This window comes from Musca vetustissima, unplaced genomic scaffold, assembly GCF_032173495.1.
Source record: "Musca vetustissima isolate MV318-11 ecotype Yass unplaced genomic scaffold, APGP_CSIRO_Mvet_v1 utg5730, whole genome shotgun sequence".
Classification (NCBI taxonomy): domain Eukaryota; kingdom Metazoa; phylum Arthropoda; class Insecta; order Diptera; family Muscidae; genus Musca; species Musca vetustissima.
This window is the reverse complement of record NW_026877329.1, coordinates 77237-149325: the sequence shown is the minus strand read 5'-3', so window position 1 is coordinate 149325 and position 72089 is coordinate 77237. Positions and strand designations below refer to the sequence as shown.

At 33.1% G+C, this 72089-nt stretch overlaps 3 protein-coding genes across 3 annotated transcripts in view; 2 read left to right on the top strand and 1 right to left on the bottom strand.

The window, feature by feature from the left end:
- The first annotated feature begins 27127 nt into the window (after positions 1 to 27127).
- LOC133321922 (partitioning defective 3 homolog) lies at positions 27128 to 42984 on the top strand. Its single transcript, XM_061530991.1, has 9 exons — positions 27128 to 27321; positions 33053 to 34555; positions 35604 to 35801; positions 35872 to 36416; positions 36477 to 36773; positions 37433 to 38049; positions 38117 to 38612; positions 39232 to 39330; positions 42287 to 42984. The coding sequence occupies exons 1-9, from the start codon at positions 27142 to 27144 to the stop codon at positions 42909 to 42911; spliced, it is 4560 nt and encodes a 1519-aa protein (XP_061386975.1). The 5' UTR covers positions 27128 to 27141; the 3' UTR covers positions 42912 to 42984.
- A 7627-nt stretch (positions 42985 to 50611) lies between these two features.
- LOC133321927 (polyglutamylase complex subunit TTLL1-like) lies at positions 50612 to 53403 on the bottom strand. Its single transcript, XM_061530999.1, has 4 exons — positions 53350 to 53403; positions 52469 to 53264; positions 50826 to 51166; positions 50612 to 50756 (listed from the first exon to the last, which is right to left on the bottom strand). Exons 1-4 carry the CDS (start codon positions 53358 to 53360, stop codon positions 50612 to 50614), a joined length of 1293 nt encoding a protein of 430 aa, XP_061386983.1. The 5' UTR covers positions 53361 to 53403.
- Positions 53404 to 59165: 5762 nt separating this feature from the next.
- LOC133321924 (allantoinase) overlaps positions 59166 to 72089 on the top strand; it is a 20417-nt gene continuing 7493 nt past the window's right edge. The window contains exons 1-6 of the mRNA XM_061530994.1: positions 59166 to 59331; positions 59479 to 59630; positions 59756 to 60169; positions 60230 to 60567; positions 60626 to 60831; positions 62252 to 62393. Of these exons, the coding sequence (XP_061386978.1) occupies positions 59176 to 59331; positions 59479 to 59630; positions 59756 to 60169; positions 60230 to 60567; positions 60626 to 60831; positions 62252 to 62393 (1408 nt within the window). The 5' untranslated portion in view covers positions 59166 to 59175. The remainder of the gene's footprint in view (positions 59332 to 59478; positions 59631 to 59755; positions 60170 to 60229; positions 60568 to 60625; positions 60832 to 62251; positions 62394 to 72089) is intronic.

Sequence of the window (72089 nt, the reverse complement as noted above, 5' to 3'; positions counted from 1 at the left end):
ATTAAAAACTAAATAAAATAATAAATTAAAATAATAATATAAATGATATAGCATATTAAAAATATAAATAACATCCCTTTAAAATTTTGGACAAAATAGTAAAAATTTTAATTAAAAAAATGCAACAGAAAATTAATGTTTCAATAATAATAAAAATATATTTTTGCAAAAATCGAAATTTTTAAAAAATTAAAGGATTAACTGAAGGACCTCGTAAAATAACCGTTAAAACAGTAAATTAATAAAATTAAAATAATGTAAAAAATATTAGAAAAAGTAATAAAAATTAACAAAATATATATATATATAAAAATTAAAAAATGTTACAAAAATTAAAAAATAATCATAGAAATTGAATAAAGTAATAAAAATTTAAAAACATATAAATAAAATAAGTTAAAAAAATTGGGAAAATTAAAATATAATATAAATAAAAATTAAGGGGTATATATTCAACAATTGTCATACTAATAATAATATATACCCTTCGAAGACTGGAACAATAAAAAATAATAATATGAAATAATAAAAAATATTAATAAATACACTTACAAAAAATAATTAAACAATAGAAAATATTTACCGATTATATAATACAAAAGATATAAAAAGAAAAATAATTAATTTAAAAATACCTTTTAAATAGCTTATGGCTGTATATAAGAAAATAATAAAAATAAATAAAAAATATTAAATAATAATAAGAGTATAATTAAAAAAGATGTGTAATAACTATTAGAATAAATTAAATAAAGTGAAATAAATTAATTTAAAAAAAAATAATGAATTACGTATAATATACAAAAATTACGAAAATAAAAAATACGCACTAAAAAAACTGCAATATAAAAAATCAAATAAATTAATTATCGTGAAAAAAAATATTGCAAACAAATTATTATGAACCAACCAACACAAACAATTTTTTATTTTATATATAAAAAATCCCAAAAAATGACAAATTAAAAAAAATATATATATTTATGAAAAATATTTTTAATTATTTTTGCGTTGTATTGTTTATTTTAAAGTTTTAATCTGAAATATTTTCATATGTATATATAAAAAAGAAACAATTATGGAATCAAGTTTGAAGATCTATTCAGTTATTTCAATACATTTTATACCCAACACAACTTTTTGTAAGCCTTGTGTGGTCCATGAGCGAAATAATGGTTCTAGACCCACCTTTTAGTATACCAATCGTCATATCTCGACTAAGAATAAGCATGAATGTTTCGGTCAATATTTAGCTGGTCAAATTGTCCCAGATGTTGGTGTGAAAAACATGGTGTGCAAAAATTCGATCGCGAATGAATTAAAATACATTCTTTTCGTATTGTTCTAATTTTACGAATGAATTTATGGCGATAAATTCTTTACCAAACGAGCATTCTCGCACACACATAACAAACGAGTGAGAGCACACAACAACGATCGTTCGTTTCGTTTGGTGGTTGAAATTCTTTCTTTCAAACGTTCGTGAACTCAATAGTTGTTTCTGCTACTCACACATTCATTTAATGTGTGTGTGTTTACTTTTTTTATGATATTTTTATTTGTGGTTGTTTTTAACAGAGCTCGCGAGCATTCGCGAACATTTTTTTTTCGAGATTTTCAAAATAATGTTCTTCAGCAACAAATGCTCGCGAACGAACGAATCAACGACGCTTGCAGCGACATTGTAACTTTATCATTTGCGATAAATTGAAAAAAATTCGAATTCTCGCCGTGAGCATTCGTGAGAATGAGTGTATTTTAATCATTCTCCGCAACCTGGTGAAAAATTACAATTTTTGAATTCTATGGCGTATATATTTACTCCTGAAGGATATAGATCCGATTGACATTTAAATTGATACCAATTATATGATTGTATGTACTCGAATGTGGAAGTTATACATAAATATTTACAGGGGTGTACAGGTCGCTTGAGGTTCCGGTTATGGCCAACCAGGACGCCTACAATTTCAGATGACATTTCTGGGATGAAATGGACCGAAATCTTTATTCTTGTCTGCTTTTCTAGACGCTCCTGAAGCCACCACCGAACAATAATTAAATTTGAAACTTATGGAGTATTTTTTTTTTTACTTCGGGAAAACATGATTCGGAAAAGATGCAAATATTGCGGGCTCAGAGTATAGATCTGCAGCTCAATTGTAGTTGTGAAGGGTATCACGTGGTCGGCCTGTTCGAATAGATTGCTCCGCTCACTGGTTTATTAAAATTAGTGTTGCTCTGTTTATTTTAAAATGTTGACAGAAATATTAAAAAGAAAAACTTAAAATTGTGATCAAATATTGATGACGACAACAGAAAAATACCTATGTATATTTTGATTTTGGACCTTCACATAGATAAATAGTGACCTGTTGTATGCATTCTTTTAAAAAATGATAAAAATGAGTTTGGAAATTACAATTTTCTCTATACACAAAATTATTTGTCGAAATTTGGGAAATTTCAATAGAAAAATTGTTAAATACTTTTAAATTTTTGCCCATATTGACATCTTGTTCGGTGTCTTATACGAAAATTTGATCGAAAATATTTTTGTCTTTGATACCATTCTTCTAAAACGTCATTCTGCGCTAAAACTCGGAATAATTACAATTTCAATATTAAAATCAATTTTAATATTTTTTTCGATTTTGAAGGTGAGACTGATTTTCGAGTTTTGATCTATTCTGAGATCTATAGTAAAACTTTATGGTGAACATTTTTGTTGAATATTCAGACCTGCTATAATCATATATTCAATGAGTTTTTAATCATTTTTGCAAAAAGGGGACCAAAAAGACCCTTCAGCGAGTTGATTTGGGGTTAACATTAAATACAAAAGTATTTCCCACGTTGTTATCAGAAATATTGGATTTAAAGAAATCATAATCCGAATGGGGTAATATTGACATCCTCTTTAGGCTACCTTCCGACGTAAATATTCAAAACGCCAAAACAGGCGGAATTTCCCGGTAATCACTGATTTTAATTTTTTGCTATAGAAAATATATCTGATATAAATTTTTCATAATAAATTTAATTTAAATTTCGAATCAAAATTGTTCACAACTATTTTTTTTAATTCCCTTCTATGTCATGGACTCTTGTTATCTATGCCATTGCGGCATCTCAAAAAATCATCTGTCTTACCATTGAAAATGTCCAAAACAAAATTGTTAAGTCTTTTCACCAATCAAGTGAAATTACAGGTTAATGGTTTTTCGGTGTGGTTTATTTTTTTTTTCTTAGAGGAAATTCCAGTTTTTCACCACAAAACCAAAAAGCGAACAAAACTTAAGAAGAAAAATTAGAAAATTCTTGCAAACAAATATGGAAAGTAAGAACGTGAAAAACTGCAGCCAATCACTTTTCTTCTCAATTTCAAGGCAGTGCCATTAAAAAAATCAAATTATTTATAAAAAAGAAAAAATACAAAAATTCAATTTCAAATATGTCAAATAAATCCTCTTAGCGGTTTCTTTTTAACACCAAAGGTTTTTTGTCATTCTAATCCCTTAAAATGGAAATTAATCCTCTTAAACAAAATTAATAACCCTATACAAAGTGGTTAATATTTCATGTTCTTCGTCTTCTTTTGTGGAATTCCAAAGAACCACCCCTACAATATTTCATCTTTTTCTTCCCCTACCAGTCAGTCACATATCATCATACAGCAGGTAGTTTATTTGCTTGTTGTTGTTTCGATCTTTCCTCAATTTTTCTCATGAGAAAAATTCAAACTGCATTTTTCTGAAGGGTTTCCTTTAAGGTTTCTTTCTTCCTCTATATGCAGTTGTTGTCTTCCACTTTATCAAGTGGTGGCCATAATTTCCCAAAATGAGATATCCACATGTAAGTGTGTAAATGTAAATGATCTCTTTGTCCGTCTTAAAAAGTCACAACGTCATGGGAAATTGATATTCAAAAGTGGCTGGATCGCTGGACGGATGGATGATATCTTCCAGTGTTAGTTGGCAATTGGCCATTTGAATAAAACTGCTTGACTTCAAGTATTTCAGTACTCTCTTGTCTCGTCGACACTTGTAGGCCCTCGGAAGTAAACAAAAAAGGTTTCAATTGTCTGGTACTTTCTATAATGAAATTACACACTCCATTTTTTTTTTATACATTTCCATAATTTTTTTTTCTATTTATTTGCTTTCAATCATATTTGCTTTATCGGAAATTAGTAATTTGGGTTAACAACCTTTACAAATCGCCTAATATATTTTCTAATCCATTAACAGCCAACATTATTTTGTAGTTGATAAAGCCATCGTCGATTAGATAAGAAAGTCAAGGTGAATATTTCATTTCAGACAAAACAAAAATGTAGACGAATTGTTTTTGTTTCCTTCTAATAACTATTTTGAGGGGAACTGCTAAAAATAACTGAAATATCAAAACAATGACTAGGTGGATTTTCCACAAAATCCGTTAAATTGGATTAGACAGGAAATTTTCCGATACAGAAGAATGGAGAATATTAAATACTTCAATTCCTCAGACGACTATTTTTCTGAGGACTCAGCTGCCTGAAGACGCCTTCTTCTATAGAAAAAAATCTGACATGCCTGTGGACTCTTTTTCTATAAAAAAAATTTCAGGAGGACTCTTTTTCTATAGGAAAAAATTCCTCAGGTTCCTGAGGAATCTTTTTTTCAAATAAAAAAATCCCTAGGTCCCTGAGGTCTACTTTTTTTCTATATAAAAAAAAATCCTTAGGTTCCAAAGGACTTTTTTCTATAGAAAAAAATTCTTCAGTTCCACTGAATGACTATTTTCTTTAAAAAAAAAACTTCCTCACGTCCACTGGGGACTATTTTTTCTGTAGAAAAAATATCCTCACTTCAACTGAGAACTATTTTTTCCAAAGAAAAAAATTCTCGGGACAATTTCTTCTTTACAAAAAAAAAAAAAAAAAAAAACGTGCTCAGGTCCACTGGGAACTACTTTTTTCTAGAGAAAAAATTTCCTCTTCACTAAGGACTCTGTTTTTCTATAGAAAACAATTCCGCAATCCCGCTGAGGATTTTTTTATATAGAAAACCATTCCTTAATACCTCTGATGTCTCTTTTTTTCTACAGAAAAATATCCGCAGTTGAACTGAAAACTCTTCTCTATAGAAAAAAATTCACAGTCCAGCTGAGGACTCTTTTTTCCACTGGGAACTATTTTTTCTAGAGAAAAAATTCCTCAGGTCTGGGGACTACTTTTTTCTATTGAAAAATTCCTCAGTTCCCCCGAGGATGCTTTTTTCTATTGAAATCCCTCATTACCACAGACGGCTCTTCTTCTATAGAAGAAAGTTCCTCAGTATCCTGAAGTCTACTTTTTTTATTCTGAGGTCCAATTTTTCTACAGAAAAAAATTACTCAGTGCCACTGAGAAAACTTTTCTACAGAAAAAATTTCTCATAGCCATTGAGGTCCACTTTTTCCTCTAGAACAAATTCTCAGTAAAACAGATGTCTATAAAAAATCTTCAGGTCCACTGTAGTCGATTTTTTTATAGAAAACAAAAGATCTCAGGTTCTCTGAGGACTCTTTTTATAGGAAAAATCCTCAGTTTATCTGAGGACTCTTTTTTCTATAAAATATCAAACCATTGGACTGTTTCATGTTTTATATAGACCTTTTAACTGAGGAAATAAATATAAGCTTGGAATATCTTCTAAAATCCTTTCAAGTAGGTAGAATAAGGGCCCATGTTCAAAATCGGTTCACCATTAAAATAGTTACACCATTAAAATAGTTCAGACATTTCACCGCGGATGGTTTGTGCCTATGCTACGGAAAAAATACAACAGCGGCATCTAGCAGTAAATGTGTGAACAAATTTTAGCATATAATTTGGTCCAGTTTTAATTGAGTCCTATATTCCCTTACTCTTATATATATGAATGACAATTATAATGAGGGAAGGTCTTCTCCCATAAGTACTCTTGAAATACATTTTATATAAAGACGAACTCTTAGAAGATGCAATGTCTTCTCCTTATAGAGGACTTTTTAAAAAAGTCATGCATCTATCAAATAACTATATAAAATTACTGTATTAATAAAGGATAACATGGAAGGTATTTTATTAATTCTTTATTTTCCGAGGACCATGTTTATAAAAAAATTAAATCCTCATTAACTTGCGAATATGTTTTTACTCACCATGAATATTTAAAAACAAAACGTCATCATCATTCCACATTTCAAAACTCACCCCGTCACTTTGGTCTTGTTCTAAAAACAAACAAAAAATGCAAATAAATGCAGAGAGATATTCAGATACATGAATTGTTAACACTGATCTGCACTTTTAAGCTATGTAGCCTAGCTAGAAGCAGCTTGAAAAAGTCAGCTATTTGTTCTCAACAGCTTTTCAACAACTAAGCGATGGCAAGTTTTTTGTGGCGCAAGTGGTTCGCTTTACATTGTTGCTGCTTCGAATGAAATGGAAAAGAACAAAAAGATCTTTCGTGCTTAAAAGAACCTGCTGGCTGGCATGTCAAGATGGAAAACACACCGCCGCCGCCGATTAACATACAAATTATGTTCAAGGAATGTGGATTTTGAAAGGAAGCCAACCAGCCAGTTGGGTTAACAATTACTCTGCCCCCAATGTTGTTCCAGCCGAAAGAGGGAACAAAGAAATAATTGTATAATAATTTGGAAAGTTTGGAAAATTAACCACTTGTTAGGAAAAAGTTAATTTACTTGAAATATTTCTTAAAAATTTACGCTTGACTAGTTTCTTTGATATTTCTCATCAATCAGTTAGGTTTCATTTTCACTTTTTTTCCTACCTATAGATTTTATTTCCTCTTACTTCTGCTGCTAGGTGTTCTTCAAAAGAAAAGTTTCTTGTAAAACTAGAAAAAAATAATCGCAGAGATTGTTTTGTGGTATTTCCTTTTGCGGCCGGAAAACAAGATTTTGTGATCTGATCATGGTTAGGCTTTAACTACCGATTCAACTAACCACGAAGTTGTCTTGCGGCAGGCCAACAAGTGTTGATTGTCACTCATGTGGATGATGGTCATCAGTGCATCACCATCTTGACTTGAATGATAGACCATCAACGGTTAAGGAGGCTTGTGAAATATATCCCGCACTCCACAATAATGTGTGTCACTTCGGAGTGACAAGAACATTAAAAAAACGAAGAAAGATTTAAATGATATATGGAAGATATCAGATATTTTTAAAACTAAAGAATTCAGAAGACGAGGAATGTTTTTTTTTATAGAAAACAAGTCCTTAGAAATTGAATTATTTTCTATACAAAAAAGACTCCTCAGTGATCTTTCTATAGAAAAAGGCCTTTAGATATTTTCGTAAAAAGCTTGAGTTCTCTAAGGACGTTTTTTTATTTATAGAAAATGTATTGCTTGTCAGGGACATAATGAAATAAAGGATCGCAGACGATACTTAAAAATGTTTAAGGAGAAGTCATATTCTCTTTGAAAAAATCGCATTTCAACAATACTCCTGGGATGAAGACTTTTCTTCACACAAATTGTCATTCAAACATATACGAGTAGGGGGATATGGGACTACGTTAAAAACTGAATCATTTTTAGTTCACACATTTGCAGATAGATGACGCTGTTGTTGGTTTCTTTAATCGTAGCATGGGCACAAACCAATTGTTATGAAACGCTAACTATTTTAACGATGTGATTTGATTTTGAACGCAGCCCCATTTCCTCCTACTTCACAAACTTTTTAGAATATATCTTACAAGAGAAAGTTTAATGCATTGATGTATTTAATTTTCTATAGTAAAAGGAGGAGAAAAAGTATTCTTCGGAAGATTTAGCATTTTTTCCTATTTAAAAGTGTCCTCGATAACTATAGAAAAAAGTGTCTTCATGTAGAGTAGATATGGATCTACGCTCAAAATCAGATCAAATTACATTGTAAAATAGTTCACACGTTTACTGGCACGAATTGGCACGATTTGCACCATAGCATAGGCACAAACCGTCAGTGGTGAAATGTCAAAACTATTTTAACGATGCAATAGGATTCGATTTTGAAGGTGACCCATTTCCCCCTACTTTAAATACTGTTTAGAAGACATTTAAAACCTATATTTTGTAGATAGAAAAAGGGGTTTCGAGAACTTATTGATTTTAAAAACATACCTATTGACATTTAAACTAACCGATCTGTCAAGAGGTACCCCACAAAAAAAAATTTCTATAACTTCAGTAGTGTTGGCGGCTTATTTGGGATACCATTTGTATTTTGTTTTTGCAAAATAGTCAGACTGAATCCCAGTTTGTTGTTTTTATAAAAAAACAACTATTTATTAGTGGGGAATGTATGGCATTGTTTGCCGAGGGGTAAGGCAGGGAAGACTATAGTTTCGGATTTTTTCAATAAAGAAGTCCTCAGTGTTACTGAGGAATTTTTTTCCATAGAAAAAAGAATTCTCAGCGGTACTGAGGAATTTTTTCTAAAGAAAAAAGAGTCCTCAATGGCACTGAGGATTTTTTCTATAGAAAAAAGGAGTCCTCAGCTTTACAGAGGATTTTTTTCTATAGAAAAAAGAGTCCTCAGCGGTACTGAGAATTTTTTTCTATAGAAAAAAGAGTCCTCAGCGGTACTGAGGATTTTTTCTAAAGAAAAAAGAGTCCTCAAGGATTTTTTTCTGTAAAAAAATTCTTTGTTCAAAATTTAATTTTGTTTAGAATTTAGGTCAATTGAAATCCACTTGTCCCAATTTAAATATTGAAATTAGTTTCGGCGTATGATTTTTTAGAATAATTACCAGAGGAAAATTCTAGTATCTAGTATTAAAAAAAATTGTATCCATTTTAGTTGCGCTTCAACACATTGTGTATCGAAATAGAAATCAAGCGGCCATTGTTAAGCCAGCCACAAAAAAATATTTACGGTTGGTTGAGTGCAATTCTATAGGAGGAGGAATTTCGAATTCATAGTCAATTTTTTTTCTGTCTATTTAACTGAAAACCAAATGATTAAGTATCACACCGAACACACAGAGAACAGCAATAGCAACAAAAATCAGTTAACAGGTGTGTCAACTACAGGTTGTTGTAGTTGTATTTTATTTTTCTATTTGAGCTGGCAGTGTGGCGCTGGTGGTGGATTCTGGCATTTGGAATTTGCTGGTGTCAACAGAAAAAATTCTGTGTATTAAATTTCCAGTAAAAAAGAAGGAAAACAAATATATGGAAAAAAATAAAATTAAATAAATAAATTAAACATGTTTTTTTTTTTCATAGCTAAAAATATTGTTGTTGTTATGGTGCTGCTGATTGGTTGGAGATTCTAGATTTCCATGCAAATAAAAATCGTGCACGCCAAAGTGACAGCTTGAAATAGGTTTGGAGATTTATGAATGCAGAGGAAAGGGAGAGGGTGATTAGGTAGATGATGTGATAATAAATAAAATTAAATTTATTATTTAAACAAATAATTTAATTAATTTATTTAACATTCCAATAAATAAAGAATTTTTTTCTCACACACACAAAAACTGACCTCTATATCTCAAGTGACCTATTTATAAAAATGTCCATGGAAACCAAAATTGTTGGCTTCAACTCGATTAATTATCACACAAAATAAGCGGATTTTTCTTGTTTCATAGACCAGAGTTAATGCCATCATAATTGGTTGCCGACTATTGGTGAAGCTGCTGCTGCGGAAAGTGAAATGATTTATTTGTCGGCTTTCAAACTCTAAAAAATATGCTATTGTTTTTTATTGCATAATTAAAAAAACTGAACACATAGCCATACAATTGATTATTTTGGATGCTATGAAATCCAAATAAAAAACTGAAGTTATATTTAAAAAAATACAGCAGCCGCTAAAAGTCATTGTCATCATCAGCTGGCCATCAACACAACTTTCACGCGACAAATTATTGTTATTACCGCTGTTGTATTTTTTTCTTCTTGTGTTTTTTTAAATTCCAAACAAAAAAGAGATGCGCCAGCAATCCCCTCTTTTTTTGTGAAATAAATTTCGTAATTTTATTTCAACAGCAAAAAACTAACAACACCTTTTGCTGGCCGGTAATTGGCTTTTTTTCCTCTTAGTTTTGGCTTAAAAGCGAAGGGAGGAGGGGAAATGATATAATTTTTAACTTAAATTATTATTCGATACACAAACTAGAGTGTTACACTTTTTTCGGAATGTTTATTGAACATTTATTGTCATTATACAGACAGCGCCAAATAAAGGTACATACATAACAAAATATAACATTTAAACTAGGTCAGAAATTAAATAATTTTAAAAAATATTTGGGAGAGATTTATTACTTATATTTCGAGTTTTTATTCTAATGGGAATTGTTTTCAGCAGAAAATTCCTCTGTCCTTTGTGGACTCTTTTTTTCTATAGAAAAAATTCCACAGTTTAGAGTGAGGACATTTTTTTTCTACAACAAATCTTTAGTACTCTCAGGACATTATTTTCTATAGAAAAAAATATCCGGCACTCTGAGGGCCCCTTCTTCTATAGACAAAAAATTCCTCAGTACCCTCATGACATTTTTTTTGTAAAGAACAAAGTTCCTAAATTTTCTGAGGTTTCTTTTTTCTATACAAAAAGTCCTCAGTACTCTCTAGACACTTCTATAGATAAAAATCCTCAGTACTCTGAGCGCACTTTTTTATATAGAAAAAAATCGTCAGGACTCTGAAGACACTTCTTTCTACAGATAAAAATTCCTCACTTTTTTTCTACAAAAAATCTTTAGTACGCTCAGGAGATTTTTCTATAGAAAATAATTCCTCAGCAATCTGAGGGCACTTTTTTCTATAAAAAAAAAAAATATATTTCTATAAAAAAATCCCATCTTCTTTCAAGAGACTTTTTTCGAAACAAAAAAAAATCTCAGTTTAGTGCAGACACCATTTTCTATAGGGAAAAAATCTCAGTACTCACTGATGATTATTTTGTATAGAAAATATTTTTTCCATTGAATATTCAGTCCTCTGAGGATTATTTCATCGCAGAACAAATTCCTTAGTAATCTGACAACACTTTTTCTATATGAAAAAATTCATCTGTACTCCGAGGTCCCTTTCTTTTCAAAAAAAAAAAGTCCTCAGTACTTTGAAGACTCTATTTTTCTATAGAATCAAATTTCCAGTTCTCTAAGGGTCATATTTTCTTTAGAAAAAATTCTTCGGCGCTCTGAGAACTCTTTTCCATTTCCATTAACAACATTTTAAGTTCTCTGAAGACTATTTTTTCTGTAGAAAGAAACTACTCAGTTCTTCAAGGGCTATTTCTTTGTAGAACAAAATGCCTCTGTTCTCTGAAGAGACAGTTTTATGAAGACTCTCAATAACTAAAAGGCATTTGAGGTAGGGGAAAATGGACCTATGTTCAAATTCGTATTACATCGTTAAAATAGTTCATGCATTTCACCACTGCTGGTTTGTGCCTACGCTACGATTAAAAACAGCGACATCTAGCGACTAATGTCTGAACAATTTTTACGATATAATTTAACGTGGTTAAACCTTAGCTCCATATTCCTTATCTACACTTATATTACCATTAGAATGAAGGAAGGTATTCACACCATGAGGAAGACTTTTAAAATGCTTCATAGCTACAGATGACGTCTTAGAAGAAGCAATACCAGTTCTATTAGTTTAAAAAGTCAATACGTATTTTTTTAACATATAAAGAATTATCCAAAAAACTTCTATTCATCCAAAAAATCTTGAAATAACTTTAATTACAACGATAAAATAGTTCAGACATTTCATCGCTGATATGGGTTTGTGTCAAGACTGTCGTTAAGATAACAACGCCATCTATCGGAAAATGTCTGAACTATTTTTACGATTTAAGTTGGTTTGGATTTGAACGTTGTCTCATATTCGCCCTACTCTTCTGTTTATTACTATTTGAATAAGAAATAATTTTCTCCCAATGAGTATAATTAAATTCCAGGATATCTATAGACAAAATGTTCGAAGAGGCTACCCCTTTCTGTTATATAATTTTTTAAAAATTCTCTATTTGTAGAAGATTCGATGAAAATTCTGTTATTTACTCAATATCAAATAACTTATCTATAAAACTTCCTTATATAAGATTTTTGTATATAGGATACATTTTTAAAGTTCCATTGTGGTCCTTTCTCAGTTTACAGAGGACTATTTTTTCTATGGAATAAATTCCTCAGTTGACTGAATACAAAAATGAATCCTCACGCTACTGAGATTTGTCTCTGTCTAAGGAAAGAAAAGTTCTCAGGGTTATGAGAAATTATATATATATATATAATTATATATATAGGAAAAAATTTCTTTGGTATGTCAACTAATTTTTTCTATAGAAACAAATTTCAATTCTCTGAGGACCCTTTTTTGGATTAGAACTTTTTCCATAGACAATAATTTCTCAGTTCTCTGTTGGATATTTTGCTATAAAATAAATCTCGCTTCTGTGAAAAAACCTCTGGCTTCCATTTAAAAAAAAATCTCACTTTAGTGAAGTTGGTTACAGCTGTACTATTTTTTGTTTACCACAATGTCCCCACTTCATTTTTTTAGCACTTATCTAGAACCATAATTGCTGTGTGCGAGTCGAGGTATATCTCTTACACAATAGAGTAATTAAGTTAATGTGACATGATCGCCAAGAGTTGATGACACATTGCCATGAAATGAGTGGTTCTTTGGGAACCAAAACACAACAAAAAACCGGTATGAAAAGCGGGTTCTTTAGAATAGTAGCAATGTAAACTTAAAGATTTTTTTCAAAACGTGTGAACTTCTTTAAAGAAGATTACCAGGGAAATGTTAGTAGGTCGAACACAAAACTGTCATTAGCGTTTATGACAATATCTATGTGGGCTTTTCAGAAACAAAAAAGTAATGCATGGTGATAGTTGAGATGTCATAGTGAATGAATTCTTAATTTCAAATATTGGGATGATGGCATTCGATAACTGAAGATAATATTCTTATAAGAAATTCCGCAGTTTTGCACTACTCCAATAAAGAGGCTTACGAACATTAATAAATCAATAAATTTTATTGTAGCTATTTTAAAGCTCCTAAAAGTATGTACCACACATTGATGTATAGGTTAAACAGATGATAGGATATATAAAAATAATTTCTGGGACTCTGAGGACTTCTTTTTTCTATAGAAGGCTCCCAAAGTAACTTAAGATTAAATGTGTAACAATTAATATTGAAGAATACTCAGCAAATTTTATTTGTAAATATTTTTAATAAAAAAATAGTCCTGAGGGACTTATAAAAATAGGTCTGTAGAACATTTTCTGCAGAAATGTATTTGTTAGAGAAATGAGAATTTTTGTATGTGGGATAAATCTATTTTCTGAAAAAGCCATCAATGACTCAGCTATTTTATGTTTCAAATCAGCTGCTTAATGAATAAATCTATGTATGATGCATACTTTTAGGCGCAATAAAGTAATGACAATTAATTTTCATTTAATTAAACAATTTGCCTAAGCCTCTATGGAAAAAATAAATCCCCAGCTACTGGCAATTTATTTTTACCGAAAATTTTAATTCAGTTTTCAGTAAAAAAAATATATTTTTTCAAGCTTATAATTATATATTATTATCTTCGAAATAACATCTTAATTAAATAAAAAATTGACTGAAACTATGTGGGTATCACTCATTCAGCCTACTACACAAAATTTAAAATCACCCAACAGACTGATTGGCATCGTCGAAAAATATTTTGCCAGAGAAATACATTTAATCTTAAAAAAATTAATAAAACAAAAACAATTTTTAAAATATTCATTCAACCTCAAACAACAACAAAATAAAAAAAAACAACAATCTCAAAACCAGATTGAAAAAATCAGCAGCAGCAGTGATTCAATTCGAGGAGACAGCGAGCAGACAAAAACGATGACGATGAGTGCGACGATGACGACGACGACGCAACTTCAATGGGAAAACGTAAAAATTACGTGAGGGTCACTAAAGTTCACTATCACTTTCACTCACTTCTGCTGCTGAAAAAAACAACAACAACAAAATTGCTTTTACAACAACAGCAGCAGCTAACGAAAGATAATCACAACAAAAAACCAAACGACCAAAAAAATGTATTCGTTTTTTTCTCTCAAAAAAATCTCAACAAATTAAAAGTGGTGCACAACAATCCCCCTGCAGCTACTCCACCATAATTATTCAAGAGGTTATTGATAGAGAGAGAGAGACAAGCGGTTACCAATTTTTTGTTGAACACAAACGCATACAAATCATCAGTATTGACTTGGCCAAAACTGCTCTTGTGCTGCTGCTGCTTGTCATTCATCATTGATTGATGATTGTAGAGGCCAAAAACCAGATTTTTCGATTTTGTAATGATACTTGACCGCGGCGAAGAAATGGAAACACAACAATAACAGAAATGCTAAAAATGCTCTCATAAATAAAACATGGACTTTTTCCCGTACGCTATATTCGCGTGTGAACCAAAACAATACAGTAAACATCGGCAAAGGGGGAATTAAAAAATAATCAGACCCCCTGAGGACTCTTTTTTTCCACATACAAAAATCCTCAATTCCGCTGAGAACTCTTTTTCCAATAGAAACAAATCTTCAGTTCCGCAAATAACTCTTTTCTACAGAAATAAATTCAAAGTTCCACTGAGGACTTCTTTGCATAGAAAAAATGCCAGGAGTCCTTCAGGGACTGAGGATTTTTTCTATAGAAAATTATTTTTCTATAGAAAAAATTCTCAATTCCGCTGAGTAGTATTTTTCTCCACAGAATAAATGCCACAGTTCCGCTGAGAACTTTTTTCCATAGAAAAAAATCTTCTGTATTTTAAGAATTTTCTTTTCTATAGAAAAAAATCTTCAGACCGCTTATAACGTTTTTTTATAGAAAAAAAATCCAAGACCGCTGAGGTTCAATTATTTCTATAGAAAAATCCTCAATCCGCTGAGGACTCTTTTTTTTTATAGAAAAAAATGTTCAGTCCGGTGAGAACTTTTTTTCTATAAAAAAAATTCTTTAGCCTATAGAGGACTCTTTTAAAAAAAAAAAAAATACTCACGTCTACCAGATTCCGCTGAGGTCCACTTTTTATAAAAGAAAAAATAGATTCACTGAACCTCTATTTTTCATTAGAAAGATATACTCAGGTCCCATAAGGTCTCTGTTTTTCAATATAAACAAATCCTCAGCTCACCTAAGGTCTCTTTTTTTCGACATAAAATTTTTCTCAGATCCCATGAAGTCTCTTTTTTTGTAAAAAAAAATCTTTGGGTTCCTGGTGTCTCTTTTTCGGTAGAAAATATTCCTCAGGTCTCTTTATTTCGTTAAAAAATCTGAGGCTGAGGTCTCTTGTTCGATAGGAAAAATTTCTCTGGTCACCTGACGTCTCTTTTTTCTATAGAAACAACATTTTCAGGCTACTGAGGACTCTTTTCGATAGAAACAAACTCTTCAGATTCTCAGTCCCCAGATGACTCTCTTTTTCTACAGAAAAAAAATCCTGAGTTCCGCTGAAGACTCTTTTTCTATAGAAAAAAAATCTTGGGTCTATAGAGGACTCTTTTTTCTATAAAAAATACTCACGTATACTAGAGACTTTTTTCGAAAGAAAAAATCTCGGATCCTCAAAAAATCTCGATTCCCCCATCTTTAAAAGAAAAAATAGATTCACTGAAGACCTATTTGTCAATAGAAAGAAATACTCAAGTCGATATAAAACCAGTGAGCGGAGCAGTATAGTCGGACGGGGCCGACCATATGATACCCTACACAACTTCCACGAAAATCTAACTTTCTATGGTTCTATATTCAGAGCTTTGCCAATATTTCGCGATCTAATTCTAATATTCAGTAGACGGGGACTGTACTTGTCCAGATTCTCTTTACCGTGGGTTATGTTGCAATGTTGGGCTTTCAATTGTAGCCTATGGGTCGAATCGAATAAACATCCAAAAAAATAAGTTTTCGGTCCACTTCATCCCAAAATTTTAATCTGATCATCACCGAAAATTATAGGCGTTGTCCTGGACCATAACTGGAATCTAATGGAAAATTTCAAAGCGATCAGCGCTATATTTCCGCCTTCTAGTGTGGTAATGGGTTACTAAACATATGGCCAACTTCTCGGTTCTAGGTCCTTCAGGAGCAAATATATACGCCATACAATACAAATTTTGTAATTTTTCACACAAAAGTCAGGGTCCATTTGACCCGCCAAATATTGATCAATCCTTATCAAAATAGGCATGCTTATTCTTTGACCCAATTCCCTTCTCCATGTAAAATTTCGCGATGTTCGGGCCATGATTGCGGCTTCTGGAGCGACCGGAAAAACGGACAAAAATTAAGTATTTGGTCCATTTCATCCTCTAAATATTAACCGATCTTTATCAAAAACAATAGGGGTCTTCATTGGTCAGAACCCATCCTACATGCAAAATTTCGTGAAGATTGGTCCATAACTGTGGCCTGTATCGTGTTTACAAATTATAATGGACAGACGGACGGACACACACACATGTCTAGATCGACTCAGCTAGTCGAGATATGATATGATCGGTATACGGTGGGTCGTATACAAAAACTCTTGGGGCTGCACAAAGCTATAATACCCTGACAACATAGTTGTGTAGGGTATAAAAATCCTCAGCTCACTTGAAGTTTTTTTTCTTCGGTAGAAACAAATTCCTTACGTGCCCTGAGGTCTCTTTTTTTCTATAGAAAAAAATCGTTGGGTCTCCTGGGGTTTCTTTTTCGGCAGAAACAAATTTCTCAGCCTACTGAGGACTTTTTTCTATAAAAAAACAAATTCTTCAGATTCCAGAACTTCACTTTTTTCTGAAGAAACAAATCCTAATTTCCACTGAGGTCCACTTTTGTCTATAGGGAAAAAAATGCTCAGATCCACTTTTTCCTATTGAAAATGTAATTACTTGAAATCTCCTAATAGTATGCATCAAACATAGATACATGGCTCAAACAGCTGATTGGAGTTAAAAATTCAATTTCTTCTCCTATAGAAAAAATCCTCAATTCTCTAATGACTCTTTTTTCTATACTGAACCCTGAGGTATAGTTTTTTGATATAACAAAAATCCTAGCCCGTTAGGACTATTTTTCCTTCCATTTATTTGGATCGTGCTGTCTTTGTATTGAAACATAATAAATAAAGCAGCTTTTGATTTCAGTGTTTGATTACATTTAAAATGTGTTCATTTTCCTCTAAAATCTACTTTTTTAGAGAAAATAATACCTAAGTTTTGGTGATAACTCTTTTTATAGAATAAAATTCTAAGAACCCTTTTCTACACAAAAATGTCTCTATTTATAATGTAATAGCTTAAAAGCGCCTAAAAGTATGCATCACACATTGACTAAAACAGCTGATTGGAGTTAAAATTTATGTATCCTCTACTTCTCCTATAGAAAAATCCTTAATCTCATTAGAGACTCTTTTGAATATAGTTTTAGGTATATTTTTTGTCTTAAACAAAATTGCTAGCCCATTATGACTACATTTCGTTCCATGTATTTGGATCGTGTTGTCTCTTTGTATTGGAAAAATTATTGGAATCAAATCTTGTTGACTTTTACAACAGGTTTAATTTTTGTTTTGTGTTCACATTTAAAATGTGTTTGTTTTCCTTAAGTATAGCCTACTGTTTGATTTTATTTGAAATCCCCTACTTCCCTTACCTTATATCCATTATTTTAAATGGAAAATATTGCCACCGCCTTCAAATCACAATTTATTGTTAATTGTTGGAAATTGTTAACTGAACTTGAACTTGTTTTTTTTTTTTTACTACATCATATTGTAATTTTACTCAGGGGTGTAAAATCAAAGTCAATTAACATTTGAGCAACAACAACAAATGCTGATAGTATGGGAAAAAATTTAATAACATTTTGTATTGTAAATCTATGCAAAATTAATTGATTTATTAATGCGTTTTTCTATTTTATGCAAAATAGAAGGGTGTAGCTTTCTGAAAGGTTTTCAATCGAATCTCAGGTGAATTTTAAATGTATACTAATTAATGTGTTCAGAGAAGTCCATAGCTACTGAGATTTTTTTCAATAACAAAATTTTCCTCGGGGTCCGACAATGTTTATATATAAGAAAGTATTACGATTTTTGTAGGAAGAATTCGTTGACCAAAAAATATGTCCTCAGACAAAGTAGTCATCAATGACATAGTTATTTTTTCTATTTCCTATCAGCTGTTTGAACATATTTCTATGTCTAATGCATACTTTTAAGGGCAATAAAGTAACGTAATGTTTATAAGCCGCTGAGCGATTCTTTTCAATAGGAAAAAATCTGACAGCATTCCACAGAAAAAGTTTTTTTCTATAGGAAAAATTAGTCTCTTAGTAAACTTAGAATTTTTTTCTAAAGAAGGAAGAATGGTACTGAGGATTTTTTCTTTACTTCTCTGTAGATACAAAAGCGGTCCTCTGCCGATAGAAGATGTAATACTGAGTCGACTTAGAATTTTAACAACTATCGATATTTTTAAATTTATTTTGTTATTTGTTAAAACAACAAAACAAGCTAATGAAATTGTTGTAAAATAAACAATGAGTAAAGTTGTTAAAAAAGTTTCTGAATAAGCCTACTGAGGATTTTATACTTATAAAGAGTTGAGTAATTTGTATCTATAGCAAAAAGAATCCGCAGTAGACTATAGATCGAAATAGTCTAAATGATTTGAAACGTTTTTTCTTTTGAAAATTTGTCTACTAGGGTCTGAAATGTGTTGTTATATTTACAATCAGCTGTTTAAGCAATAGATCCAAGTGTGATGCATACTTTTAGGCGCCTTTAGGTATTTACAATCAATTTTTCCTTCACTGAATTGTTGTGGAGTTGTTTATAGAAAAACTTCTAAAATAGGTCATCTACGAAATTTTAAAAGGATGATTTCTATCCTTAGTCAGCTGAAGATTTTTTCTTAATTCTGTCGCCTGGAAATTTTTCTCACGTTGAAATAAGCACAGTAAATTATTATTTGTTCATTTCAAAATGCCTCTAAATTCACATTGGCATGATCGAGTATTACAAGCAAAAATCTCATATATTTTTAATATAGCTGGAAATCTGATTATGTATTTGTTGTTTGGGATTTCATGTTGGGAAAATAATGCAAATTTACCACTATAGTATCATTTCCTACCTCTCCTCCTCCCGCCTGATACCTTCTAACAACTTGACATGATGTAGTATTGGATTTCTTTCTATTCGTTAGCTGGTTCGTTAAATTAAATTTGCAATGAATGGAAGTTTTACACATTTTTCATGACATGCAATAGCAAGCGAACGAACGAACAACTGATCGACCGACAGACCAGCCCAGACAGAAAACAAGGACTGATTGACTGACAACATGAATAACAAAAAAAAAATAAAAAAAAATATACAGCCACGAAAATCAAAACTGATTTATGCCAAAGGCAAGACAAGACCGACACACAATTGGAAAAATATTTTTGTGAGTAACGATTCTTGAAGCCCAACAAAAGTTGTATTATGCCGCATTTCGAACCATTGGCATGTTCAGGTGAGATTAATTCGCATTTCGATTCGCTAATAATCCTATAAATATGTGAGTATGTGGGAAATATCTGGGTCACTTTTTCGTGTGAAAGTTCAAACCACACTTTTCATTCCATGGCTTCTATAAGTGATGGTAGATTTTCAAAGAACACTTCTTAGTGTTTTTTAAGCTTTTGGTCAATTTTTGTATTTTTATTTGTTCTAGCCCCAGATCTTTTTGATTTGGCAGCAGCTTGCCCCTAATTGCTAATGTAATTAATCACAACACAAGTACATGACAGAGGTGATGGTGGTGGCAACAAAACGCTCTGCCAAACTGCCAGCTACTACTTACAACAAAATAAAAAAAAAAAAATCAAACGTTAGCTGGTCGTTCGACCGTAACACGCGCTAGACAAGTTAATAAACCTGCAAATATTTGTAAACACACCGATCCAAATTGTATCGGCCAACAAAACGCACACAAACACCTCGTATCGGTAATAAGTGTCTTAGCTGTTTGGTAATAATCTGTTTGCTGGCCGGTCGGCCGACCGTCCGTCTGCCTATTAATCGAGTTAACAGTTTTTATTGCCATTTGTAGTTAGATTAACCCAAAAACAAACAACAACAAAAATCCCCAAATCAAATAGACTCAATTGGCCACAATTAAAACAGCTTTGCTTTGTAAAAAAACGAAATGGAAATTACTTAAATTGATTCATTAAAGCCAGGCCAAAAACCAAAAACCTGCATTTGATCCGCTGAACAAAATTGTTATTCGTCTGTCTGGTGGTGGTTAGTAGGACACAAAATAGGCTTAATATGGTAAATTAAATGTTGTCAACGGTGTGTAATTACTTGTTACCGAAGATTAAGAGGCTTAGAAACATTGTTAAATTGAAGAAAATTAATTGTAATTACTTTCAAGCGCCTAAAAGTATGCATCACACATGGTAATGTCGCTTAAGCAGCAGATTGGAACTGGACCTACAAATTCTTAAATTCATAGAGGACTAGAAAAAATAAAAATTCTCAGTGAATCAAATATCCGCAATTAAAACATCTTGGCTTGGAATAGAAAAGATGGCAATAAAAAATGAATTGTAATTACTTCATCGTGCCTAAAAGTATGCATTAGACATAGCAATATGTTTGAACAGCTGATTGGAAATATAAAAAGTAACTAAGTCATTAAATGCTACTTTTTCTGAGGACAGATTTTTTTCGCAAACGATTGCTTCGTACAGAAAAGAAACGCAATACTTTCATATATAAAAAAATTCTCAGAAACTAAGGAAAATTTTGTTATTGAAAAAAATCTCAGTAGATAATGACTTATCTGAATAAATTAGTATAAATTTTAAATTCACCTAAGATTTCATTGAAAACCTTTCAGAAAACAACGCCCTTCTAATTTGTATAAAATAGAAAATCGCATTAATAAATCAATTAATTTTGCATAGATTTACAATACAAAATGTTATTAAATTTTTTCCCATACTATCAGCATTTGTTGTTGTTGCTCAAATGTTAATTGACTTTGATTTTACACCCCTGAGTAAAATTACAATACGGTAGGAAATTGTATTATAGAAGTAAATTTGCATTATTTTCTCAACATGAAGTCTAAAAAATCACAACAACAAATACTTCGCCAAACTTCCAGCTATATATTAGAAAAATATGTGCGAATACTCGATCATGCAAATGCAAGCAAGAAATATTGAAACGAACTAATAATTTGCCTGGGATAATTGAAAACTCTGTGTGAGAGTGAGAAAATTGTTGGGACATTTTCTAAACCAAAAATTCCTCTAATTATGAGGTTAATTTTCCATAAAATTAAAAATCTGATTATTTCAGACACCCCTTTAGTGATAATTGGACTCAGGTTTTTTATTCTCCCAATCAGCTGCTTAAACAATACTTCAATGTGTGATGCATACTTTTAGGAGCAAAAAGTACTTATAATTAATTTTCTCAAAACTTCAAAATTTACTAAATTCTAGGGGCTAGGACTGGATCCAAAAATGCTATTTTAGAATAAATAAGACCTTGGGCTCTCTGATTTTTTTCTATAAAAAATAGAAGCTGAGATTCTAAGAATGTTTCCTACAGAATACAGGTACGGGTCTGCGAATTTTTTACTGAAGCTCTTCTATTTGTTTCTATCAAAAAAGAGGAACTGATGCTCTGCGATTTTTTTTCTATACCAAATGGGAGCTGAGTCTTAGTTATTTTGTTCGTTCTCCAATCAGCTGCTTAAACTATACACCAATGTGTGATGCATATTTTTAGGTGCAAACAGTATTTACGAACTGAAGTTATCCGAAGTTTTTCCTATAGAAAAAATGAGAACTCAGGTTTTACTAAAAAAATAGGAACTGAGGTTCTTCGAGGTTCTTTCTAAAATAAAAAAAAATAGGAACTGAGGTTGTGCGAATTTTTTTCTATAGAAAAAAAAATGGAGGATAAAATAGCAAATGAGGTTCTGCGAATTTTTTTCTATAGAACAAAATAGGAAATAAGGTTCCCCTATTTTTTCCCGATAGAACAACAAATAGGAACTGAGGTTCTCTCATTTTTTTCGATCGAAAAAAAATACGATCTGAGGTTCTTCAAATGTTTGCCTCTAGAAAAATTATGAACTGAGGATCTGCGAATTTTTTCTATAGAAAAAAGGAACTGCGGTTCTACGAATTTTTTCTATAGAAAAAAGGAACAGAGTTTCTGCAATTTTTCTATAGAAATAATAAGAACTGTTTTTCGACTTTTTTTTATAAAAATAGCAACTAAAGTTCTCCGAATTGTTTCATATAGAAAAAATAGGAACTGAGGTTCTCCAAATTCATTTTTTCCTATTTTTACCATAGGAAAATTTTCACATACTCCCTGGATCCTATTTTTTCTATTTCTTTGGGTCCCATTTTTTCTATAATCACTATCACTTATTTTTTATACAAAATAATTTACTTACACTCGAAGTCCTATTTATTATATATGGAAAAAAATACGTGGAACCCTATTTCCCATTTTTTCATATTCTTCTTTTTTGCTATAGAAAACATTTTTGGTGCCTTATGTCCTTTTTTCTATAGAAAGTTCTCCGATTTTGTTTACATAAAAAAAGAGGAAAAAGAGGAAAAGAAGATCTGCAATTATTTTTTCTTTTTTCAATAGAAAAGATAGGAGCTGAGGCTCGCGATAGGAGCTGTGAATTAAAAAAAAGCTCTGCGATTTTTTCTGTAGAAAAAATGGGAGCTTCGCGATTTTTTTCTATGTAGAAAAAAATTATAACTGAGGTTCTCCGAATTTTTCCTGTCGAAAAAAAATTAGAACTGAGGTTCTCCGAATTATTTTCTATAGAAAAAATAGGTCTGAGAATCTGAAGATCTTGGAAAAAACGCAGACACATGAGGTCCTATTTTGTATGAACAAATCAAAGACGCTTTGGTGTTTTCTACAAACAAATCAAATACTAATTTTTCCATAGGAAACATTTCACAGACTCCCTGGATCCAGGTCACATTTTTGCTATAGAAACAAATTCGTGGGACCCCAGGTCAAATGTTTTGCTATTGAAAGTTCTCCGATTTTGTTTCCATCAAAAAATAAGACAAAAGAATCTTAGATTATTTTTTTTTTTTTTTTTTCAATAGAAAAAAAGGATATGAGGCTCTCCAATTTTTTTCTAGTAGAATAAATAAGAGCTGAACTGAACCCTAGTTCCCATTTTTTTTTCTTTGGAGAAAAAAATTTATGGGGCCTCAGTTTTTTATAAAAAAATTCAATGACCCTTTGCTCTTATTTTTTCTCCTTTCAACATACTATTTTTTTCTACAAATTCCCTTTGTTTATATTTTGTATCACTTCATTTATTGTATATAACATAGCAAACAAATATTATGACTTTCATAACATAATAACACAATAGGACAGCATAAAAATGGGAGACAATCAAATTTAACTATTATTTACATTAACAACTTTATGGTGACACTTTACAAACAAAAGATGGCTACAAATGGACGGACAGTCAACCGCACAACACACTCTAAGGGAATTTATATAATAGCAACAATACAACAACAACAAAAGCCTTAATACTGCAACACTTTCTGCTCATAAGCCACCAACAGCCACTTGGCTGGATAATTATTTCCTCTAGGGGAGAGGGATAGAGAGGTAATCTGGGGGTGCAAGTCGTCGTCTGGGTGGTTTGATTACAGTCTTGAAATCAGATATTCGAAGTAATGTGCTGGCGCTGCATTTTTTCAAAACCAACAAGTTGTTATTGTTTTGATTTTTTCTCTCCGCCTCTTGAATGTTGATCTCATTTTACAAAACAGGAAGAAAAAAATTTCTTTTCTCCAAACAAACAAAAATCATCACACAATAAGCTTGTTAACTATTTTTTAACAACAACAATAAGTTCGGAGATTTTCTTTAAATGTTTGTAGTTAGGATGATGATGAGGAGGCTGATATGTATCTGATATTTTGACTGGTGCATTTTTAACTTCCCTCCCCCTTGGTTTTCCCCCTCATGATGTGAACATTTTCAATTTCAGTTATGTTGCACCTTTTGGAAAGAGGTTAAGAGCTGTAAAAGCAGCAAAGAGGGCCAGGTTAAGCACTCCACGGAGCTTTCCAAAATTGTTTAAACAAGTGCATTGTCTGGCTGACTAACTGTTTGACTGTGTGTCGTTTTGTTTGTCTTGTAGAGAAGAGACTTGTGTGCATATGTAAAACGATGCAATTAAAATAATTTTTTTACGGATATTAGGTCCACAGCAAGCAAGGGAAGTGAAAATGAGTTGAATGTTTATTTGTTCACCTAGATAACCTACATGCGGAGCAGATATTTCAAAACAAATGCCGGATGTTTAAAGGTCATATATGACCTTACATATATATTTTTTAATTTGCTATTAAACAATAAAAAGTTGTATTAGTCAAGCCTACAATAATCATACTGTAGTGAACTTCTTAAAAAAATACGACAAAAATTGTGTCTATAGGAGATTTTAAAACTAATTTGAACGATTTTTTATAAAAAAATATAGAGCCCAAAGGCTTATTTTCTTGAGAAAAAATTTGGGAACATCAGTTCCATTTTTTTTCTATAGAAACAAATTATAGGACCTTAGCTCCCAATTTTTTCTATAGAAAAAAATTCTGGGAACGTCAGTTCCCAATTTTTTCAATAGAAAAAATTCGGGGAAACTTAATTCCCAATTTTTTCTATAGAAAAAAATTCGGGGAAACTCATTTCCCATTTTTTCTATAGAAAAAATACTGGGAAACTTAATTCCTTATTTTTTTCTAAAAAAAATTCTAGGGACCTCTGTTCCATATTTGTTCTATAGAAAAAATTCTAGGCATCTGTGTTCCACATTCGTTTCTACAGAAAAAATTCTGGGAACCTTAGTTCCCATTTTTTTCTATAGAAAAAACTTCTGGAAAGAAATCAGAACCTATTATTCATATAGAATATATTTGCAGAGTATCAGCTCCTATTTTTTCTATAGAAAAAAATCGCAGAGCCTCAGCTCTTATTTCTTTCTATAGAAAAAAATTGCAGAGCTTCTGCTTCAATTGTTTTCTATAGAAAAAAAATCAAATATCTCAAGTCCAAAAAAATCGCATATTCTTACTTCCTATTTTTTTCTACAGAAAAAATTCGCAGATCCTCAGTTCCCAGTTTTATCTGTAGAAAAAATTAAGAAAATTAATTGAAAGAACTTGTTGCCCCTAAAAGTATGCATCACACATTGATGTATAGTTTAAACATAAAAATACATAAGTTCGATTATTACTACAGGTTTTATTTTATTTTATTATTTTTATTTATTTATTTATTATTTTTTTTTTTTTTTTGAAAAAAATCAATTAGAATTTGTTCTATAGAAAAAATTGTGAACTGAGGGTCCCAGAATTTTTTTCTATAGAAAAATAATAAAAAAGGTTCCAGTGGGAACTAAGGTTGCACGATTTTTTTTTCTATAGAAAAAATAGGAACTAAGGTTGCACCAATTTTTTTCTATAGAAAAAAATAGGAACTAAGGTTGCACGAATTTTTTCTATAGAAAAAAAATAGGAACTAAGGTTGCACGAATTTTTTTCTATAGAAAAAAATAGGAACTAAGGTTGCACGAATTTTTTTCTATAGAAAAAAATAGGAACTAAGGTTGCACGAATTTTTTTCTATAGAAAAAAATGGTAACTGAGGTTCCCCGAATTTTTTCCTACAAAAAATGGGAACTGTGGTTCCCCGAAAACATTGTGTACTGAGCTTTTTTTTCCAAAATCCCCAGTTATTTGTTGCCATATCTTATCAGGTGTCAGGTAATAATTATGGGTTTACCCACATTCTCAAGTTTCTAATCAAACAAATTTACTAATTGTTATTGCAAAACAATGCAATTTTCATTAAACAAAAGTATTTCCAGAGTTTGTTGATAAAACAGCAGCAACAACAACAAAAAAATAAACAAAATCCCATTCATCAATTTGGGGGGTATTTAAAATGGGCGATAAAAAAATTCTACAAATATTTGGGTATGGGTGTAGAAATATTCAACGAAAATCCAGGGGACATTTTTAAAGTCTAATAAAGCCATTTTGGTGTCATATTCGTACCAGTAGAACAGGAAAAAAATGCAAACCCTTTGCTCCTGATTGGTGAAATATGTAGGGCTTTTTTGTTTTTAATTTAATTAATTTCCAAAAAAATCCACCTGATAGATATTTACTTACGAATATCTCCCTATCTCTATGTCTTGGGAATCCTCTTTTTTTTTTGAGATAAGATTACTCTTCCACTGACTTAATTATTATTAATTTTTTTTGTGCCAAAACGACAGAAGACCGGCGGAACCGAGAAAGATATCTGCACTTCTTTATTTTTTTTTTGTTTTGTTTTACCTTCTTATTATTCGCCGTTAATGGTAGTAGAATTGCGTCATTATCAGAACATTTGTCACCTTTATTGGTGTTGTTGTTCCATTTTGTGGGTTTTTTGTTGTTGTTATAACAAAGATAATGAATCGGAACACTTGAATTGAATGACTACACAAATAAATATTTTATTTCCAATACCAAACGAACTAGAAAAAAAATATTTCAGTAGTATTAATTTTAAAATAAACAATACAACACCTTTTCCAATAAATTAACAATTGGAAAAGAAAACGCCTAAAAATAAATTTTAATTGAAATATAAAATTAAATGAATTTAATTTTTTCGTAGATAAAAATAAATAAAACCTCCTCGAACTTTCTTACGCTCTCTTAACAACAAAAGTAAAAAAGGGAAATGAAAAAATTACCAAAAACACAATGAGAAAAATAATTAAATTTCCAAAGAAAAAAATGACTTAACAAAATAAGTTTGTCATTTGCACCACAAAACGTCGAAAGTAAAATCTAAAAAAGTATTATTTAATAATTTATAAAACAAAAAAAAAAAAACAAAAATTAACCATTAAAAACGACGACATCACAACCAATCAACCAACCAAAGAAATCCAAATTGTAGTCTTTTTCCGGAATACCAAAAAAATAAACTCCCGCCACCATTACGATCATCATTATGTTCGATTTACCACCAAAATGTCCGGCATTGGCTAATAAATTGACGGGCATTTTCGGTTGGCGTCATACCTATAAAGTTTCCGCAAAACACGAAGGCATCCAACATTCCTATTTACAAAAATCCTATTCTCTGACACTGCCCACGAAGAGGCCACCCTCACCATATGGTTATGTAAAGGTAATTCCGTAATTTTAATTAATTTTTTATTATTATTTAAATATTTACAAAACCAAAAATGACCAGGGAGGAAGTTCATTAGCCCTTCCACAGAGCCAAAAAAGTCTCCAGCATAGTTCCGGTTTACAGAATGTAATAAAATAATAAATGTTTATCCCATTTTGGAATGACATCATAAACATTTTTATTGAAAATAATTGTTTTTCTGTTTCATGTTTTCAAAAAAGAATCCCAAAATATAAGACTCATATTAGACATGAGATCCAAGGTACTATTTTCTATAGAAAAAAATTCGTGGGACCCTAGGTCATATTTTTTTCAAAAAGAAAAAAATCTTTAGGTCCTTCTCGAAGTACCCTAGGTCCTGTTTTTTTCTATAGAAACAAATCATGGAAAGGCCAAAAAATTCTATAAAAAAAATCGTTGGTAAAATATTTTTCTAAAGAAAAAATTAGTGGGGCCCTAGGTCCTATTTTCTATTTTTCCTATAAAAAAATCGTAAAACCCTAGGTCCATTTGTTTCTATAGAAGGAAAAAAAATCGGGTTTCACGATAGGTCTTATTTTTTCTATAGAAAGAAATATTTGTGAGACCCTAGGTCCTATTTTTGTCTACAGAAAAAATTGTGTGACACTCAGTTCCATATTTTATCTATAGAAAAAACTGGAAACCTTAGTTTTCCATTTAGTTATATGTAAAAAATCTGGGAAGCTCAGTTCCCTATTTTTTTTTTTCTCTAAAAAACTCTGGTGAGATCAGAGCCCTATTTTCCTATAGAAACAAATTCTGGAAACCTCGGCTCCAAAGTTTTTTCTATAGAAAATTTCTAATTTCAATAGAAAAAAATTGTAAGGCCCTCAGATCCTATATGCCTGATGAGCCGCATAATGGTGGGTACGTAGGTTCTTCTCCTGGCTTTCCTTTTCATTGCAAAACTTAGATCATCAAGCTCGACTCGAAAGAGTATAAATAATCTCACTGAAAAAAGTACTACTTTTTTGATTCATGGAACGGCCAGAAATAAATTCGAGGTCTTCTATATTTGTTTCTATATAAAAATCATGGGACCCTAAGGTCTATTTTATTGGCTATAGAAAAAATGCATGGGAACGTAGTTAGGTCCTAAGTTTCTATAGAAAAACATTCTATAAACAAATGGTGGGATCCTAGGTCGTTCTTTCTATAGGGAAACATTTATCAGGCCCTATTTTCTTTATATAAAAGGTCCTATTTTTTCTATAGAAAAAATTCTGTGAACCTCTGTTCCCCATTTATCTAAAAAATCTGGTGAGCTCAGTTCCCTATTTTTCCTATAGAGAAAAATTCTTGAAATTTCTTCTGTTCCCTATTTTTGTCTATAGAATGAAATTCTGGGAACCCCAGCTCCCAAGTTTTTGAAATATTTTTTTTAATTTCTATAGAAAAAAATCGTGAGGCCTCAGATCCTAATTTTTTCAATAGAAAAAATTCTAGGAAACACCAGTTCCCAATTTTTTTATAGGAAAAATTCTGGAAACCTTAGTTCTCTATTTTTCCTATAGAAAAAAATTCTGTGAACCTCAGTTCCCCATTTAATTATGTGAACAAAATTCTGGGAAGCTCAGTTCACTAGTTTTTTCTCTAAAAACATTCTGGGAACCTCACTTCCCAATTTTTCTATAGGAAACAAATTCTGGGAACCTATTATTTATAGAAAAAAATCGGGAGACCCTAGAACCTATATTTTTCTATAGAAAATAAAAATCGTTCCCTTGATCCAATTTTTTAGTAAAAATTGTGGATCCCTCAGTTCCCATTCTGGTTTCACCAGTTACGATTTTTTTTCATAAAATATTGGATCTTCTTCAACGCCCCCGAATAGCTTTCGATATTGACACCAAGGAACATTTTATTTTTATTTCAAGTTTAAATATTAAATAAATAAATTAAATGTGAGTCACATTAACACCCAATAAAAATTGTAATAATAAAAAAATATATTTTGAAGGTTTCTTTTGTTGTTGCAGTCCACAAATCAAACATGTGGTGGGTGCACAAATGCAGGCAGCATGGTGCAGTGAAGTTGTGGCATTTGGATGTGAGTCAGTATGTTTGTTTTTACCGCCAAAAGAAAAACCTCCAAATCGAATAAAAAACACAAACAAAAACGAATACCACAATTTTGGCTAAAACTAGATTGTTAACACAGCCAAGTGTTAGGCATGACTAAATAAGGCTAGCAAGCAACCAGCCACCAAGAAACAACAAAAAGTCAGTGAGCCAGTTAGACCCTCCCCCTACCTCCGAAAAAATGCAGTAAATATTTCTGTTGTGTTACAAGGCAGGGATGGGGTTGTATGGAGAAGTTTCATACAATCACGACAAATGTGAGAAGGAGGGAAAAGGAAGGATGTATTTTTTCAATTTTAGGAGCGCAGATTTATATAAAAAAAGATTCCAGGCCTAAAAGTTGATTCTTGGTATTCAAAAATAGGATCGACATCTGAAGACTAAATACTTTAAGTTAAAATAAAATCCGCAGCCTGGACTTGTTTTGATGAACAAATAACAAACCTGTATTTCCGTCAAAAATTTCAACCAAATAGGACCTGAGGGTTTGTGATTTTTTTTTTTATAAGAAAAAAAATTTTGAATTGTTTTTTATAGAAAAATATATTTATTTTGTATTAAAAATCATCTGTGAGAGAAAAATTCTATTGGAAAAATTTGTATACAAAATATATGTGAAAAACGTCAACGGTTTACGACATTCCACCTCCGATCACTGCAAACAAAAAAATATTTGCCAATGAGACCCAAAGCAACAACAAAAAAATATCCAAAAAATTGCATCACTACAAACACACACACAGTTATAGAAATCATCAAGGATTCAACGGACCATAAATAATCGTCTCAAGAATTTGGACAATTTCAAGCTTTGTCGACGATTAATTTTTTTTTACTTTAATTTTTTTCTTGAATTTTTTGTCAATATATTTTAACACGAAAATATTTGAAATTCTTATTCGGAAAGTAAACCGACCATTTTATTTGGCGCACAACTAATAAACTCCATAATCAATGAAGATTAACAATAGACGTAGACTTTTCAATTGTAGTGTAGTGTCGTATTTTTGTTCGATCCGACGAATGAGTTCAAGTTAATTCACCTTTTGGCCAAAATAGTTGTTGTCTCTGTGCTACTGTTGTTGTTGTCTATTATGAATCACTCTGAGATTTTTTTCCATTTCAATTTTGGGTTCATTCAGCCATCCATGAAAATGAAGGGGGCGGGGGCAGGAGGGTATGAACGAACGAAAATTGAAAAATCGTATAGCTTCACGTAATTATTATTGTTGAATTTTGAAATGCAAGTAAATTCTCAGTGATTGTAAGTTTTAAGGGGGGAGATTTGGTTTTGTTTGTTCATGTTGGCCTGAATCATTGCCGAATAAGTCAAATGTTGTTAGATGGAAAACAAAATGGAAAGGGAAATATTTGGAAAATGTTGGACATTTGGAAAAAAAGGACGTCAGGTTCAATATTTAACAAAGAATACGAAAGAATTTCCCACGATATAGAATAAAATAAAAACTGAGTTCTCATCGAAAAAAATTCCAGGACCTCGATTCCTAATTTTTTCTTTATAGAAAATTTAAAGAAACTAAATCAAATGTTTTTTTATACACTTTTTTTAATAGGACCTGAGAGTATGTGAATTTTTGTCTATAGAAAAAATAGGACCTGAGGATCTGTGAATTGTTTTCTATAGAAAAAAAATGAGACTTAAGGGTCTATGCATTTTTTTATCTAGAAAAAAAAATTGACCTGAGGGTCTGTGAATTTTTTCTATAGAAAAAATAGAATATGAGGATCTATGATTATTTTTCTGTAGAAAAAAATTGGACCCTGAGGGTCTGTGAATTTTTTTCTGTAAAAAAATAGGACCCTGAGGAACTGTAAAATTTTTCTATAGAAAAAAAAATAGAATCTGAGGTGCTGTGATTTTTTTATAGAAAAAAGGACCCTGAGGTTCTGTGAATTTTTTTCTATAGAAAAAAGTAGAATATGAAGGTCTATGAATTTTTTTATAGAAAAAATAGGACCCCGAGGTTCGGTGATTTTTTTTCTAAAGAAAAATTTGGGAACTGAGCTTTCCAGAAAGGTTTTCTATGGAAAACATTTTATTGCGAACTGAGCTGTCCAGAAATGTTTTCTATAGGAAAAATTGGAAATTGAGGATCCTAGAACTTTTTTTAATGTTTTCTATAGAAAAAAATGGAAACTGAAATGCGACGTACGGTTCCACTATTTATTTTCTATATATAAAAAACAGGACCCAGAGGTCTGTGAATTTTTTCTATAAAAAACCGGACCAGTGGATCCTATAAATTTTTGGAAACTGAAATGATACCTAGGGTCACACCAATTTTTTTAATAAAAAATGGGACGTACGTTTCTATGATTTTTTCTATATACAAAAAATAGGACCCAGAGGGTATGCGAATTTTTTCTATAAAAAAAACGGGCCAGTGGATCCTATTGAATTTTTTCTATAAAAAAAATACCAGTGGATCCTATTGAATTTTTTAGGTCTCACCATTTTTTTCTATAGAAAAAATTGAACCCACATGTCTGCGATTTTTTTTCTGTAGAAAAAATAGAATCTGAGGGTCTGTGAGTTAAAAAAATAGGACCAGGGTCTGTGCAGTTTTTTCTATGGAAAAAATAGGCGTGTATTTTTTTTAATAGAACCATAGGTTTCTATTAAAAAATGGGAGCTGAAAGCCATGAATAATTTCTATAAAGAATTTGATCTGTTTTCTATAGCAAAAAAACAGACCTGAGGGTCAGTTATTTTTTCATACAAAAAAATTGCGCTGAGGGTCTGTGATTTTTTTTTTTTATAAAAAATAAGACCTCAAGTTCTCAAATTTGTTTCTATAGAAAATAGAGTTTGAGAACCTTTGAATTTTGGGGTTCTATTAAATTATTTTTAAAAAAAATAATTTGTCTTATTTTACCCGGAAGAATCAAACCTTCATGGCCCTTTTTGTTATAACCAATGTTATTTATTGTTTTGTTGTTTTTGTTAACCTGTGATGTATTATTTTTCTTGTTTGGATTTAGTTCGGCTCAAGGTTAAATAAAATGCTGTATTATGATGTCTGATTTTTTATTTTTATTTTCCAATATTTCGACTGTCTTCGACAGTCATCTTCAGGGAAATAGTTTTGAGAGAAGCTATTTATGGCCAAAAAAAACATCCAAATATTTTCATTGCCAAAAAATAATAATTTTCCTATATTCGGAATTTTTTGATTTACCAAAAAATATAAAAACCCTTTTTAAGAGTATTGTTCCAACCCAACCATTTTTGTTATTCCCATTCCCCAAAAAAAATAATTTTGCCAATTTTGGTTTGGGGCCAAAACTGACCATTGACCACAGCAACAACAACAACACAAGCAAAACAAAAACATCACTGGTCACTTAATATTCCAGACATCGACTCAGCCACAAGCCAATCAGCCAGCCATACCCAGGCAAGTGACGCGCTTTAGACTTCCTTTTTATCAGCGATCAAAAAAACAAAAACACAGGCGCGTGACCCACCCAGGCGACTGAACTTCATAGTTGACAAACGTGACACGTAGCATTTTTAAATAAACAAATAAAAAAAACAAATATTCTATTATCGATTACTAATTTTCCTATTTTTTCTCTTCTCTCCCCCTTCTCTTTCTAGGATCCCGATGCCTGGGTCTCAGTACACCATTTACAAACACAATGCGGCATCTTGGACCCGGATGACTGTGTTCGCGATGTCGCCGATGATCGTGAATATATACATGCCAGCTTTGAAGATTCTGGACCGGATCCAGGTGTTCCACAAGGTGGTGGAGATGGTGCCTCCGGCAGTTCTTCCGTTGGAACTGGTTCACCGGATATATTCCGGGATCCCACAAATACAGATGCACCCACCAATGGTGGTCACATAGATAACTCAACACCTCATATTGAGGTGACGAGCACAACGGCCTGTCCCATAACCGGTTTGGGTTTACAGGTTCGCCGTAGTAGTGATCCGAATTTATTGGCCTCCCTTAAGGGTGGAGAGAATGGTAATAAACGTTGGTCGGCGGCAGCACCCCATTGCGGTGGAGACTCTCCCGATCGTGTCTTGATGGAGAAGTCGGGCTATTTACCCCCACAATGGGAGGAAGAAGATGATGGTCCACATCATGTCCAGGCAGTACCATCACATCAACCCTTTGCCCGATCGGGTCGATTATCAATGCAATTTTTGGGTGATGGCACCGGTTACAAATGGATGGAGGCCGCGGAGAAGTTACAACAACAAAACCAATATTCCACAGCCCAACATTCCTCCCAACAACAGCAGCAACATCAACAACAGACCAATTTCTTCTCCAGCAAATCCCTACCACGTGAAAGTACCCGCAAGGAACCCCTCGGCCAGGCCTATGAATCGATACGCGAAAAAGATGGTGAAATGCTTTTACTCATCAATGAGTATGGCAGTCCATTGGGCCTAACCGCCATTCCAGACAATGAACACGGTGGTGGCCTACTGGTGCAACATGTCGAACCTGGTAGTCGCGCTGAGCGTGGCCGTTTGCGTAAAGGTGATCGCATCTTGGAGATCAATGGTACCAAACTTATTGGCCTTACAGAACTTAAAGTTCAAGAATATCTACGCAAAGCTTTAGAAGCTTCCGAGCTAAGGGTTCGAGTTATTCGCGGCAACTCGACCAAGGATAGTAAATATCGGCGACGTGACTCAAAAGTGGCCGAGATGATTGAAGCCGAAGAGAAAATGTCTTCCGGTGTGGAGACCAAAGTGGCCACAGTTTCGCCCACACGCAAGCCAAATACCGCTCCCGTTGGTGCCTCTTTACAGGTGGCAAATACCCGAAAATTGGGTCGTAAAATAGAAATTATTTTAAAGAAAGGACCCAATGGTTTGGGTTTCTCAGTAACGACCAGAGATAATCCCGCGGGAGGTCATTGCCCCATTTACATTAAGAATATTTTACCCAAGGGTGCTGCCATTGAAGATGGCCGCCTTAAGCCAGGAGATCGTCTTCTCGAAGTTGATGGTATCCTTATGACGGGTAAAACCCAAACAGATGTCGTATCGATACTAAGGGCAACTCAGCCGGGAGCCACTGTTCGGCTAGTGGTTTCAAGGCAAACTGAACTGGCGGAACCGGAGGAAAGGGAAATTGTAAGTATTCGAAAGTTCGGAATCAAAAAAATTGGTATCTATAGAAAATTTGTTATCGATAACATAAAACATTATCACCTAATTTGTCTGTATATAAATTTAGTTATCGATATTTTTTATAGAAAGATTGTTATCGATAAGATTTTTGTATAGAAACAATCGTATCTACATTATTTTCTAGAAGAGATTATCGATAAATTCCATATATAGAAAATATGTTATCGTTAAGTTCAGTTGTTGTCGCCAAATTGTTGACAAATAAAAATTGTTATCGATAAGTTTTCTATAGAATATGTATTATCGGTAACTTTACTCGATAAATTTTCTCTATAGAAAATTTTTTATCCATAAGTTTTATGTGGTTATCGATTAGTATTCTCTGCAGAATATTTGTTATCGATAATTTTCTCCAGATAAACCTTGTTATCGATATGTTTTCTATATAGAAAATTGGTTATCGGTCACATTGTGTAATATAAAAATTATTATCGATCACAGTTTGCCATAGCAAAATTGTTATCGGCAACTTGTCTTTATAGAAAAGTTGTTGTCGATAAGTTTCCTTTTAGAAAAATTGTTATCGACAACTTTTCTCTATAGAAAAGTTGTTATCGATTAGTTTTTCTGTAAAAAATTTTTATCGATAATTATTCTCTAGAAAAACGTTACTATCGATATATTTTCTGTATAGAAAAGTAGTTATCGATATAGTTTTTTTTTTCTAAAAACATCATTTTATCGATAAGATTTCTTTACTGTTGTTATCGACAATTTTATCAACAACATTTTCTATAGAAAATTTGTCATCGATAATTTGTATCTGTATGCAAAGTATTATCGATAATTTGTCTCTTCTCTATAGATTTTTTAAACAGAAAACTTGTTATCGATAATATTTCTCTATATAAAACTTGTTAACAATTAAAGTCTTAACGATATGTTTTCTCTATATAACTTGTTATCTTTTTTTCTATAGACAATTTGTTATCGATAACTTTTTTATGTTATTTTCTTTCTAATTTCCTTTCCTTCTCTCCGTTTTTTCTAGAACTTTGAAAACAAGGAAAATGAATTTGACTCACCACCCAAGCCACCAGCCCCAGTTCTACCACAAACACCCCACTACGAGGTGAAAAAGTCACAAAGTGCCCGATCACTTTTCGAACAACATCAGCAGCATCAAAATCACAATCTGAATGAATCTCAGCATTTCATTGATGCCGGCAGTGAATCGGCAGCCTCAAGTGTAAGTATTCAAAACTCAAGTAACGAAATTTTGAACCGATTTCTAAATTCTCTTTTCCTTTCACCTACAGGACAGCCTACAAACTGGTGTCTCATGGCGTTCACGGGAAATGCTAACGCTACACATTCCCGTTCACGACACCGAAAAAGCCGGCTTGGGTGTTAGTGTCAAGGGTAAGACAACAACAAATTTGACAGGGTCATCAAATGGTAGTGCCACGGGTTCAATGAAAAATGATGGTGACTTGGGAATATTTGTTAAAAGTGTTATACACGGTGGAGCTGCTTCGCGGGATGGTCGTTTGCGTATGAATGATCAGCTGATTAGCGTTAATGGTGTTACTCTCTTGGGCCAAAGTAATGCCGAAGCTATGGACACTTTAAAACGTGCCATTGTCAATAATCCCGGTAAACATCCGGGAATGATAACGCTACAGGTGGCACGAAAAATTACCCGATCATCAAGTTCGGGAGATATACTTGAACACAACACCAACGACAGTTCGAATACCAGTGAGAATAGTGGTGCCACCGTTATCTATTTGAGCCCGGAAAAGAGAAGCGATAATAATCGTAATGTAGGTGGTTCGTCGTCATCAACAAATGAAATGAATCGGTGAGTATTCTCAAGTTCTTCGATTTGATCTTTGTAAATAAAAATATGTTTGTTTTCTAGTTGGAGCAACCCCGTATTAGATCGCCTAACTGGTGGTGCTTGCTCTGGCAGTTCAACACAAAAAGGCCGTTCCAATGCCATTACCGGCACGGCAACGGTTATGTCAACTGGTGGTAGTGGTGGTGCCGGTAGCAATGCTGCCGCTAAATCATCTGCAAATAGTGGTGCCCATGCTCTACGCAATGAGAGCTATTATATGGCCACAAATGAGACTTGGTCACCGGCCAATTTCAATCATAATCAGAAGCATATCAATAATTCGGTATTGATAGAACATGATCCGGAACCAACATCACCGTAAGTAGATTCGAGGTCTTGACACTATACAGAAAACTTTCTCAGTGGAAAATATGTTATCGATAACTTTTCTCTATTGAAAAATAGTTATCGATAACTTTTTTTTCTATAGAAGAGTTATTATCGGTAATTTTTTCTCTATAGAAAAGTTGTTATCAACAACATGTCGTTATAGGAAAGTTGTTATCGACAACTTGTCGTTATAGGAAAGTTGTTATCGACAACTTTTCGTTATAAAAAAGTTGTTATCGACAACTTTTCGTTATAAAAAAGTTGTTATCGACAACTTTTCGTTATAGAAAAGCTGTTATCGACAACTTTTCATTATAGAAAAGATGTTATCGACAACTTTTCGTTATAGAAAAGATGTTATCAACAACTTTTCATTATAGAAAAGTTTTTATCGACAATTTTTCGTTATAGAAAAGTTGTTATCGACAACTTTTCGTTATAGAAATGTTGTTATCGATAACTTTTCTCTACAGAAATTTGTTATCGACAACTATTCTCTACAGAAAAATTTGTTATCGACAACTTTCTGTTATAGAAAAGTTATCGATATCTTATTTATAGAAATTTTGTATCTCTTCTCTATTTTATGTCATCGAATTTTCAATGTTATTCCAATTTGTGTAATAAAATTTCATTACCATTTCCAGCACCCTACCACATAGACCCAATGAGTCTATCGCTTCCAGCATTACCAATAACTCATCGAATGGCACCCAATCGGCCGTAAGCAGTGTTGCTGGACCACAGAACTTTGATGCCACATATTCATCACAGCTGAGCTTGGAAACTAATTCCGGTGTCGAGCATTTCAGTCGTGATGCCTTGGGTAGACGATCAATATCGGAAAAACATCATGCCGCCCTCGATGCTCGCGAAACGGGAACCTATCAACGTAATAAGAAATTACGTGAAGAACGTGAACGTCGTGTGGCCCAAACCAAATCAGCAATTTACGGTTCAATGGAATCGTTGACAGCAAGAATTGCTGAAGCTAATTCCAGAATACCAGGCTACAAACATGCCAAAACTAATTCGGGTATAGAACAACAACAATTGCAGGCCGAGTCAAGGGATCAGGTTGGTGATTTGGGACCATCGTTGGGTTTGAAGAAATCCTCCTCATTGGAATCGTTGCAAACCATGGTGCAGGAGATACAAATGTCCGATGAACCACGTGGTGGACCCACAACACTGAGGGCACCACGCGGCCGGGGTCGTGAGGAGAGTCTAAGAGCTGCTGTCTCTAGTGATCATGATGTTAAGAGTAGGTTTTTCATGGAGATTTTTGTCGTTCATCAATTTTTAAAATTAATTGTTTGATATTTTTGTAGAAGCTAAACAAACCTGGCTTTTGGAAGATGGTGACCCCTCCGAGGGTGGCTTCAATCAACGCAACGGTCCCTGCCAATCCTCGCTGAACGATGGCAAAAAATCTCGTGCCAAAAAACCGGGCATATTGCGTGGCATCGGTTATATGTTCCGTTTTGGTAAAAATCGCAAAGATGGCGTGGCGCCCGTTGAGTCTCAACCGCCCATTACAAATAATGCCGCCAATGAAAGGACTCCGGCGAATAATCAAATCCCAGTGGCAGCCTTGGCGGCATTAGATCGTAATCCAAAATTGGCACCACCAGCATATCAACCGCCACCACCATTGCCACCGGCAAATGCCAATGGCAACGGTGGTGGTCACAACAACAGTACCAGTGCCAATGAAGCCATGGCTGCGGCAATAGCTGCTGGTATTCATCAAAATGATATCTTCAATCATCGTTATCAACACTATTCGAATTATGAAGAACTACACAATCATCATCAACAAATTAGGTGAGCTGGGCGATTATTTATTTTGAAATTATCCCAACCCCCGTTATACTCTTCGAGCGAAAAATTAGCACCCAATCCATATTTTATTTCATTTCATTACATTCATTTTTTTCACATCCACCTCTCTCTCATATTGTTGTTCAATGTTCCGGTTAAGGTTGCAACAACAACAACACCATCCAAGGAGTGGTTTGCACCAACATTATGTTTATCATCAACACCACCACCAATTCAAGAAACCATAACCATTGCCAACATCATTATTTTTGTTGTTGTTTAATTTTGATGTACAACGAATAACACGTGGAAGAAATCTGTTCACCCCTTTTTTTGGTTTATTATTTTCTTAATTTCATGCTATGAGACCCTTTCATTTCTAATTTCCATAAATAAAACCATATTTTTATAAATTTCAATTTTTCTTCTCTTTTTCGTCTCACTACTAACCCAATACAAATTAAAAAAAATTATACAAAAATTGTACAAACAAAATCTTATTTACCCCCTTACATTTTTATATCCTCAACACTACACACACACCCTCATCCTTATACACAAATCCGCCAAACAAAATCTCAATCTCAAAATTAAAAAAAAAAAAAACAAGAAACACTAATAGCGATGATAACTGCTCAAATAGTGATGTTTTATCGGAATCAACCTTAGAATGCATGCGTCAACAAGTTCTATGGCAGCGCCTTAAAGTCGAAGCTGAAAGGTAACAAAATAATACACGATTTTACATTAAAGCGATATCCTTTCTTTGTTGCGCCTAGTTTTGAATTGCTTCGATTTAATTTTTTAAATATTTTGTTTAATTTTTTATTCACTGCTTTTGTTCCTACGCTTTGCATGTTTTCTTCACTGCTAATAGTGATGTTATTACGTAGTTTTTTCTTTCAAATTTATTTTTTTTTATTTTATAGAATTTGTTTATTTTGATAGTATATTTTTTTAAATTGTCGTTCTAGCTGTGATTTTATATCCTCATCTCTTACGATTGTTAGTTATCGAATTGATATACATATTGATTCATATAAAGCTCTCAATAGCTCAGTATTGAATCGTATAATAATCTAGATTGGGACCAATGTTTATCTAGTATTAAGTTTCAATGTTTCAAGCATTTGTAGGATGGCCTGTCCATATGAAACGTTACGATTTTAATATTAAAACTTGACAAATTTGCATTTAATTAATGTCAGGAATAACGATACATTTAGGCGTCTTTAGCAAACAATTCAATCAGTCAATTCCACGTTTTCAAGAATTGTGCATCACCCATACCATTTCATGGCGAATTTTTCGTATGATTTTCGAGTTACAATCTTACAAGTTATAGCTGACTCAATAATTAAAGTACAAATTAGAAAACCAACCCCTTTTAAAATTTAAATTTTCAGATCCTATTTTCATTGTGTTTCAAATTTTCGACTTCATATAATACTCAGGGATTACAACCTAAATAAAGCCAAGATAACGTAGCATTAATCCCCTCAACTTTACCGTAACGTCTTTTTTTCACGGACGCATTCAGTTTCGAAAACAAAGAAATCACAGGATTTTCTGCTCTGAGGAATAGGAAAATACAATTTTAAATTAGCAATATTTTAGATAATACAAATTGTAATTCAAGATGATTTCAAAACAAATTTTTAATTCGCAATTTTCTTGAACTGTACGCATTCTAGGTTGATCTTTTAAAATATACGTTTTTTAATTTTTTATTGCTTTTTAATTTTAACTACCTTTTTAATTTTGTAGATTCTGAAATGTATTTTACATTATTTTTTATAAATGAAAATAATGATAAAGTTCGATAAAAAACATATAAAATGTGGTTTTTATAAACACATTTTTCGATAACAACTTTTCCATATTGAAAATTTAAAAAATAAATAACTTTTCCATACAATAATTATATGTTATCGATAACAAAGTTTACAATAGATAAAAGTTATCGATAACAACATATCTATTGAAATAAGATGTCTATTAAAAATTTACTTTTTTATTGAGAAAAGTTAATGATAACAAATCTTCTATATAGAGAAAAAAGTTATTGATAATGGATTTTCTGTGGAGAATAGTTATCGATAAATTATTTTTGTGTATAGAATAGTTATCGATAATAAATTTCCTGTTCAGAAAATTATTCGATAATGACATTTCGGTAGACAAAAGTTATCGATAATAACTTTTCTGTATAACAAGAGAAAAGCTATCGGTAACGAATTTTTTGCCGAGAAAATAATCGATAATGACATTTCTGTAGATAATATATATCGACAATGACTTTTCTGTAGAGGAAATTTATCGATAATGACTTTTCTGTAGACAAAATATATCGATAACAACCTTTTTTTAGAGAGAAGTTATCGATAATTACTTTTCTGAAGAGAAATGTTATCGATAGTGATTTTTCTGTAGAGAAAAAGTTATCGATAACGAGTTTTCTCTTGAGAAAAGTTGTCGATAATGACGTTTCTGAAGGGAAAAGTGATCGGTAATGACTTTTCTGTAAAGAAAATTTATCGATAACGACTTTTCTGTAGAGAAATTTTACAGACAGCAACTATGCTTTAAAAAAATAACGATAACAAGCTTTCTATGGAGAAAAAGTTGTCAATAACGACAAAAAATGTCGATTACAAATTGTTATGTAATGAAATTTTTTAAGTGTAATTTTTTCGAGAAAAGTTATCGGTAACAACTTTTCTAAAGCGAAAAGTTATCGGTAATGACGTTTCTGAAGAGAAAGGTTATCGATAATGATTTTCCTGTGAAGAACATTTATCGATAACGACTTTTCTGTAGAGAAATTTTACAGATGCCAACTATTCTTTTTAAAAAAATTACGATAACAAGCTTTCTATGGAGAAAGAGTTATCGATAACAAGATTTTTGTACAGTAAATATGTCGATTACAAATTTTTCTGTAGAGAAATTTTACCGATAACCACTTTATAAAGTAATAGTAATCAACATATTTTCTTCAATTTATTGTTGTTATCGGTAACATATTCTTTTTGAAATCTTTGATTATCGATTATTTTCCTTTTGCAGTTTGGTTATCGCTTATATTTTTCTTAAGTTGTTTTTATCAACAAAAATTCTATATAGAAGGAAATGAATATATTATCGCTGGATAGAAAAATTGTTATCGTAAATGTTTTGTACATAAAGACCTCGTCAACATTCCCTTATGGAAACGTTATTCCAATATATGCATGTTGTTATCGTTTTTACAAAATTTGTTATCGAAACTTTTTTTATTTAAGAAAAAATTCTTATCGATATGTTATCGATAAATTTCTTTCAATCGGGAATCTAATGGAACCTACGACATTTTCCTTATTGTAGAACGCCCAAAAATCGTTATTAAAATTGTATACATTCAAAACGACACATTAACAATACCGCTATGTAGTGCTTTCTTAATATTTTTATTTTTTCATATTTCCACATAAAACCATTAAAAATATATATTCATCATTAATTATTAAATAAATATTTATTTCTTTTTATTTTCATATATAAATCGTATCACGTGCTTCTTCTATATATGCGGCGTATGTATTATATAAATATGTAAACATCTATATAAACATGATTTAAATGCTGGTGAAATGGTGCGCTTCTTGGTGAAAAATATTTGTACATATATATAATAGTCGACGTCATCAACATTATCATTCGCAACGCAGTGCCCGCTCACAGGACATCAATATGCAAAACTATTCGCATAGTAACAACAACAACTTAAATACCAGTAGCAATAGTAAGAATAGCAGTATACGCTCCACAACAAATCCCGCACCGCCAAACTATTATGACTATGAAACAGCACAACAACAACATAACCTAAATCAAACGGGCCCAAATAATCCCTCTCTAAATGGTAGTTTTCAACATCGTACAGGCAGTATTAAACAACACAGCAGCAATGGTCACATAACGGTAAATGCCGGTCAGCAATCGCCCTCATCAGCAGCGGCGGCAGCGGCAGCAGCCCAGGCTCAAGCTCATTGGAAATCAGCAGCCATGAATGGATTTTCACCGGCCAGCCTTAATAGTAGTGCAAGGTCCCGGGGGCCTTTCGTTACGCATGTAACATTGGGACCCTCGAATAATAATAATATTGCTGCCGGGCAGCAACAGCAGCCTACATATCAAACTGTGCAAAAACAACACCATCATCATAATATGCAACAGCAACAACATCAGCAAGCGCAATCCCAATATTCGGGAGCTATTGCCGGTCCACAACACACGACGGCCACCGCATCAAAAGTGTGACTATAGGCAAACGTTCTTCGCCAGTGTCTGGGCGAAGACGTTGTTGTTCGTGGTATTAGCAGCAAAACGAAAATTACAACCTCAACCAAAACAAAAGTTAGGATACCTTGTACAACTACTAATAGCAATCCTCCTCCGCGGTCGTCATCATCATCATCAGTAGCTGGGGCAGCGGCAGAAGAAAATGGTGGCCCAGTGGACTCGAAATACCCTAGAATAACAGATAACCACGGTCACGGCGAAACTGAAGACGACAACGACGATGATGACGAGGATATTGTGGAAATTTTCTACTTTGCCACTGAATGTTGAACAAACTATGAAAGAATATACAAAACACACACACATACACATACACATATTTGTAAACGAACCCAAAGGGATTGAAAATATTATAAATAAAATACTAAAAATTTGATTTGGTTAAAAAACAGTGTGGTGTGGTGAGATCGAGAGAGTGTTGGAACTCTCTAAGTGGTAAGAATATTTAAAAATGCCTACTAATTTTTCAAATAATACACTATTTGAGAGCTATAGAATTTGATTGGTGTCCGAATCAAATGGATTTCAACGAACTGCAAAATTCCACACATTCCGATTCTGATACCAATCAGACTCCGTAAACCACCCAAAACCTTAAAATAATTATCAAAACCTAAAATCATATGTATTATTATTTTTTTAGAATTATTGTTGTAATAAAATTTTTGTTGTAATTTTTCTTGACTAAAATAAAATTTAAAAGTAAGATCTCCTCACTCTCTTCACCTACACACACAATTAAACTTTAACAAAAATATATATATATATATATATATATATATATTTATAGCCTATATTGTATACAAAACAAAAAAACACAAGTGCAAATTTTTTTGAAAATCTTAAATTTTCAAAAAAGTAAAAAAACAAAAACATATTTACTTTATATATTGTTAAATAAAACGAAATCTGAAAATTATTTACTTATATAAATAATTACAAAAGCAAAAAAATAAAACAAACCCCGACAAACTTAACGAACCATTTTATACATTGAAATCTATTGAAATGAAAAAAAAAATACAAACAAAAAAGACTGTTATTAATTTATTAAGAAAATGTGTTTTGAAAAGAAATCAGATTTAAAGAAATTGAATTTTAAAAAAATGTTTTCTTTAATAATTGGAAGTAATTATTTAACTATGAAATACTTTTTATCGATAACTTTTCTAAATAATTTTTTTTTCGTAATTCTTTTATAGAAACTAGTCGTCAACCCTAAGTTTAAAATTTATGTTATCGATAAAATAGTTGAATCGGCAACTTTTATCTATAGTAAATTTGGTTATCGATAATTTTTTTAAAGAAATTGTGGTTTTTATAGAAAAGGCATTTTGCTGTCGATAACTTTTGCCTATATAAAACAAGTTATCGATAACGTTTCTATGTAGAGACTGTAAAAAATTTTATTGAAAAAAATCTGTAAAACATGTTATTGAAAAATGTCATTATAGCAGAGTTGTTTTTCTTATATAGAGAATTTTTATCAATAATTATTGTATATAACAGTTATCGATAACAACTTTTCTTCAAATAAAAGTTACTGATAACGTGTTTTCTATAAATAAGTAACATATGTTGTTATCGATAACATATTTTGTATAAGGACAAGTTATTGGTAACAATGAAAGCTATCGATAACATATTTTCAATGTTATCAATAGCTTTTGTTTATTGAAATTATGTTATCAATAACTTGTCGTGATATAAACTATGTTATCGATAACAGAAAATATGTCACCAAAAAATTCTCCTCATAAAAATATGTTATCGATATCTTCATTTAAAAAAAAATGGTACCGATAAATTTTATTAATATGAAGGTTGTTTTCTACAAATTTTCTTTACAGAGTAAAATTTATTATCGATAATTTTCCTTTATATAAAATTTGTTATCGGTAACATTTCTTTATTTAAAAGTTGTTTTTGATACTTTTATCAATGTCTTTCCTATATTAAAAAGTTGCTATCGATAAATTTTCTTTACATAAAAGAATGATTTTCTATGGTGAAATATCTCTTACAAAAAATGCTTTTTTCAGGAAGGCTGTTATTGACAACGGCAAAAAAAAAAGTTTCCAATAACAAATATCTTGTAGAAAAATATTACTTATCGAAAAAAAATCCGTATAGAAAATTGGTTTATCGACAACTTTTGTGCATTACAAATATTTTATTGGTATTTTTCTGCACAACTTTTTTTTATAGAAGTATGTATAGTTATCGAAAAAAGGTTCCCTTCATTATTGTAATTATTATTATTATTTTTCAAAATATATTTTCTTAATAAATTAATAATTAAAAAGAATAGAATTTGCTATTTTTGCTGGAAAGTATTAAAAATTGAAAATGTCATATAACAAAAATAATAAAAAGAAATTATAAATTCCAAAAATCTGTATGATGAATATCAACATGATTTGATTTGTCATTAAACAATACCGTATATTCAAATTTGCTTTATAAATTTTACTGGAGAAAACTAAATATTTTTATTTAACCTAATTTACATGGAAATATATGGCCTATTGCTTTAAGACAAATCAAATTATATTTATTTTCATCTCATACCTGATAACTTTACAAAATTAATAAATACAATAAATAATTTATTTTTCACACACAATGAAATTATGAAATCTATTGAAAAAAATTATGAATTATTTTTTTCGAATCCTTTTTTAATGGATTTTATAATTTAAGAAATAGTATTTTTTGAAATCAACACTTAAAAGAATTATTAGTTTATTTGGCATAAAAACTATGATCTACAAAAAATTATATATGAAACTGAAAAAAACTGTGATTAAAAATTACTGAAAAAAACGAAAATTACAAAAACAGCAAAACAGTTTGTATAGAAAAACAAAAACCAACAACAAGAAATACAAAAATATAGTAAATAACGAAAAAAATGAAAAACAAAACACTATTAAAAAACCGAATGCAATTGCTACATTCCAAATTTGTTATATTCCATAAGTAACATATATATATATATAACTTAAAATATATATAGAAACATCGTATATATATTATTAATATTAAGTAATTATTAATTTTACAAATTTCTACGAATATTAATATAAGTTAATTATTAATAATAACAAAAGAATTTGAGAAGAAATTTAAACCAATATGTGGACGAAATAAAAATATAAAAACTTCCAAATTGTTTCAATTAAATTAAATGAAATAAACAAAGTTTTCATAAAGAAAGTACGAATAATTAGGTTCTTGCTTTAATGAAAAAGAGTTTTCTCTACGATTTAAGTTAGGTTTGTAAATTTCCACACACATATTTTGTAATTTCAAACTTTAACAATAAATAAAAAAGAAGAAGAAACGAAAATCGAAAAAAATGAAATTAAAGCAGCAATATTTACTGCTATTACTTTAATCATTACTATTATTAATAACTATATTATATATAAAAATTTATATTAAATTTATAATAACAAACTACAACAATGAATTTGTGTCTGTTTAAAATTTTATGTGTTCTTTTTTGTTTTGTTTTCTTTTCTGTTTATTTTTTTCTATTATAATTTTTTGTTTTTTATTTTTTTTTATCTGTTTGTAAATAATTTCCACTAACATTTTTCATGTCTTCTGTTGTCCTTTCTCTATTGTAACTTTAACAAAATATTTCATGTTTTTTGTCATATTTAATATTTTTTACAATAATCATTGTCATCATCTTGAAATTTGTATAATTTATAATTGTCGTCTAGTATTAATTTATAATTATAGGTTTAATTTTCATTGTCCCGTATTATCGTAAATAACTTAGTGACTAAGTGACGATTTTGTGTTTAAATATAATTACAAAACGAATATTAATAATTAATTAATTAATTTTTTCATGAATTTTATTTTAAGAACGAATTAAACAAAAAAATATATTACAAAAAAATAAAATATATTTGTTTTATTAAAAAAAAAATAATAATAACAATAATAATTTTAAGGCCTATCGCTCGGAACTATTATATGAGTCGTTTATTTTGAAAGTGATTTAAGTCCATTTTCTTTTATTGGCATATTTAAAGGTTTGGGTTTGATTTGTTTCAAAAATACTGTTGAGTGATATTAATTTGGTTTTATAAAATTTTGTATCAGATTTGTATCAGAATCTAAAATGGACTTAAACCACGTTCAATATCAATGACTCATATAGCGTCTATGCCATGATAAACTGCTGCCAGACAAAAACAAAATACCATACTACAAACACTGGGGTAGAAATATTGGGCTAGGACTCTAAAGATATCGAATATGAAGCGTGGCCTTTGTATGGAGGTTGTGTAAAAACATGGACTTACATTGAAAATGTTCTGTAAAGAAGTGGAATTGTATATTGCACTTAGGACCATCACCCATAAAGAGGTTGGATCTATATATGGATACCATATCCAAAGTTCGACCGATATTTGTATACCCTCAGCTTTTGGGAAATGTGGGTATATACACTTTGATACGTCAAAAATGTGCCTTATGAAAATATTCTTTGGACCAAATCCATTCCCGATTTGGAATCGATTTACAAATGTCCGTTCTTTCGTCTGTTTGTCTGTCTGGCTGGTGCGCCCTATAACTCTCGAAGGGAGTAACCAATTTCACACAAACATGGTACATCGTAATATTTCTTCCAAGATGGGAAATATCGATCCACTCCTTCTTGTAACTTGTACACAAAATGGTCTCAGAATTTCTGAAAATGAATTCTGTAATATCATGCGAACGGACTATCCGATTTGAAATAAACGTTGTACAACCTGCTATTTTAGCCATGCTTGTATATTGTTGGAAGGTGGGACTTAACGGCACATTCCTTCTAGTACCTCCCCTTTAAAGGGTCAACATTTTAAAAATTTTATAAACCAAATATTAAGTGAGTGGAATATCCGATTTAATTTAAACTTTTCACATTGTTTTTTACCAAATTTTACCAATCTAAGATCAAGCCCGAAGATGAGATCCATCGGCCCGGTCCACTCCTTGTGGTTCCTCCAACATAAAGTGTAAATATTTTGAATTTTTTTCACTATCAAGCGAATGGAATGCACGCTTTGGTTCAGACTTTTGGTAATACTTTTACCAAAATTTCATGGTGTCTGAAGATGGGACCCGTCGATACACTCCTTCTGGTACCTCCCCCACAAAGTGTCAAATTTTTGAAATTTTGTTAATTCAATACCATGTGAATACAATGTCAGATTTGATCCAAACTTTGCATATCATAATATTTTTTCCTTAGTTAGATCAAGTCCGAAGATGGGACCAATCGGTCCACGACTTCTAATACCTCCCCTACAAGTTTGGAAAATTTGTTAATTCAATATCCGACGAATGGAATGTCCGATTTTATTCAAATTTTCGAAATTGTTTTACCAAACATAGCTCATATTCGGTCACACACAAACATTGAAACATATGTATCTATAAAGCAACCTCTTCTGGTACCTCTTAATACTGATATTTTCTATCCATAGTGAGTCCAAAATATAAAATTATAGCCAATTTGCCTGAAAAATGTATCCAAATTTTCCAATATTTATAATTTTTTGTGAGAACCCTATTTTAGGTCATTAAAAATATGGATGAAAAATATTTTTAAAAATCCGCGCCCATTATAGATTATTGGAACAAATACACGGTCATTGAAAAATATTCATTTAAAAATTCAAGCCTATTTTTCAATGAACTAGAAAAATACTTTTTAAAAAATATATATAGGCAATTTTTTTATAGGCCATCGAAAAAACACTGAAAAAATTCATTGAACAATATTTTTAAAAAAGCCAATACAACAATAATGTTCTACAAAATCTCCCCTAACCACTAGTAAAAATTTCATGCAAATTCCTCAAGTACTTACCGAGTTATAGCCATTCAAAGTTAACCTTCTGACAAAATATAGCAGCTACACGATTCTGTTTTCCTATTACCGAAAATAAAAAAATCGAAGAAATTGCATCTGATAAAAAATGGGAAATTTAATGCAGGCTGCTATTGCCAGATTGTCTGCTTTTTGTTTTGTCCTTAATTTGATAAAATATTTGCATACATTTAGGCGCACCATTCTAATAGATATTCCTTTAAAATATTAATACATCGTGTTTTTAAAGTGACGCCTTAAAGTATGCTCAGAATTCGTAAACGAACATAAAATACACAAAGCAGACAATCTGGCAATACAGTTGCCTGCATTTATTTTTGATTTTTTGTTAAATGCAATTTCTTCAATTTTTCCATCTGCGGTAATAGGCAAACAGAATCGTGTAGCAGCTACATTTTGACACAAGGTCAACTTCAAATGGCTATAACTCGGTAATTAATTGAGGCATTTGCATGAAAGTTGCACTGGTGGTTGGAGAAAAAAAATAGTTTTTGTGTGTGTATCAATACATAAGACACTATAAAAAATGATAACATTGAAATATATTTTTAATTAATAAATAAAAAAATCCATAGAACAATATTTAAAAAAAAATCACGCGTATTATGATTATTGACAAAATATTTTTAAAACATCCACCCCTATTATAGACCATAGAAAAATATTATTTAAAAAAATCACGCGTCTTATGATTATTGAAAAAATATTTTTTAAAAAATCCACCCCTATTATAGACCATTGAAAAATATTATTTAAAAAATCCATTCCTATAAACTATAGGTCATTACAAAACAAATCCACGCCTATTATAGGCCATTGAAAAAAAAAAATATTTTTAAAAAATCCACGCCTATTATAGGCCATTGAAAAAAAAAATATTTTTAAAAAATCCACGCCTATTATAGGCCATTGAAAAAAAAAAATATTTTTAAAAAATCCACGCCTATTATAGGCCATTGAAAAAAAAAAATATTTTTAAAAAATCCACGCCTATTATAGGCCATTGAAAAAAAATATTTTTAAAAAATCCACGCCTATTATAGGCCATTGAAAAAAAAATATTTTTAAAAAATCCACGCCTATTATAGGCCATTGAAAAAAAATATTTTTAAAAAATCCACGCCTATTATAGGCCATTGCAAAAAATATTTTTAAAAAATACACGCCTATTTTTAAAAATCCAAGCCTCTTTTTTTATAAATCCAAGCCTCTTTTTTTATTTAAAAAAAACAACGCCAATTTTTTTCAAATATTTCTAAAAAATCCACGCATATTTTTTCAAATATTTTTAAAAAATCCACGCCCAATTTTTTCAAATATTTTTAAAAAATCCACGCCTATTTTTTCAAATATTTTTAAAAAATCCACGCCTATTTTTTTCAAATATTTTTAAAAAATCCACGCCCAATTTTTTCAAATATTTTTAAAAAATCCACGCCTATTTTTTCAAATATTTTTAAAAAATCCACGCCTATTTTTTCAAATATTTTTAGTTCTTTAAATATTTTAAAAAAAAAATCTTGCCTATTTTTTCAAATATTTTTAAAAAATCCAGGCCTATTATAGGTCATTAAAAATAATTTTTAAATTTTTTTATTTCCACTAAAAATATTGCACTTCTTTAAAAAAATATATAAATTAAATACTAACATAATCACAGCTATTTGAAAATAACGAAAATAAATTTTTCACCATTCACTAGCAAATTTACCAAGAATTGAATGGGTACTTTTTAATTCCATCTTGATTACCGGCATCACTTCCAACGATTTCCACCCATCGACTTGGAATTTTTGTTCTGCTGACTATTATGAGCCTCTTCCTGGGCGGCCAGCTCCTCATCGATGAGCAATTCAAAATTACCCAAGGCATCAGCACTGGGAATTTTATTCCAGCGGACACTAAGAAGTAGAACAAAATTTGTTAAAAACAGTACAATTAAAATAAAATTGTATGAACGGCCCACTTACTCTGGCACCCCATCTGGTGGCAACACAACCGACAATATATTATCAATTAATTTATATTTCAGAATACGATCCGTAACTGTGGTTGAAGTCAGTGAGGGTGATGCATTCACCTCCACTAGCCATGGTTTCAGATTGTTATCAATTATAATATCATAACCATAACATTCAAAACAATGCCGATCACTGGCCATAACGGGTGCCACGGCACGCAGTGAATGGACAATTAGCCAGGAGATAGCACCAAACAAACGATCAGTTACCTCTTTGCCGCGTGTCCCCTCCAAATAGAGGGCTAGATTTTGTACAGACCATTTGCCGCCATGCAAGGAATTGTATTCACCCTGTGGGAGAAAAAAAGGAGTTTAGGTTAGGTCCTTAAAAAAATATTCTTTAAAAAATCCACGCCTTGTTTAGATCCTTGAAAAAATATTCTTTAAAAAATCCACGCCTTGTTTAGATCCTTGAAAAAATATTCTTTAAAAAATCCACGCCTTGCTTAGATCCTTGAAAAAATATTCTTTAAAAAATCCACGCCTTGCTTAGATCCTTGAAAAAATATTCTTTAAAAAATCCACGCCTTGTTTAGATCCTTGAAAAAATATTCTTTAAAAAATCCACGCCTTGTTTAGATCCTTGAAAAAATATTCTTTAAAAAATCCACGCCTTGTTTAGATCCTTGAAAAAATATTCTTTAAAAAATCCACGCCTTGTTTAGATCCTTGAAAAAATATTCTTTAAAAAATCCACGCCTTGTTTAGATCCTTGAAAAAATATTCTTTAAAAAATCCACGCCTTGGATGATGATCCTTGAAAAAATATTCTTTAAAAAATCCACGCCTTGGATGATGATCCTTGAAAAAATATTCTTTAAAAAATCCACGCCTTGGATGATGATCCTTAAAAAATCCACGCCTTGCTTAGATCCTTGAAAAAATATTCTTTAAAAAATCCACGCCTTGTTTAGATCCTTGAAAAAATATTCTTTAAAAAATCCACGCCTTGTTTAGATCCTTGAAAAAATATTCTTTAAAAAATCCACGCCTTGTTTAGATCCTTGAAAAAATATTCTTTAAAAAATCCACGCCTTGTTTAGATCCTTGAAAAAATATTCTTTAAAAAATCCACGCCTTGTTTAGATCCTTGAAAAAATATTCTTTAAAAAATCCACGCCTTGTTTAGATCCTTGAAAAAATATTCTTTAAAAAATCCACGCCTTGTTTAGATGCTTGAAAATTTTTCTTTAAAAAATCCACGCCTTGTTTAGATCCTTGAAAAAATATTCTTTAAAAAATCCACGCCTTGTTTAGATCGTTGAAAAAATATTCTTTAAAAAATCCACGCCTTGTTTAGATCCTTGAAAAAATATTCTTTAAAAAATCCACGCCATGTTTAGATCCTTGAAAAAATATTCTTTAAAAAATCCACGCCTTGTTTAGATCCTTGAAAAAATATTTTTTAAAAAATCCACGCCTTGTTTAGATCGTTGAAAAAATATTCTTTAAAAAATCCACGCCTTGTTAGGATCCTTGAAAAATATTCTTTAAACAATCCAAACTCCGTTTTGGTCGTTGAAAATTTTTTTTTAAAAAATCCACGCCTATGGTAGTTGAATCTGACATCTTTTAAAATTTTGTTGAACTCACCCCATGTTTCTGCACACTGACATTGGTCAGGTGGACATACATATTATCCAGCTCCGTCATACTGGTATCATATTTCACGGTGCAAAATCGGCAAAAACCCTGCTTGAAAAGATACGCTTTCAGCGGACGAAATGATGTGACCAAGACATAAAGCCTCAAATCGAATTTCTTGCCACCAATCAACAGCGGATTATCAATATATCTTGAGATGACATATGACTCCTTGGCAATTTGAGGATGAAATGCACCCTTGGCCTCTCGGGACCACTTTTTTAATTTCGATAATTTATTAATCAAGAATATTCCAGCACCTTGTGATTTTCCGCACGGCTTCATGATCCAAGTACTTTGGGGATTTTTACGATACTCTTCGACAAACATGTTATAATCCGCCGGTAGGACAAAGGTCACGGGTATAAAATCCAAATGCAGATAACGTGTACTACCACCACCTGCGGCTCCTGACCAATTGACATCTGTTTTTTCTGCCAATGGGTTACCATCCCTTTCCAAATCTTTGCGATATCGTTTGATATTCTTCACGAGGAGGTCCTTGCGTGACAGTTCATAGTGATTGGGAAAGTGATTGATCATTTGATTGTCATTCATGCGATAGCCACTATCCACACTGAAAATATTGCGACAAGTTTGCACCCCAGCCCAATAGAAATTCCAATCATCATCGGCACTGACTTGACTCCAGCCGCGCTTTTCGAAATTATTCACCAACACCGATTTGTCCAGATCCGTGCAGAAATAGACTTTCATGCGTTCATGGGTCATGTTCTGGTTGACTCTGTGAGAGGTGGCAAAGACAAATGAAAAAATCATTCATTGCGTTTTGTGTTCGTATCGGTTGGTCGTTCGTTCGGGCTACCTACCTTCCATACATGTTGGAATAACTGGCATTTGACCTTCTTATGGATTCTTGCGTCATAGCCACCAGCAGGATTTGTTGTTGTTCTCGGTTTCGATTTCATGCAACGATGGAAATTGTTGCAAAATGTTTTCTCTTCTTGCCTTTCTTTTAAATTTGCTTTAATCACAGTTCTTTGTTTTTTTTTTTAATTTCTTTGTTAACTTTTACTGATGACGTGAAGGAAACTTTAACTGCGAAATGTTCTCCACCCTTGGACTGGTTGGCTCCTTGGATGTCTAACTTCTGGTATTTAGCAATTCCGGTGGCCCCCACCCTTAACAAAAGTTTTTGTTTTGCTCCATGGAATTTTGTTGTTTGGATTCATTTGTTGAACGTCGTCGACGCGGCAACCGAACATCAATTTTGGTTACCCTGGAGATCGATGGAGGATTTGTTTCTTCTAAGTAAACATGTAATGGGATTTGGAAGCAAGAAAAATATTATTTTTTTAATATTCAAATAAAAATAATTTTTTTTTTTTTTTTTTTGAAATAAAAATCTATTACTAGTTAAAAGATTTTTTGAAGAAGTTACACATGGGTAAATTTTTAAAAATATTTTCAAGGACTTACAAACCTAAAGGTCGTTTACATTTAACCGGATTTGGTTAACCCAGTGGGTTTAAATTTTCAATTCCTTTGAATATATGCCAAATAAATCCTAATAAAGTAGGTTAACCCGGTAAAAAGTTCTAATGTAAATGCCGTACTAGGCATGAATTTTTTAAAGGATCATCATCCAAGGCGTGGATTTTTTAAAGAATATTTTCTAAGGATCTAAACGAGGCGTGGATTTTTTAAAGAATATTTTTTCAAAGATCTAAACAGGGCGTGGATTTTTTAAAAAATATTTTTTCAAAAATCTAAACAAGGCGTGGATTCTTTAAAGAATATTTTTTCAAGGATCTAACCAAGGCGTGGATTTTTTAAAGAATATTTTTTCAAGGACCATCATCTAAGGCGTGGATTCTTTAAAGAATATTTTTTCAAGGATCATCATCCAAGGCGTGGATTTTTTAAAGAAGATTTTTTCAAGGATCATCATCCAAGGCGTGGATTTTTTAAAGAATATTTTTTCAACGATATAAACAAGGCGTGGATTCTTTAAAGAATATTTTGTCAACGATCTAAACAAGGCGTGGATTTTTTAAAGAATATTTTTTTCAAGGAACTAACCAGGGCGTGGATTTTTTAAAGAATATTTTTTCAAGGAACTAACCAGGGCGTGGATTTTTTAAAGAATATTTTTTCAAGGAACTAACCAGGGCGTGGATTTTTTAAAGAATATTTTTTCAAGGAACTAACCAGGGCGTGGATTTTTTAAAGAATATTTTTTCAAGGATCTAACCAAGGCGTGGATTTTTTCAAGGATCTTAACAAGGCGTGGATTTTTTAAAGAATATTTTTTCAAGGATCTAAACAAGGCGTGGATTTTTTAAAGAATATTTTTTCAAGGATCTAACCAAGGCGTGGATTTTTAAAGAATATTTTTTCAAGGATCTAACCAAGGCGTGGATTTTTAAAGAATATTTTTTCAAGGATCTAACCAAGGCGTGGATTTTTAAAGAATATTTTTTCAAGGATCTAACCAATGCGTGGATTTTTAAAGAATATTTTTTCAAGGATCTAACCAAGGCGTGGATTTTTAAAGAATATTTTTTCAAGGATCTAACCAAGGCGTGGATTTTTAAAGAATATTTTTTCAAGGATCTAACCAAGGCGTGGATTTTTAAAGAATATTTTTTCAAGGATCTAACCAAGGCGTGGATTTTTAAAGAATATTTTTTCAAGGATCTAACCAAGGCGTGGATTTTTAAAGAATATTTTTTCAAGGATCTAACCAAGGCGTGGATTTTTACAGAATATTTTTTCAAGGATCTAACCAAGGCGTGGATTTTTAAAGAATATTTTTTCAAGGATCTAACCAAGGCGTGGATTTTTAAAGAATATTTTTTCAAGGATCTAACCAAGGCGTGGATTTTTAAAGAATATTTTTTCAAGGATCTAACCAAGGCGTGGATTTTTAAAGAATATTTTTTCAAGGATCTAACCAAGGCGTGGATTTTTAAAGAATATTATTCAAGGATCTAACCAAGGCGTGGATTTTTAAAGAATATTTTTTCAAGGATCTAACCAAGGCGTGGATTTTTAAAGAATATTTTTTCAAGGATCTAACCAAGGCGTGGATTTTTAAAGAATATTTTTTCAAGGATCTAACCAAGGCGTGGATTTTTAAAGAATATTTTTTCAAGGATCTAACCAAGGCGTGGATTTTTAAAGAATATTTTTTCAAGGATCTAACCAAGGCGTGGATTTTTAAAGAATATTTTTTCAAGGATCTAACCAATTGTAGACGCTGACCCCCCCGCCATGTCTCCTGGGGTAGCTATTTTCATCACCCGTTAAAAAAAGTGAGCTAATATGCGCCGTGAGTTCACCCATAAGAACTCTAAAAAATGTGTTGAGGCGTCGGATTAGTTGCCCACACTCAGAAAACCCCTCTTACTATGAAAAAGCAAATAAAAAGAAAACCAAACCCCCTCAATGTTGACGACTCCCGTAAACGTATAAAGGACCACGATCTGCGAATGGAATGTTCGCTTTGGCGGCTGTACTCAAGAAGTACAAAGCCGATATTATTGTCTTACAGGAAAGGCGATGGAAAGGGACTGGCGTAAGTAAATCAGAAGATTACGCCCTGTATTATAGCTACGATGAAACGAGACATGAATTTGGCTGCGGATTTATAGTTAACAGGAGAATAAAAATACTTCGTCTCCAGATTCACTCCAGTAGATGAGCGAATTGCTATAATCCGTATAAAACCGAAGTTCTTCTACATCAGTCTTATTTACGCCCATGCTCCGATAGAAGACAAAGATGAGCAGACCAAAGACATATTTTATGTGCGCCTAGAAACAGCATATGACCGCTGTCCTGGCCAAATCGGAAGGGAAAATATCTTTGGTCCCACCGTCGGAAAATTTAGCCACCATGAAGAAACATCCGACAACGGCATGAGGTTGATTGACTTTGAGGCAGCAAAAATTATGGTAGTTAGCAGCACCAGATTCAAGCATCTCGATTTCTCCCGATCGAACAACGAGAAATCAAATCGATCATGTTGTGATAGACGGAAGGCATTCATCCAGTGTTCGATCGATTCGATGAGTGAATATCGATTCGGACCACAACCTTGTAGCAGCCAAGGTTCACACTCGTTTTAATGTTGCAGCAAAGGTGTGATCTAACACAACACGGAAACTAGACGTCGAAAAGCTGCAAATACAATAGGTATCCGAGGCCTACTCCACTCAACTTACCCACTAGCTTGATGATAATACCCACCTTCTTGTCCCGATAATAATATAGAAGCACAATGGCAAATAATTGCCCAATCCCTACAAACAGCAGCAAAAGCAACACTTGGATACCAAAGACCACCATAAGAAAACCGTGGTACGATCAGGAGTGTCGTAATGCTACTGATATGAAAAACGAAGCGTATAGGGCAACTCAGCGGACAGTAGCAACACGTAATGTGTTGGAAAACTATCGGGAGAAAAGGATAAACGTGTTTTCAGAAAAAAGAACAAAAAATCCTGAGCGTGAGCAAATCGAGATGTACAAGAGTCAGAATGAAGTCCGAAAATTCTACCAACGGGTAAAACACCAAACCGAAGGTTTTGGTGCAGGCACATCCTCCTGCTGTAGAGATGAAGGAGGAAACCTGGTGACAGACACAGACAATGTGTTCAGGATCTGGAAGGAGCATTTTGCAATGGTATCAAATAGCGGCGGTGAAGAAGATACCCCAAAACCAATAAGAGATGACGGTACAGAGTGTATATCACCTAGCCAAGATGAGGTCATAAAAGCAATTAATCGACTCAAGAACAACAAAGCAGAAGGAACCGATGGGGTTACCAGCCGAACTATTCAAGACTGGTGATCAGATGTTGGTCAGGAGCATGCACCAGCTGATTCGTAAAATTTGGCTAGCATCCTATGTCCCGTGCAAAAAATCGGATACAAGGTGATATGTGAAAGCCATAGAGGAATTAGCCTTTTTTTCCATCGCATATAAAGTGCTATCCAGTGTGGTGTGTGAACGATTGAAGCCAATAGTCAATGACATTATTGGACCATACCAATACGGCTTCAGACCTGGCAAATCCACCATTGACCAGATTTTCACTCTGCTCCAAATCCTGTAAAAGACCCACGAAAAACACATCGACACATACCACTTATTCGTCGACTATAAAGCCGCATTCGACAGCCCTATTCGTTCAGAGGTGTTCAGAAGTCATGTCTACGTTCGGCATTCCTGCAAAATTAATACGGCTATGTAGGATAACTATAACTGGCACAAGATCAGCAGTTAAAGTCGGAAAGAAACACTCGGAGCCCTTCAATACCGAACGAGGATTCAGACAAGGTGACAGTTTGTCGTGTGATCTTTTTAACATCCGGCTGGAAAAGGTCATACGAGACGCAAAGGTGAACAGAAATGGCACTCTGTACACCAAACAATACATGTTACTCGCCTACGCCGATGACATCGATATAATGGGTCGAACATTGCGTGCGGTAACAGCCACCTTTGAACAAATTGAGAAGGAGTTTGCCAAAATGGGTCTGGCAGTAAATGGCGAAAAGACCAAGCTGATTTTATCTACGCGCAGGACGTCCAGTAGACTCAGACCAACTGAGGAACTTGAGAACTACAGCATGGAGGTAGTTAAGGATTTTATATACCATGGTACCGCCATAATAAAACGTATGACATCAGTTTTGAAATTCGGAGGAGGATTGTGATGGCCAACAGGTGATACTATGGTCTAAGTAAGCAGTTTAGAAACAAGGCCACCTCCCGCCAGGCCAAACTCACACTTTACAAGACGCTAATACTACCCGTGCTGTTATATCGATCTGAAGCATGCGTACTTGCGCAAGCAGATGAGGCAGCTCTTGGGGTGTTTGAAAGAAAAAAGAAACTCACACTTTACAAGACGCTGATACTACCCGTGCTGTTATATGGATCTGAAGCATGGGTACCTGCGACAGCAGATGAGGCAGCTCTTGGGGTGTTTGAAAGAAAAATTATCCGAAAGATCTACGGGCCGATCTGCGTCGACGGTGAATATCGCCGTCGAATGAACCACGAGCTTTATAATTTATACGCGGACATCGACATAGTCAGTCGTATTGAGCTACGGTGGCTAGGCCATGTTGTGCGAATGAATGAGAATGCCCCAGCTCAAAAGGCATATAAAAGCGAACCTACTTATGGTTCCCGTAGAAGGGGAAGACCACGAATTAGATGGAAAGACCATGTAGAAAACAAATTGGAGGAGATGCGCACAAGACCAACGCGCTTGGAAATTTTTTAAGCTCGGCTTATGGAATAACCGTTCTGTAGCAAGCCAACTAAGTAAGTAAGTAATTTTTTTAAAGACAAAAATAAGGCGCGGATTTTTTAATTTTTTTTTTTTGTATTTTTTGAAAGTTCGCCTTTTAGAGCTTTCAAAAACTTTCCAAAAAGCTCCAAATGTTTTGCAGCTTTTTAGCTTTTCCGAAAGCAGAAATCATCTGTTTGCGAAGCAATCAAAAGAGATTTTCAAAATCTCTGTGATCAGTTCAATTTCAATACTGAACCGCTAAACATTGGTCCCCCACATAAGCACCGAATCGTTATGCAAACATAATTTTCGCAATAAGGGACAAAAATAAAACTAAAACTGCATTAAATTCCGGCAAAAAGTGAAGTGAAAAAATCGACGAAAATGGACTTATTATTTCTGAGTAGGCGAATTTATTTGGGCACCGAGGAGGGTTTTATGCACGGCGGCATAATCGTTAATAGTGAGGGAATAATCAAGCAGATTTTACGTTCAGCCCAAGAAGTCAATTCATATCTCTATAATATCGAATCCGAGGCAGTAAGTATGTATACAGATATATGTGTGTGTGCATATATCTTGATCGGCATTAGTGTTTTGAATAATTTATTAGCATCGGCATTACGTAGATGCGGAGCAAAACAAAAACATAAAAAATCGGGTGTTTTTTTTTTATTTTTTTTTTAGGTTTACGATTTTGAAAATATGGTGCTAATGCCGGGTCTAATCGATGTCAATGTCCATATCAATGAACCGGGTCGCAAGGATTGGGAAGGTTTTTTGAATGCCACGAAAGCAGCGGCTGCCGGTGGTTTTACCACAATTATTGATCGACCTACGTATGGAAATTGCTGAAAAAAATTCAGGCCATTGAAAAAAATATTTAAAAAAAAACCTCACCTTTCTTTGGACTATTTATTCTTAAAAATTTTTCAGATTTCTAAGAATTCTTTTCTGTTTTTAGCAACTCCATACCTCCCACCACCTCCATGGCCGCCTTGAAGGCCAAATTGTGTACGGCTCGCGGAAAATTATATGTTGATGTCGGATTTTGGGGTGGCCTCAATACCAAAGATTGGTCTGATATGCCTGCCCTTATAGCAGGTGGTGTAATGGGACTACAATGTACTCTGGTGGAATCACCCGAACCTGTGGGTAAAGAATATCCACCCATAACAAAGGAACAATTGGAGACCGTGTTGCAAAAAGTCGATGATGGAATTCTAATAGCAGTTCATGCCGAAGAAGCTCTTGACATTCCAATTAAAGCCAATGAAGAGGAACCCAAATGTTATGAGTCATTTCTCAGGACAAGACCAGCAGAGATGGAAGTGAAGGCTGTGAGGACAATTGCGGAATTGGCAGTTAAACACAAAAAGTAAGGAGATCAGGGCAAAGTAAAAAATCGATTAAATATATATTTTTTAATTGTCCTTAGGAAACATTTCCACCTCCTAAATCTAAGTGCCAACGAAGTCCTGCCCATTATCAAGGATTGCAAGGCCAAGGGTGCCAAGTTGACTGCCGAAACTTGTCCCCATTATCTCAGTTTAGCAGCTGAAGATGTGGAAGACTGTCGCACAGAATTTAAAACCCATCCACCAATTAGAGCCCGCTCCAATCAGGCGGCCTTATGGGACGGGGTAAAGTCTGGCGTGATAGATATCATTGCCTCAGATCATTCTCCTGCCACTCCGGGACCCAAATGTCTTACCTATGGTAGGACACGTGGAAATTTCCTTAATGCTTGGCCTGGTATCTCGTCACTACAATTGGGTGAGTTTGATGAAGATTGAAGAGATTTTGTTTTTATAAAAAAAATGTTTACTTCAAGGTTTGTCGGTAATGTGGACCCACTGTGAAAAACATGGACTGGGCATGCAACATCTCTACAAGACAATGTGTGAAAATCCCGCTATTTTGTGTGGCCTGGAAAATTCTAAGGGTAAAATTATTGAGGGTTATGATGCTGACTTTTGTATTTGGGATCCGGATGCAGAATTTCATGTCGATGCAGATATGCTGTTTTCAACTAATAAGGTAGGTTTTTTCGAAAAAAAAATCCTAAAAAATGTCTTCAGTAGTAACTCAGATCTGTGTAAATTTTCTCTAACAAAAATTTCAAAAAATAGGCCCTCAGTAAAAAGTAATTTTTTAAAAATTTTTAAAAAAATCGATACACCCTGAAAATATAGACCCTTGAAAAAATATTTTTTAAAAATCCACGCATTCGATACACCCTGAAAATATAGACCCTTGAAAAAATATTTTTTAAAAATCCACGCCTTCGATACACCCTGAAAATTTAGACCCTTTAAAAAATATTTTCTAAAAATCCACGCCTTCGATACACCCTGAAAGTATAGACCCTTGAAAAAATATTTTTTTAAAAATCCACGCCTTCGATACATCCTGAAAATATAGACCCTTGAAAAAAATATTTTTAAAAAATCCACCCCTTCGATACACCCAGAAAATAATGACCCTTGAAAAAAATATTTTTTTTTTTAAATCCACGCCTTCTATTCACCCTGAAAATATAGACCCTTGATAAAATATTGTTTTAAAAATCCACGCCTTCGATACACCCAGAAAATATAGACCCTTGATAAAATATTGTTTTAAAAATCCACGCCTTCTATTCACCCTGAAAATATAGACCCTTGATAAAATATTGTTTTAAAAATCCACGCCTTCGATACACTCAGAAAATATAGAAATCCACGCCTTGAAAAAAAATATTTTATTTTTTAAAAATCCACGCCTTCGAAAAAAATCCACGCCTTCGATACACCCTGAAAATATAGACCCTTGAAAAAAATATTTTTTTTAAAAAATTCACGCCTTGAAAAAAATATTTTTTTTTTAAAAATCCACGCCTTCGATACATCCTAAAAATATAGACCCTTGAAAAAAATATTTTTAAAAAATCCACGCCTTCGATACACCCAGAAAATATAGACCCTTGAAAAAACATTTTTTTAAAAAATCCACGCCTTCGATACATCCTGAAAATATAGACCCTTGAAAAAATATTTTTTTAAAAATCCACGCCTTCGATACACCCTGAAAATATAGACCCTTGAAAAAAATATTTTTTAAAAATCCACGCCTTCGATACACCCTGAAAATATAGACCCTTGAAAAAATATTTTTTTTAAAATCCACGCCTTCGATACATCCTGAAAATATATACCCTTGAAAAAAAATACTTTTTTAAAAATCCACGCCTTCGATACACCCTAAAAATATAAACCCTTGAAAAAATATTTTCTAAAAATCCACGCCTTCGATACACCTTGAAAATATAGACCCTTGAAAAAATATTTTTTAAAAATCCACGCCTTCGATACACCCTGAAAATATAGACCCTTGAAAAAATATTTTTTAAAAAATCCGTGCTTTGGAGAGACCTTTGAAAAAATATTCTTTAAAGTTTTTTCTAAATTATTTTTTTTAGGCCACACCTTATATGAATCAACGTCTACGTGGTATGGTCCATGCCACAGTTGTACGCGGCCTGCATGTTTACCAACAACATGAGGGATTCGGTCAACCTCTGGGAAGAATTGTTCTTCGCAAAAATGTTAAAAAAGTTGTGAAATTTCAATAAAGAAGAAAAATGATTTTTTTTTTTAAATCAAGGTGCTGAAAAATATTTGTAAATATTTTTGTAAAATAAAACTCCTTTCAACTACTAACCACTGTGCTTGAGTGCGTATATATAGCAAACATTTATCATACGTTGACGGTATGTGAAGTTGTATGTATATTATTTTCTTTGGCTATGACAATCAGTGAACCGACTACCCCTGGGGGATAAGTGTAACAACAGCACACATGTTGTGTTCGAACATGTCAACCCAAGAGATTCCTCTTAAATGACGTGTGACAAAGACACTCGATATGTATCCCCCACCAATTCATGTGGTGTTGTAACAAGTCCACGTGTAACAAGTGGCTGTGGAAAACACGTGGTCTCAATTGGAGAGGATATATACAATTTAATACACTTACAGATATAGGTAGACCCTTGAAAAAATATTCTTTAAGAAATGTACTCCTTTGAAAATATTCTTTAAGAAATCCAAGCCTTGTTTAGATCCTTGAAAAAATATTCTTTAAGAAATCCAAGCCTTGTTTAGATCCTTGAAAAAATATTCTTTAAAAAATCCTCGCCTTGGATGATGATTCTTGAAAAAATATTCTTTAAAAAATCCACGCCTTGGATGATGATCCTTGAAAAAATATTCTTTAAAAAATCCTCGCCTTGGATGATGATTCTTGAAAAAATATTCTTTAAAAAATCCACGCCTTGGATGATGATCCTTGAAAAAATATTCTTTAAAAAATCCACGCCTTGTTTAGATGTTTGAAAAAATATTCTTTAAAAAATCCTCGCCTTTTATAGATCCTTGAGAAAAGTATTCTTTAAAAAAGCCTCGCCTTTTATAGATCCTTGAGAAAAGTATTCTTTAAAAAAGCCTCGCCTTTTATAGATCCTTGATAAAATATTTTTTAATAAATCCACGCCTAGTAGAGGCCTTGATAAAATATTTTTTAATAAATCCACGCCTTGGATGATGATCATAAAAAAAAGTATTCTTTAAAAAATCCTCGCCTTGGATGATGATCCTTGAACAAATATTTTTTTAAAAAATCCACGCCTTTTATTGGTCCTTGAAAAACTATTCTTTATTGGTCTTTAAAAAATATTCTTTAAAAAATCCATGCCTTCCAGCATAAAAATCCATAAAAGCCCAGCATCATTAGGCGTATTATACATATCATGAATTAATATTAAGTATACGCATGGTGAGTTAATAAAACCATTTTCTCTCATCCTTCTACACCTTCTTTAATAGACAGCTGTAGCCTAGTTCGGAGTCACGTTCATTCAACATGACTATCCACACACACTCACACATCTAGCTTTTTTTCTTCTTCTCGGATTATCACAAATATTTGTTTAGCAGGTGCTACGAAATGACTGACGAAGACGACAACAACGGTGAGGAAGAAGAAGATGATGATGATAAAACAACAAAACGTAATGGTTCGAAGAAATAAAATAAAATTAAAAACCACAAAACAAACTACAAAATGTAAGACACAAGCCACACACGCATGAGAACAAACAAACCAACACTCATGTGTACACACGCTCACACACACACATTAACTCAATGTAAATATTTCAAAAAGTGGTTCATCCACAATAACAAAAAGCAACAAAACTTGCTAAAATAACCAAAGAATTCCCCCTCTTAGCCAAAACCGAAAAAAATAAACAAGGTAACAAACATGAGAACAAGAGTGGAAAGAGAGGAGCATGAGAGAAAGGGAGGGAGAGCTTGAAAAGAAATTTTGTTGGTAACACAATTATTTGCGTTACTCATTTGTCAGCAATACTACGTAATAAGCTTAAAAGTCAACGAAATAAAAGAAATGTTTGCTTTGGTTGGTTGTGGCCCTAAGGGGGGTGAGGAGGAGGGACTTGGGGGGGGGGGGGGGGGGGGGGGGGCAACAATAGCTGGTCGACTAAGTGGCTGACCATTCTACATACACAAACATTCACATCATGTGTGTGTATGTAGATGACCCAGTATAAATAGCAGATTAACAAAAATCAAATATAAATATTGAGAAATGAGAAAGTATCGACACATTCGCTCTCCTGCAGTCAAGAAAATGGTCTTCAATAATAATTCTTAGGAACTGAAGTCGGATTTTTTTTTTCTATAGAAAAACTGAGGTCGGATATTTTTTCTATAGAAAAAAAATCGGATATTTTTTCTATAGAAAAAAAATCGGATATTTTTTCTATAGAAAAAAAATCGGATATTTTTTCTACAGAAAAAAAATCCGACCTCAGTTCCTAAGACCATTATCCAAGGCGTGTTTTTTTAAGAATATTTTTTCAAGCATTTAAACAGGGCGTGGATTTTTTAAAGAATATTTTTCAAGGATCATCATCCAAGGCGTGGATTTTTTAAAGAATATTTTTCAAGGATCATCATCCAAGGCGTGGATTTTTTAAAGAATATTTTTTCAAGGATCATCATCCAAGGCGTGGATTTTTTAAAGAATATATTTTCAAGGATCATCATCCAAGGCGTGGATTTTTTAAAGAATATTTTTTCAAGGATCATCATCCAAGGCGTGGATTTTTTAAAGAATATTTTTTCAAGGATCATCATCCAAGGCGTGGATTTTTTAAAGAATATTTTTTCAAGGATCATCATCCAAGGCGTGGATTTTTTAAAGAATATTTTTTCAAGGATCATCATCCAAGGCGTGGATTTTTTAAAGAATATTTTTTTAAGGATCATCATCCAAGGCGTGGATTTTTTAAAGAATATTTTTTCAAGGATCATCATCCAAGGCGTGGATTTTTTAAAGAATATTTTTTCAAGGATCTAACCAAGGCGTGGATTTTTTAAAGAATATTTTTTCAAGGATCTAACCAAGGCGTGGATTTTTTAAAGAATATTTTTTCAAGGATCTAACCAAGGCGTGGATTTTTTAAAGAATATTTTTGAAGGATCATCATCCAAGGCGTGGATTTTTTAAAGAATATTTTTTAAGGATCATCATCCAAGGCGTGGATTTTTTAAAGAATATTTTTCAAGGATCATCATCCAAGGCGTGGATTTTTTAAAGAATATTTTTCAAGGATCATCATCCTAGGCGTGGATTTTTTAAAGAATATTTTTCAAGGATCATCATCCAAGGCGTGGATTTTTTAAAGAATATTTTTCAAGGATCATCATCCAAGGCGTGGATTTTTTAAAGAATATTTTTCAAGGATCATCATCCAAGGCGTGGATTTTTTAAAGAATATTTTTTTCAAGGATCATCATCCTAGGCGTGGATTTTTTAAAGAATATTTTTCAAGGATCATCATCCAAGTCGTGGATTTTTTAAAGAATATTTTTCAAGGATCATCATCCAAGGCGTGGATTTTTTAAAGAATATTTTTCAAGGATCATCATCCAAGGCGTGGATTTTTTAAAGAATATTTTTCAAGGATCATCATCCAAGTCGTGGATTTTTTAAAGAATATTTTTCAAGGATCATCATCCAAGGCGTGGATTTTTTAAAGAATATTTTTCAAGGATCATCATCCAAGGCGTAGATTTTTTAAAGAATATTTTTCAAGGATCATCATCCAAGGCGTGGATTTTTTAAAGAATATTTTTCAAGGATCATCATCCAAGGCGTGGATTTTTTAAAGAATATTTTTCAATAATATTTTTTTTTTTTCAAGAATATTTTTCAAGGATCATCATCCAAGGCGTGGATTTTTTAAAGAATATTTTTCAAGGATCATCATCCAAGGCGTGGATTTTTTAAAGAATATTTTTTAAGGATCATCATCCAAGGCGTGGATTTTTTAAAGAATATTTTTCAAGGATCATCATCCAAGGCGTGGATTTTTTAAAGAATATTTTTCAAGGATCATCATCCAAGGCGTGGATTTTTTAAAGAATATTTTTCAAGGATCATCATCCAAGGCGTGGATTTTTTAAAGAATATTTTTCAAGGATCATCATCCAAGGCGTGGATTTTTTAAAGAATATTTTTCAAGGATCATCATCCAAGGCGTGGATTTTTTAAAGAATATTTTTCAAGGATCATCATCCAAGGCGTGGATTTTTTAAAGAATATTTTTCAAGGATCATCATCCAAGGCGTGGAAAATATATTTGGCCCCACCGTCGGAAGATTCAGCCTCCATGACATACACAAGGAAACTTGGATTTCTCCTGATCAAACAACGAGAAATCAAATTGATCATGATGTGATAGACGGAAGGCATTCATCCAGTGTTTTAGACGTCCGATCGATCCGAGGGGCGAATATCGATTTGGACCGTTACCTTGTGGCAGCCAAGGTACGCACCCATCTTAATGTAGCAGCAAAGGTCCCATCTAATGTAACACGGAAATTTTAAGTCGAAAAACTGCAAACACAACATATAGCAGAAGCCTACTCCGCTCAACTTACCCAACTGCTTGACGAAAGCACCCCTTGTCCCGATAATAATGTAATGCTACTGATATGAAAAACGCAGCGTATAGGGCAACCCTGCAGACAGTAGCAACACGTAATGCGAGAGAGAATTATCGGGAGAAAGGAGGGAGGAGAAACGTATTTTCAGAAAAAAGAAGAAAAACGTGAGCGTGATCAAATCGAGATGTACAGGAGTCAGAATGAAGTTCGGAAATTCTCCCAACGGGTAAAACACCAAACCGAAGGCTTTTGTGCAGGCACATCCCCCTGTACTGGTGACAGATACAGACAGTATGCAGAGGATCTGGAAGGAGCATTTTGAAAAACTTCTGGTATCAAATAGTAGCGGTGAAGAGGATACCCCACCTAGCCAAGATGAAGTCAGAATAGCAATCAATCGGCTGAAGAATAATAAAGCAGCAGGTGCCGATGGACTACAAGCCGAACTATTCAAGACTGAAGGTCAGATGCTGCTAAGGAGCATGCACAACTTGGCTAAAAGAATGCATGCCCAATGATTGGAACCTCAGCATCCTGTGTCCCGTGCACAAAAAAGGAGACAAGACGATATGTACCAACAATAGAGGAATAAGTCTCCTTCCCATCGCATATAAAGTGCTATCCAGAGTACTGTGTGAACGACTGAAGCCAATGGTCAATGACATTATTGGACCATACCAATGCGGTTTCAGGCCTGGCAAATCCACCATTGTCCAGATTTTCACTTTGCGCCAAATCCTGGAAAAAAACCACGAAAAACACATCGAAACATACCACCTATTTGTCGACTATAAAGCCGCATTCGACAGCCCTATCCGTTCAGAGGTGTTTAAAGCAATGTCTGCGTTTGGCATTCCTGCAAAATTAATATGGCTATGCAGGATAAGTGGCACAAGGTCAGCAATTAAAGTAGGAAAGGACCTATCGGAGCCCTTCCATACCGAACGAGGATTCAGACAGGGTGACAGTTTGTCGTGTGACCTTTTTAACATCCTGCTGGAAAAGGTCATACGAGAGACAAAAGTGAACAGAAATGGCACTCTGTACACCAAACAACACATGTTACTCGCCTACGCCGATGACATCAACATAATGGGGCGATTTCTGAGAGCGGTAGCAGCCACCTTTGAACAAATTGAGAAGGACTCTGCCAAAGTGGGTCTGGCAGTAAACGGCGAGAAGACCAAGCTGATGGTATCAACGCGCAAGACGTCCAGTAGACTCGGACCAACTGTGGAACTTGAGAACTACAGCTTCGAGTTAGTCAAAGATTTTTATATACCTTGGTACCGCCATAAACAATACGAGTGACATCAGTTTTGAAATTCGGAGAAGGATAGTGATGGCCAACAGATGCTACTGTGATCTGAGCAAACAACGCAAAAGCAAGGCCACCTCCCGCCAGACCAAACTCACACTCTACAAGACGCTGATACTACCCGTGCTATTATATGGATATGGAGCACGGCAGCAACGTACACAGGATTTCATTTCGGGGGGGCCGGTAGTGCAAAATGAAAAAAATCGCTGTTTCAAACAACAATTTACTGTGAAAAAAATTCATTTCAGCACGGGTACTTACACAAGCAGATGAGGCAGCTCTTGGAGTGTTTGAGAGCAAAATTCTCCGAAAGATCTATGGGCCGATCTGGGTTGACGGTGAATATCGCCATCGAATGAACCATGCGTTGTACCAGCTATTCTCGGAAATCGAAATTTTTAGACGTTTTGAGCTGCAGCGACTACGTTGGCTAAGTCATGTTGTCGAATGGATGAAGATACCCCAGCCCAGAAGGCATATAAAAGCGAACCAGCTGATGGTTCAGGCAGAAGGCGAAGGCCACGAATAAGATGGAAAGATCAAGTGGAAGACAAAATTGCCGAATAGGGTCTTTCAAATTGGAAAAACTGCGCAAAAGACCGACGCGCCTGGAAATTTTTTTTAAGCTCGGCTTATGGAACGAAAGTTCTGTCACAAGCTAGCTAAGTAAGTATTTTTTCAAGGGTCTAAACAAGGCGTGGATTTTCTATCTACTCCAACTACCGATGAATTGTTTTCTATGGAAAAGATCAGACCTTAGCTATATAGAATTATTTTTTTCCATTTATCTTTTAAGTACTTCATTCATTCACATCTTTCGACAGTTTGTTTTAAAGTGAAAGGAAATTGTAAATTATAGAGGAGAAAAATATACAACACCCTCCATTATTAACACGATGCAAGAGAATAGAACAGCAACAACAGCATGCAACAATTATAAAAAAAATTGTAGTTCAAGTCAAAACACACAATTTTGAATATACATTTTTTTTTTTTTTTTTTTTTTGCAAAATTTGTTTTCAAATTTTTGTTGTGCTGCTCCGGCATCTTTTTCTAAGAGAGTATGTGTGCGCTCGCCAATAGTCACTGCCAAAGTGCTTAATGTTTATCTGTAGTCGAATATTTAACTTCGGAATGTTTTTTTTTTACAAAAAATGTTCTGAAAGAGAATAATGAGATGCCGGAGAGAAATAGAGCGACCGTGTGGATTACATCGAATTTTTTAATAGATTTGATTTCGAAGAGTTAAATATTGATTTTTGCAAGTGTTTATAAAATAGAAATATTTAAATTCATACGCCTTTGGAAGGACATCAAAAATCTATCGAACTAAAAACGCTTGATCCTAAAATATTTAACGCCAAATTGACATCATTGTCCTCCCCATCATCATCACCAACATCGTCGTCGTCACTGCCGACGTCGCATTGTGTGTCGTAGTCATTGCTGAGAGCTTATCGCGAATGAATTCAGTTTTTTCTTTTTTCATTTCTGTTACATACGTATCTCGTATACGTTATACGCTTGTTTCGCATTCTGTTGCTCATTTCATTATACATAGCAAATACACACACACAAGCATATGTTAATATGTGAATAAATATATGGGGTATTCCATGGAGAAACTTATTTTTGAGAAATAAAAAAAAAGATTTTCGCCTTAGCGGATCGACTCGAGAAGTACAAAGCCGCTATTATTGCCTTACAGAATATGCGATGGAAAGGGACTGGGGTAAGTAAATCAGATTATTACGCCCTGTATTATAGCTACCATGAAACGAGACGTAAATTTGGCTGCGGATCTATGGTTAATAGGAGAATAAAAACCTCGTCTCTAGTTTCACTGTGGTAAATGAGCGAATTGCTATAAATCGTATAAAAGTGAAGTTCTTCTACATCAGTCTTATTTGCGCTCATGCTCCGACGAAAGACAAAGACGAACATACCAAAGACATTTTTTACGAGCGCCTAGAAACTGCATATGACCGCTGCCCTGATCATGACATTAAAATTCTGATAGGAGATTTTAATGCAAAAATCGGAAGGGAAAATAATATTGGTTCCACTGTCGGAAAATTCAGCCTCCATGAAGAAACATCCGATAACGGCATGAACTTGATTGACTTCGCGGCAGCAAAAAAACATGGTAGTTAGCAGCACCAGATTCAAGCATCTCGATATACACAAGGCCACATGGATTTCTCCTGATCAAGCAACGAGAAATCAAATTGATCATGTTGTGATAGACGGAAGGCATTCATCCATTGTTTTAGACGTTCGATCGATCCGAGCGATTTGGACAACTACCTTGTAGCAGCCAAGGTTCGCACCCGTCTTAATGTTGCCACAAAAGTGACACGGAAACTCGACGTAGAAAAACTGCAAACAACAGGTAGTCGAGGCCTACTCCGCTCAACTTACCCACCTGCTTGACGAAAGCACTTCTTGTCCCGATAACAAGCTGCAGCAAAAGCAACTCTTGGGTACCAAAAACCACCACCAAGAAACCCATGGTACGATCAGGAGTGTCGTAATGATACTGATCTGAAAAACGCAGCGTATAGGGCAATCCTGCAGACAGTAGCAACACGTAATGTGATGAAGAATTCTTGGGAGAAAAGGAGAAACGTATTTTCAGAAAAAAGAAGAAAGAACAACAAAAACGTGAGCATGAGCAAATCGAGATGTACAGGAGTCAGAATGAAGTCCGGAAATTTTACCAACGAGTAAAACAACAAACCTATCGCATATAAAATGCTTTCCTGCGTACTGTCTGAACGATTGAAGCCAATGGTCAATGACAGTAACAGCAACCTTTGAACACATTAAGAAGGAGTAGGACTGACAGTAAATGGCGAGAAGACCAAGCTGATGGTATCAACGCGCAGACATATAGTAGACTCGGCCCAACTGTGAACATGAGAACTACAGCTTCGAGGTAGTCAAATATTTTATATGCCGGAGAAGGACAGTTACTACAATGGTTTAAGTAAGCAGTTTTAAAACCAGGCCTGACCAAACTCACACTCTGCAAGACGCTGATACCACCCGCGCTATTGTATGGATCAAAAGCATGGGTACTTGCACAAGCAGATGAGGCAGCTCTTGGACTATTTGGGCCGATCTGCGTTGACGGTGAATGTCGACGTCGAATGAACCACGAACTTTGCCATCTATATACGGACATTGACATAGTCAGTCGTATCGATATACAGCGACTATGTTGGATAGGACATATTGTCAGAATGGATGAGGATACCGCAGCTCATATAAAAGCGAGCCAACCGATGGATCACGTAGAAGGCGAAGAAAAATATCAAGTGGAGGACGACATATCAAAACATGGTATTTCAATTTGAAAAAAAAAAACTGCCCACAAGATCGACACGCTTAGAAATCTTTTTTTAAGCTCGGCTTATGGATCATCCGTTCTGTCGCAAGCCCGCTTAATAAGTATTTCAATGATCATCGAAGTAAAAATAAGTAAAAAACGTCGTTACAGCGAAAGTTTCATGTTATCCACTAGGAGGTGGGCTTTGAAAATACATAAAATCGAATGGGACCTTTATATGAAGAAAAAACGAAATAGAAATTGGGCTAGGATCTTGGACAAAATAAAAATCCACAAAATTGAGGTATTTTGAAGGTCTTAGTCGCAATTTCCCATCGAAATTGCTAAATAGGTGTAGTCCAGGATCTGGGTATGTTCAAAAAAACTTTTTCACAGAATATTGTTAATAAAGGTCCATATTTTGAAGATCACAGCCCCAAATTTTTGCGCCCAAATAAATAATTCGACAAATTTTGTGATTTTTTAAGGATTGAGATAGGGTGAAAATATCCAGATAGGCAGACAATGTTCAGATTTTATGTAAGTATCCATCTCGACCTATTTTGGGTATGTTGACAAATTTAGAAAAATGAGCTCATGTTTTTGACATAGTGCCCATTTAAGGATGGCG

What these genes read in the sequence shown, in the direction of transcription:
- LOC133321922 (XM_061530991.1), top strand. Translation starts at nt 27,142, where the DNA reads ATGTTCGATTTACCACCAAAATGTCCGGCATTGGCTAATAAATTGACG. An exon ending in GTGAATCGGCAGCCTCAAGT is followed by an intron (nt 35,802 to 35,871) that starts GTAAGTATTCAA and finishes TTTCACCTACAG; the next exon opens with GACAGCCTACAAACTGGTGT. An exon ending in TCAACAAATGAAATGAATCG is followed by an intron (nt 36,417 to 36,476) that starts GTGAGTATTCTC and finishes TTTGTTTTCTAG; the next exon opens with TTGGAGCAACCCCGTATTAG.
- LOC133321927 (XM_061530999.1), bottom strand. An exon ending in TCAGTGTGCAGAAACATGGG is followed by an intron (nt 51,167 to 52,468) that starts GTGAGTTCAACA and finishes TTTCTCCCACAG; the next exon opens with GGTGAATACAATTCCTTGCA. An exon ending in CCACCAGATGGGGTGCCAGA is followed by an intron (nt 50,757 to 50,825) that starts GTAAGTGGGCCG and finishes TCTACTTCTTAG; the next exon opens with TGTCCGCTGGAATAAAATTC.